The sequence below is a fragment of the Leptodactylus fuscus genome, chromosome 8, assembly GCF_031893055.1.
Source record: "Leptodactylus fuscus isolate aLepFus1 chromosome 8, aLepFus1.hap2, whole genome shotgun sequence".
In the NCBI taxonomy this organism is placed as follows: Eukaryota; Metazoa; Chordata; class Amphibia; order Anura; family Leptodactylidae; genus Leptodactylus; species Leptodactylus fuscus.
Window position 1 is genome coordinate 54,623,210 of NC_134272.1, and position 72,089 is coordinate 54,695,298.

General features: G+C 40.6%; 1 protein-coding gene across 1 annotated transcript; it reads right to left on the bottom strand.

The window, feature by feature from the left end:
* Positions 1-3,906: 3,906 nt before the first annotated feature.
* CIITA (class II major histocompatibility complex transactivator) lies at positions 3,907-58,772 on the bottom strand. The gene is made up of 21 exons (XM_075285775.1): positions 58,505-58,772; positions 36,682-36,780; positions 34,069-34,119; positions 32,068-32,094; positions 30,694-30,765; positions 29,396-29,474; positions 28,863-28,903; positions 27,397-27,504; positions 27,232-27,318; positions 24,770-24,829; positions 23,864-24,001; positions 17,527-19,108; positions 14,890-15,063; positions 14,636-14,704; positions 12,354-12,434; positions 11,673-11,765; positions 9,914-9,997; positions 8,154-8,237; positions 7,690-7,773; positions 5,960-6,048; positions 3,907-3,982 (listed from the first exon to the last, which is right to left on the bottom strand). The coding sequence occupies exons 1-20, from the start codon at positions 58,755-58,757 to the stop codon at positions 5,964-5,966; spliced, it is 3,351 nt and encodes a 1,116-aa protein (XP_075141876.1). The 5' UTR covers positions 58,758-58,772; the 3' UTR covers positions 3,907-3,982; positions 5,960-5,963.
* Positions 58,773-72,089: the final 13,317 nt, after the last annotated feature.

Below are 72,089 nucleotides of genomic sequence, written 5' to 3' on the forward strand. Positions count from 1 at the left end.
ATTCATTTTATACTGCCATATCAATATCTTTAGTCATATCTACTCAGCTTTAAGAGGTGGACTAACACTGTATACATGGAGTAACTCTTTACTCTTCGTATACTTGTTCCCAGGTAAGACAGGAGATCATACAGAAGCGGACTTGAGCGTTATAGTGATACCACACGGGACAAATATTTGCTAGAAATGTTTATTTAAAAAACTATACATTTTCATCACACAGTAAAAAAAAACACAGAAACAGCAGAAAACAAGGGCTAGTGTGTGCCAACAGGAACATGAATCAGCAATGGAGTCTCCCAAAGTGAGCCGCTGAGATCCATGATGCCCTTGATACTACCACCATGCTGTTTGGCACTGCCAATTCGTATTCACATTAAGCTAATGGAATCATTCATCACCCACCAGATTTCTTAAGTGTATAAAACTTAGTTACACATTCTTTGTATACACTGTAATGCTTATGTAAAGGCCATGCAGCGATTTGCAGGAACAATGATGCTCTGCTACATGAGAAATTCACAAAATTTGCTATTGGCACAAGTACGTAGCATCAATTCTGTACTTTGTACACGTGTGAATTTATTGCAATTATGCTGTTTATGATATAGCGCCATGTGCAACAAAATATTAATGTGCATTTCCTACTATTGTCTCACCTTAGAAACAAAGGAGGAGATTTATTATTAAGATTTGTGCATTACAAGCGTGAGATCTGAAATCTGCACCATCCAGGGACTAGCATGGATTCCAGCTATAACTCATACCACTTTTGTAAGTGAATTCCAGTATATTAGCCGAGGCGAGATGTCTGCTCATTTCTCTACAATTTACTACACTTTTTCGTAAATGGTCGTGCACATTTGTAGCGCCAGACAATTGATTTGAACAGTTCAGAAATTTCCTCCAATGTGAGTAGTACCTGCTTCTGTTTTTTACATTTAGTAACAAGAGCTCTACTACTCACACTGCTGTCAGTATTCAGTCACATACTTAATGCTACTGGGTATTGAATACTCTTGTACAATTTTAAGGACAGCCAGAAACTTCTGGTCACCACCAGACCCATTGCTAACAAGACAAGTGATAGTCACACGTTAGAAAAACCCTCAGCAGGGTGCACTTCACAAATCATCCACTGGGTGGCCGCACTAACATAAGTCACAGCTTGTGATAAAGGATGCTTCAGCAAGTTATCTTGTGCCATGTCTTTAGATATCTTGAACCAAGATCAAAGATAAGAAAGGACACATCTATTTAGTATTGGCATCTTAAATGCGTGGTATCACAAGGATACAGTTTCACAAAGTATTTTGACAAGTGTACAAATATAAAGCCAGGCTATTATACAGGTCTCAAGAAAATAATACATGCTAAATCAGTATTGCTTACACCAGGTTCACACCTGCGTTCAGGTCTATGTTCTTCAGGTACTCGAGAAATGGAAACCCAATCTGCTTAAAATGCAGTTACCCGCATACCCCATAAACTATAATGGGGTTCGCCAGGTTCCCACCCCCGAAAAATGCAGAGAGAAAAGTCCTTGCTTGCAGGACTTTTCTCTCCGCATTTTTCAAGAGTAATGGGGAACGGCATCCCCAAACGGGCAACGAGTACAGATGTGAAACCAGCCTTAGTTATTAAATGCAGGACGTTTTCCAGTGGAGAAGACTTGTTACTGAGATGGCTGAATGTCATACAAAGTAGTAGCAGGCTAATGTGTTATGTCCCATTTCCAGCCATTTATACAGCTGGCTTCTATGACACATGTCAGTGTTGCAGTGTAGCCTTAGACTAACTTGTATGGTATGAAATAATACACCCACCATCACTGATATTGCGGAGGTATGATACAATCATACACATTGACTGCCTTGTATCTTCAATAAATCCCACTCGATGACATTTCAGTGCCCCGTGATTGTTACAATGTAGGCAAAATGTAGACCGACATAGATGGAAGCATGTATTATATGGCTGGACTGACGACAACCTAGGGTGTTGTATTTCCCAATCACTTATAATTGCTGGTAATGCATTCCCCTAAAATACACAGAGATCTATTAAAAGGTAATCTGAAGTCTTAAAAAGATTTTTTTTTTCAGTTTTTTTGGAAAATTGAAAATTATTAAAGTTGTCGGTTGACAAATGTGCATAGGAGCATTTAAATTTTTAAAGGGGCTCTATCAGAAAAATGTTGCTGTATGAGCCCCACATATCCGTGAATAGCCTTTAAAAAGGCTATTCAGGCACCGCTAATCTTATTTTAAACCCCCGTCCCGTTTTAAAATAAAACTATAAAAACATATAGGTAAATCATACCTTTGCATGCACAGGGGGCAGTTGTGCATGATCCGACGTCATCTTCGGTCCCGCCTTCCTCTTCTTTCTTCTTCCAGCGATGTCCTCCTGTCCTGGCTCTTCTCCGCCTTTATCTTCTGTTCTTCCGGCGGGTTACATTCAACTCCCGCGCGTGCGCCATTTTTGTTGTAGTTCTAAGTATCCCTTGAAACTACGCGAGCATGCGCAGTACGCTCGCGAACGTCTTCACTCCGGAAGAACAGAAGATGAAGGTGGAGAAGAGCCAGGACAGGAGGACGTCGCTGGAAGAAGAAAGAAGAGGAAGGCGGGACCGAAGATGACGTCGGACCCTGCATGACCGCCCCCTGTGCATGCAAAGGTATGATAAGATTAGCGGTGCCTGAATAGCCTTTTTAAAGGCTATTCACGCATATGTGGAGCTCATACAGCAAAATTTTGCTGATATAGCCCTTTAAAGCAGCAGAAAAAGGGCTGAAACACAAAACAACAACTACAAATCTGTACAATCTAGTGCAAACGTAATATATTACAGTGCAGAAACTCTACTCGCTGGTCAGTACTAATGGTTCCAAAATAATGCTCTACAACAGAAGAAGAGGGTAACTCACAGACATTATTAGAATCGATATAAAACAAACATATTAGGAGATTTCGCTCCCCTGAGTACAGGTTAAGATAGCGATAGAAATGCTGAGCTCTGCGTTACATAAATTTATATTATTCAGAGTAGGATTTCAGAGTAAAACCCTGACAGGACTCCTAGTAGAGACAGTAAGAAACCTGCTTACCCTGCTCACATACAGTGATTGACAGCTCTCTCTGCATCAGTGATATATACATTCATATTGACTATGAATGCCAACTGTCCTTAAAGGATTCACTGTGAAGTTTGATGAACAGTTCCTTGCACTAGTCCCTAATGTAGGACCCCTCCATGCCTGCAGACTTCCAGTACACATGCTGAAATATCTTCAGTCCCTGAGTTGTAAAGTAAATAGTAGACGGGGAGGAGGGAGTGCAGCTGCAGTCTTTCTTTTTGTGCCTGTGAGACTGCAAGCTGTTTAAAGGAAGGTTGGACATCGGACCGTCTCTGAGTGTGGAGCACATAGCTGGACCCTATAAAGAAGTGTTCACCCACCAGACTTGGACAGGCATTAAAATGACCTAATCCGATACAATCAGCTAGACTTTGGCGTGATCAGTCATCACAGTGGAATTAAAGAGCACAAATTGTTTCATTGTCTTCCTAGTGATGTGTAGTCCAGGCTTAAAAAGCTTGGAGACGACCCCTGTGCTATCTTTATTGCTAGTTGTCACTTTTGCAAACTGAGCAATATATGTGACTAAAGGCCAAGTCAAGGAGCCATATGTACAGGCGTCTTCTTCCCTTCTGTACAATGGTGTTACCCTCCATGTTATATACCGTTACAGACATATTTGTTTTAGCAGTAATGTATCTGTCAGTCGATACCACATAAGATTATTGGACCTCACCCTTTTTTCATTTCCATACGACAATTAATATTGGTATTAAAGCATGAATGTGAAAAACAACTGGCCATTAGTGCAATTCCAAAAGCCATAGTGCAAATATAACTATCACTTCAGTAGTTACATTGTATTATTAGAAACATATTCTTTGGTTTTCTTCACGGCGCGCCTGTAAAATAAAGAAATAATACGGTTATTGCGTAAACTAACTGGCACAGTAAGTACATTGGTTATACCTAAAACAGGACTATCACCAAATACACAATGCTAAATGCCATACATTATTTGGTGGTCGCTGTACCCCTCAATATTGTGGCATTTATGTTTTTAAAATCCGTCCACCCATTCAAAATAAATGGCCCCTTTTATGTCGGGGGGCGGTATGGTGAACATTTTGGTGATATACTTTATTAATCTAACAAACTTCCTTTAAATAGAAAACAGGCTGTAAAGTTTCTATTAGCAATCATCTAACTAAGCATTGCCAGGGAGACTGTCTGAGTACAGTCTGGCTAATCCCATCCACACATTGCAGAAAAATATCTGCAGTGGGCATGCTGTGATTTCAAAGACTGTAGCGTTGTTGCACATATACCTATGGAAACGCTGGTGTTTTCTGTATAGTTGTAATTGAAGCAGAAAGTCCGCAGAGGAAAACTCTTTTCTGCAGTTCCTCTAAGGGTTGGTTCACACTAGCGTATGTATTCCGTCCGGTTAGAGTCCGCATGGAGACCCCCTGGACCGAATACAATCACAATTGCAAGTGCTGTGCTGTAAAAGTGCACGGACCCCATAGACTATAATTGGGTCCGTGTGCTTGCCGCGCACTGCCCGCATGAACGATGCAGTGCGCGGCAAGCACACAGACCCCATTATAGTCTATGGGGTCCGTGCGCTTTGACAGCACAGTACTTGCAATTGCGATTGTATTCTGCCTGGGGGGGTCTCCATGTGGACTCTAACCGGAGAGAATACATACGCTAGTGTGAACCAGGGGTAAGACTCAGGCTGCGTCCCTATGTTGCGGAAACGCAGCATTTTTTGTTGCAGATTTTGCAGTTTTATTGAGCCAAAGCCAAGAGTGACTATAAAAGGAAATGGAAATATAGGGAAAGCTCTTATACTTTTCCCTTCTGCTCAATCCACTCTTGACTTTGACCCAATAAATAACAGCAAAATCTGCAACAAAAAATGCTGTGTTTCCGCAACGTGGGGCCTCAACCTTAAGGCTGGAGTCACATTGTGCCACATTGTGCAAATCCAATCCATACATTGCAGAAAAATATCCACAGTGGAAATGATGTGATTTAAAAAATGCTTGCATTTTTGTAAATCGCAGCATGTCAATTATACCTACGATGCCAGCGGTTTCAATATTGGTATAATAGGGACAGAAAGTCTTCAAAAGTAAACTCTGCAGACTTTCTGTGAAAAGCGATGCAGAAAAAAACTGTGATGCGTTCCTGACGCTGCCTTTTTTTCTGCAGCATGATATCTGGGACCTTAGGCTAAAAGGGTTTTACAGGATTACAGAAAATGCACCAAACCTATAGCTATGTGAAAGAAAATCAGGTTACCCTGTAATACCAATCACAGCCTATAGACAGGTGTGGCACTGTTTCTCAACCCCTTTAAAAAAAGTTGTACTTACTGCTATATAATTCTATTCATGATAGTCACCAGATTGGGACAGCAGATGGGCCCCTAAACTAGCAGCATTTCTTTATGTTGCAGGAGTTTAGGGCCCCAAACCTGGTGACTCCATTCCCATCTGTTGTGTTGAGCAGAAACTAAAGTTTTAGTCTGCCAAAGTTGAGCCATGACTCTTTTCTGGCAGATCCATGCACATGCGTAGTGCGCAATTGATCACACAATGAAGATCTGTGGTTGAAGAGTACGGATGGCACATGGATGATACCTGTGTGCTGCTTGTACCTCCAGAGACCCCTTAATCTACTTCAGTGAGCCGGGGCCGCAAATGGACAGGAATAAGACCTGGCCTGAGTTTTGTCCTGGCGTCACAGCTCCATACACAGGGACAGCTGATACATGGGCATATGTATGGGGTCATACAATATAATGGCTCTGTGTTCTCTTTCTTTCTGTCTTAGATAAATGTTTTTGTATACACAATAAAAAAAATTACCTTGTCACCCTATTGAAAGACAACTTATTCGTGAATCTCGCTGCTGCAGACGCTGTAGAGTGGCATGAGGAATGGTCATACTGTACATCCTACAGATATAAAAAGTCATGTGTAAGACTGTATGAAGGGTCACTATATAATCCTTATCTATTGTACATACCCCTGTTTCCCCGAAAATAAGACACCCGCCCCCTTCACCTCATGGACCACCTACAACCGGCAGTCATGCCGGCACTCCGCTAAGGAAGCGCTGGCATGACTGCCGATTGTCCCCCGCACCAGCCACTGCATAAGACATCCCCCAAAAAATAAAATAGGTCATATATTTCAGAAGAGAATTTAACATAAGAGAGTGTCTTATTTTCGGCGAAACAGGGTAGCAGTAGATATTGGGGAAAACAATGCCCATTGTAATGAGATGCAAAGAAAACATACCAAATGCTTGTACCGATGGAATTATTACTACACCTAATACTGTAATACGGTTTTAATGACTGCACCCACATATTTTAGACCAGAGTAATAAGTAAACTTACTAGACAGTACAACAAGCTAAGTTTTTAGATTAACATATCATTGCAGTTATGGGGTCATATTAAAAAACAGATTCACATATAGGGACACATTTATCAATCCAAGTCGGACACTTATCTGTCTATGTTTGCACCGAAATTTAAAGTGCACAGCATATACGACATATTTCTGAACAGTGTGCACCAGAAAGAACAGAAAAATACAACAGTCTAGACACTTTTGAAAAATTTGCACCAGAATGGGCGAGGTTTAGAAGTGTCTCCATTTACGACACGCTATACTCTATATTATATCCACACTCTGTATTGTACCTTCCACACCACATTGTGTTTATGAGGAACAGGAAATACCAGACCCCCAGATAGGTGGTTAGTAGAGACGAGCGAGTACTATTCGAAACGCCAGTTTTGAATAGCACGCACCCATAGCAATGAATGGAGCCGGCCGGCACGCAGATGTGGCCGGCATCCTGCTGCTTAACCCCCTGCGTGCCGACTGCGTCCATTCGTTCCTATGGGTGCGTGCTATTCGAAACTGCCGTTTCGAATAGTACTCGCTGATCTCTAGTGGTTAGTTTTACCAAAAGATGTGTTTGTATATTTTTGAAAACAACTTTTTTTCTTTGATTTAACATCATTTTTATTACAATATACTAATATATGCCAGTATATTTTGCCTATGCATAGAAATATGCACAAGCCCTTGTTAGGGCATTCGTCTTTCCATAGCGATGTCATCCTTGGCAATCATAGTGCCAGGGTTGGACACCATGGCTACTGGAGAGGTTGCCCTTCCCTTTACTCCATCCTTCCTAGTACAGTGCTGCATTCAGGCTTGATTCTTGCGCTAAATGGGTTAGCTACTGGAATCTGAGTTTTCTCCAAGCTCACAGACTGCAGTGCAATAGCAGTTATGTAGTACAGTCATTCTCTTGTTGGTGATCTTTGTGGGGTGGAAGTGGCATTGAACACAATAGTACATCAAGGTGTGCTATCTAAAGTACCTGGCATACTATTACATCAGGATGCGGTAAGATTCATTCAATGCATCTACACTTATTTTATGAAACATCTATCATATGTTTCCATCACATTACATTCATGCCAAACTTATTTTGTGTGCTAAAAAAACTGCTGTGCATTCTGTATTTGCAACAGCAGATGGCGCCACCTCCTTACAACAAACCATGCACATACCTTAGGCTTCTCATTTTTGGACACTTCTGAAGACTTGCCGCAAGCTGTTCAGCTCCAGTACATGTGATCCGGTTACAATCCAAACTGCAGACAAAAATGAAACTTAATAAATGACTGTAGGAAAGCAAATTATTTATGTTTAAAACGCCAACACTATAGATTAAAAGACAGTATTATATATTGGTCTATGCCTCACAGCAAAATCTATAAAAATGAACACAAGGTTCTTTGTATACATTTTAATCAAGGTGTATAAGCCAAAAATGATTATCAATAATAAGAATAGGTCGTATACCCTGTAGCCTCCCGGGTTGAGAAGGGACATGGGGCATCATTTTCACCTCTACTACTGCATTCTAGCAATAGAGCTCCTAGCCCTGCTAGAATATTCTTGTGATATGCCCAATGTGCCGATACGGAAAAAACGTCATTAACACTAAATGTCTTTGTCTCTTTGTACTTACTGTAGGGCCTCAAGTGATGTCATAGTGGGAAGTATATTGGACAGCTGTTCAGCTCCCATATCGCAGACACTGTTATTAAATAGGCTGAAAATATGACAAAAAACAAACTGTTATTTTTAAGTTTATACAAAACTTGTAAGTCAAGTATAGACTAGAAACTACCGATCAGGACATACTAGTACTATGCTGCTGGAACATAAAGACAAGGCACGTGGATGTCAAGGGGGCACCAATCCGATCAGAGATCTCTGTAGGTATGCCCCCCCCACACACACTCTGGGGGGCAGAGCTTGGATACATATAACATAAATGGCCACTGACATGATATGGATATGATATGGAGTGATTCTTGTGTCCATGTCCACTGGTGATGTCAATTTATCCAAATAATTTGTCAACTTTTAGTGTTGAGTTACAAATATATGTGTTCGTCTTTTACTCAGCATCAAGGAAGATGACAGATTTTGGTGTTTAGGGAAGGAAAAGATGCCTTTGTCCAGTGTAAGGAGCAGATCCAGCAGAGAAGAAGCCTCTGGCTCCCAATGGTCTCCTAGAATTGGAGAATTGGTATAAAGCAAACAACACATTCCAGTGTCGCACAGGCACCCGAGTCAGGTCACTGCTTCATCTGTATAAAAGACTGGTTTACCTAGCGGCATTTTCTCAATACATCTAAGTAAATGCTATCAGGCCCAGTTCACATCAGCGTTCAGGTTTCAGTTCAGGGAGTCCGCTTGGGGACCCCTAAACAGAAACCTATACACATTAAAAAGTGGATACCTAAGAAACCACATGTTTTCTCCACGTTTCCATGCAGAAACCACATGGACCCCAATATAGTCTATGGGATCCGTGCGGTTTCCCAGGTAACCACTTTTCTATGCGTTTAGGCTTCCATTACAGGTCCCCAAGCAGACTCCCCGAGCAGAATCCTGAGCACAGATGTGAACCGAGACTCAGAAAAAGAAGTGCTAACAAGTGCTAACAATAATACCTACTAATGAAGGTCTTGTCGTATTGTTGGGCATTGCTACTCCGGAGTTACGGTGTTGTCAAAGAAACCTGAACCAGTGAAGTTGTGAAAAGCTGGCACTGGACATAAATCGCAACAGTGTGAATACCGCTATTTAAACCAATGTAATGTAACCTGGTAAAGTTTGCTTTATAGCTGTGTATAGAAATTCCAGTTCAAGGAACTGTTTTTGAGGCTTCTTCTCTGCTGGATCTACACCCTACATTGGACAACGAAAGACCCCAGAGGCATCTATTGAATCCTTATGCTCATACCCCTCCTCTTTTTACCAACTACTATCCATGATGTTGGCCTGAAGAAGACGCTGGTAAAGTGTCGAAACGTGTTGCCTGTAACCCTAATGAAACACAAGTCCTACTGACTCTTTCCCCACAAAGCTACATACAGTATCAGTCCGCTCAGTTCCTCCTGCTCTATAACCTGCTGGCCTTTATCCATACAAGCTCAGCCATGATACGTGTATTATTTGCCATTGTCATGATAGTAACAGAAATCAGGGTGATACATCTCTTGCATTGCTTTAGCACCTGCAGCTGTCACAATGATGAATATCTGGTAAACGGTTTGTAGAACTTGTTATAACTGATCTTATGATATGAGCTCATTCTAAAGACAATTACAGGAAATAGCATGTATTGTATACACATATAATCTAAGAGTTTCATGATGAATCATATAGAGACCACTCATCATTATCACAGTCCACATGCATTCATGCTTCATTTACCTCAGTGTCTGTAATGATGGTAAAGATGGAAGCGCTGCTGCTAGCTTCTTGGCTCCCACACCAGTAATATTATTCTGTGACAGACTGGATAAATCAGAAGGATTGTTAGTGTCAGTTCTGACTATGGACAATGAAGCAGATTAGAAAGATTCTTAAAGGGGTTGTCCGGTTTAAATAGATATTTCTACAGGCTCTTGCGCAGGCCATCTGCCAGCTGCCCACGCCTGCGCAGAAGAAGAGACACTCCATGCCCAGACCGGAAGACAGGTAAGTATGAAAGGGTTGCATTAGTTAGGAAGGGCTAGTAGTGGGTGAGCTAGCTAGGGAAACAGGGATGGGTGTGAGTGGGAAATGGGGAGTGAGTGAGAGAGGGAGGTGGTGTGAGTCAGCTCTGAGTGAAGCCCAAGGCATCATGGTAGTCGTAGGAAAACACAGAACAGGAAGATGCCCAAGTAAACAAATGCAGAAGATGCCAGGAGCTCACAGAGAAACCCAGAAATCACGGAAAACAATGCTAAAGGTATTTGGGTGCACTTATTACCCTATTAATATCACTAACAGACCTTTTTTGAAAAAATGATTTTTAAGTGCAATATCCTAATACTGTATCACTATGGGCATCATCACACATTGAGTATAGGGTATCTGCCCTATAACTGTCTCTAACTCAAAAACAGCCCCGGTACCATGAATTATATATAGAGAGAAATACTCTTGTAAGTAGAATGATTTTGTTTGTGATATCATGACTTTCTTCTCTTTATCTCCTACGTTTTCTGCACATTCCTCCCCTCCCCTCTCCATAGACTTCTAGAGACCTGTGTAATCTGAGCCATATGATGTGTAGTCCATCTCAAAATGGATAAATCATAGATTTTCACAATGAAAATTGTTTTATCGGGGGGAGCCTAATATGAGCAGAAAGAAGTATTTCTCGCAGATAAAATGTATTACACAGTTTCTTACAATCTCCTGTACTATCCATTTATGCGAAATTTGTTGAAACGACAGAACCTACTTAAGAATAGAGACTATGTAAGGATGGCTATTGCTTGTAGTGTACAACAATCTGTCTTCAGTCCAATGCCCCCTATATCTGCTCACAAAGCTAAATTTCTGAAGGTGCCCTACGCTGTTCGGCTGACAACTTTTATTTTACATTCATAGGGACCTCAAGTATCTATTTATTTTAGAAATCATATGAAGCTGAACAGTCCCTAACCAGTCATTTAGCTAGACAACCTAAATTGCCATTCCCTCACCCCATGTAAGAGCAATAAGGTAGTCCTCACAGGGAGAACAAGGTACAGGGGGATTAAAAATTTGTACAACATCACTGTACCTGTTCATGGGTGGTGTCAGAAAATAAACCGGGCTAAACTACAATACTACACAAAACCATAAGACATGTGTGGCACTGTTTTTAGAAGAATGAAGCCATGTATTTCTTATACAGGCCATTTTAAAACATGATTATAAAGAATAGAGGGGGTTACTTGTTTGACATTGGGCAATGCCAGGGGGACAAACATTTTCGCTATTTTTTAAAAGTTATCTGAGCTTTTACGGTGATAATAAATAACGCTTTTTCTACAGAAGCATTTCATAAAATCTTTTCAGCACTAAACACTACCATAACTTTGGGCGACCTTCAGAATGTTATAGTGCTGGTCAAAAGCCCAAATCAACATTGCTTTCCTCTAGTTCTGTAAAATGCGGAACACTTCCTCAAATCTATTAATGATTTTCTAATACGTACTCCAGTGTTTGAAGACATCGCAGTTCTGGAAATTTCTCTGCCAGTTTCTCTACTCCTTTATCGCCAATGTGATTCTCTGTCAGGTTGTTCAAACTAGGGAAATTTTTGAGAAGAAAAACAAATATCATTATCTGTGAATTGTAGCAATAAAGTCTATAAGACAGTATGAGTACATGAGTGGGGAAGCTACATTTTTACCCTCCCGAATGGACTACCGAACGCATTGACAAACGTTGTACAGTGAAAGCACACAGACCTCATAGACTATAATGGGGTCCGTGCTCTTTCCATACATATGAGTCATGCAGACAGGAAAGTAGATTGTGAACTACTTTTCTGTCTGCATGTTGCGTGTGGAGCACAATGCTCATTTACTTTTCTCACCTCACGGATTAATTGCATTGACAGTATTACAGGGGGCTTTCTCCTCCCCCTCCCATGTACAGCTTCCATATTCATGACTTGTTCCCTTTTTTCCCAGGGGTGTGCTCTACATTAGGATAAAAAAAAGACATCTGACTGTTGCGATAATATCCCTTATGATGTGTTTGACCTATGTTCTCCTTGTTTCGTGTTGGGTGTTGTGTCACCTACTGCGACAACTGTTAATATTTTTGGAGTTGTTTTCCTGAAAAGGTCAATAAAACCACATTCATTATTCCAGGACATTGTATTACTTACTCTAAATGTTGAAGAGCAGGCAGTTTGGGAAGAATTTCCACAAGTTTTAGGAAGCCATCTTGTCCATGTTTCTTCCCGAGCCTAAGACACAAGAACACAGTCAGTGAAGCACATTAGATATCCTGCAACTCACTATGACAATCCTACAGGATCTTAGTGTGTCATAATATGTGATTGTCCCAATGAATCATGGATTCTAATGTCTAAATAAAATGAGGAAAGGAAGAAACTGATAAGTGATAAAAAAAAGAAGCTTTGGAAAAAAAAAAAAGAGAGAATGCAGAACACAGAAGGAATATAATAATATCCAATGGTGCATCAAAGGCTTAAATATATCCTCTGTACACTCTGCTGGTACATTTCTCTATGATACTGCACTGCACTTTCTCTATACATGCACATAAATAATTTAGTCCATTAGGCTGTAAGACCTCCACAAACATGCACACACCAGCTTTGCTAAGCATGCATGTGCTTCTGAAGGGAAAGGGGAGAGAGCAACAGCCAGATACCCCTGTCAGCAGGTCATCTCCTCAAGAACTAAAAGATTCAATATACAACTGCTTAATCCTTCTCACCTCTAACATATGACATCAGGGGAAAGTCAGGAGACCACCCTACATACTAGATATCATGCTGCAAAATTGTATCCAAACTGCAGAAGTTCAGGTTGACACCATTACATCTGTATGTGTATGCACATATAGATAGATAGATAGATAGATAGATAGATAGATAGATAGATAGATAGATAGATAGGGGAACCTGCCTACCCTGTAAATCAACTTTTTATGTAAAGCATATTTTATATGAATTGTTTGCGATTTTTTTAACTTTCCATGTTCATAGTTATATCTTAATAATAATCTGAAAAAACCCTCAGTTTTTACTCCGGTCACTATGTCGAATAATACCCTGACACTTCATATTCTGTAGGAATTTTTTTTCCCATGGCCAACTCATTGGCAAAGATAGGACTATGACAGCAGATATTATCTATGTATAGATAACACAGGGACCTCCAATCCTTAATGATAAGGGCACTACTCTGACATGAAATAGTACATTTTTATATGTGCAGAGCTAAAGGGGTTGTTCAGGATTTTAAGCCACCAGTGGGATGGTTGTGGGGAAGTTGAAAGAAAGAAACCTCACCTGTTCCCAGCTATCTGTTATCCACCCCGTGCTGGGGCCATGGTGCTGAAAGGCCTGTGCCTCATGTGACTACTGACACCAATCAGTGGCCTCAGCGGTCGCTGGAGAGGGACTTGTGACATCACTCATATTTGTCACCGCTTTCTTACCACTTACTGCTGAGGCCTTTGATTGGTGGTTATGTGATGCACAGGACTTTTGGCGCCGAGGCACGTAATAGAAAGGCAACCCGTGGACAACAGAACACCATGGAAAGATGAGTATGAGTATCATTATCTGTGAAATGTGGTAATAAAGTCATTTCTTTATTCTTTTATTAGCTGCCATTAAGCAATTATGTCAGTCTACAAAGTGGAAGATTTTACGCTATAGAAGGTCTGCGACCTTTTATTATAAATGTAGCGACTCTGAGAATTCTAAAAAGTGTTATTTTTTTCTTATACATAAAAAGGCAAGATTATGGGGATAATGTCACTCCTTAAGGAGAGACCACCTATTAGTAAATAGGGAGACAGTGTCTCTGTTATGCTGCCCTCTATAGGAAGCACCCTGAACATCATGCCCAACTTCCCAGAAGCCTTTACTGCATAATGCAATATGGCTGTATAAGTCTCCACACACCTAATAGGTGGTCTCTCCTTAAGGAATGACATTATCCCCATAATCTGGTCTCTCAGCCTCTCACTTCTACCTAGCCAGTTCTCTCTACGCTGTGCTGACGAGGTCCAACCAGACTGAAACTGCCGTCTATAGCTGAGAAACTGACTTGGTAAAAATCCTTCATTATGCAGTAAAGGCTTCTGGGAAAGTTGGGCATGATGTTCAGGGTGCTTCCTATAGAGGACAGCATAACAGAGGCACTGTCTCCCTATTTACATCTTGGGAGACAGATTTGCATATTCCTCCCATGATCCCTTACAGTGGAGCAACTATGGCTGTATAAGTCTCCACACACCTAATAGGAGGTCTTATGTAACCTGTAAATAAGAAGCAGTTCTGTTTCTGCATAATGTTGTGTGGCCTTCACCTCCGATTCACTGCAGCTGCTAAGATTCAGATATCATGTCTGTCCTCCTCAAATACTTGTAATGTCAAACAAGATGTCATTGGATCATTTCAGGACTTACCCAAATATAAGACTCTTCAGATTTTTTACAGCAGGAATTTCCTTAACATCAAGTGAAGAATCCAAAGAGCTAAAAATAAATTTAATAAAGGGTGCACCATTAGGAATTGACGGATTTCATAAAGGCACAATAGCCTAAAGTACACAATAGCCAATAGGCTAAATAGCCTGTATTGCATGTTTGTGTCTCTATTATGTGAATCATATCCTAAGGGAATGATGCCAATGTGCACAGAGCCTAATACAGATTCTCACCAGTTACATATGACGTGCTGGATGTCTACAAGAGCTATCAGATCGGTCACATCCTTCAAGCTTTCTAATTTGAAAGGTTCTAATGTGAATTTCTGGATGCATTTCTTCAGTAGTATATTCTGTCCATCGGCCAGCAACACCTTCCAAAGGTTAACTGTATCACTGAGGGAGGCTCTGTTGGTAAAAAACGTAACAAGTTTGATAAATGTAAAATCTATGGTTCCCTGTGATATCAAGTACAGTGCTGAGTAGGGAGTCAGCAGTAGAAGCAAAGCCTAGGCATATTGACCCAATACCATCTCTCTTGCTATACTCTATATACACTACCTAAGGCCTCATGCACATGACAGGGTCCGATGCTCCTTTCTGATGATTATAGAGCAAGCCTTATCCTGCTCCTTGGCATCGTAACTAGAGATGAGCGAACACTGTTCGGATCAGCCGATCCGAACAGCACGCACCCATACAAATGAATGGAAGCACCTGTGACGCCGGCCGCCGGCAAAGTCAGCGTCACAGGTGCTTCCATTCATTTCTATGGGTGCGTGCTGTTCGGATCGGCTGATCCGAACAGTGTTCGCTCATCTCTAATTGTAACAGAATGGGGAACAGATAGCACTCAGATGACACTCAAATGTCATCCAAGTGCTTTCCACTATTAAATCGGTCCCCAGTTGTATGTGTGTAGCCTAACTGCTGGTGGTCCAGTGTCCAGTCCCTGCTATCCAATAGTTGGATATATACAGGATATTCTGTCGAGCCCATGTTGGAAATGGTAACCTGGGTCACCTTTAGGCTCATTATACAGCCATTGCCATAAATACAGATATGCTTTCACTTTTTCAAGCAAGTTTCTTTAGAAATAGATATATGAGAGTATTTGAAGTGAAGATCTATAATAACCTCAAAGCTGTAAAAATTGGGGTCTACTGTACCTCCCTAGGACTATGAGTGCATACAGAGGGTTATTCTATACAAATCTAACAAATACATGATCCATATCAAATGTAATCCCTCCACAGTGCAAAGGTATATGAGGGCAAAATATGGTACAAGATACCTATACAACATCGCAGGATTGTTCCATGATTGACAGCTATGGTCATGTGATGTTGCATCTTAATGGATGTGAATTCCCTACCCAAATGTCTTCTAAATTAGTTTTCCCAAAGTTACAGCACATTAACAGGATTTACTGAGATCCACCCTGATCCAATAATTCTATTAACCATTAAAAATCATTGATTTTTCAAGAATATAGTATAAAATAATCCCAGTTAAGACTGAGGCTCCATGTTGCAGAAAAGCATCAATTTTTTCTGCAGATTTTGCTATGGTTTTTTGAGCCAAAACCAAGCTGCAAAAGTAATGGGAAACGTATAGGTAATACTCATACATCTCCCTTCTGCTCAATACACTCCTGGCTTTGGCTCAAAAAACACAGCAAAATCTGCAACAAAAAAGGCTGCGTTTCAGCAATGTGGGGCCTCAGCCTTAGGCTGGTCTTACACGACCATAGTTTTGCACTGCAAATGGTCCGCAATTGCAAGTTCAAAATTGCGGACCATTTATGGTCCCATAATTTTCTATGAGGCCTCTTACACGATCGTAGATTTTTTCAGTGGTGTGGCGTGCCACAACCGTGGTCCGGACAGTATACCGCATGTCCGTAATAGCCGTGCTTTTACGGCACGGCACGTCCAATAGAAGTCTATGGGCGCGTGCATTTTTGCGGCTATACACTGAACATACATCAGTGTATATTCGCAATTGCGGATATCAACGTGTGTTTTGTGGTGTGTTTTGTTTTTTGCGGATCCGCATAATACTGATACACGTGGAACGTTGTGGATGCACTTTGCGGATGTCTGCGGAATTAATTTTTAAAGTGAAATTTGTGTTGCGGATCTGCAAATTGCGGACCGCAAAAACCACTACGGTCGTGTAAGGCCAGCCTTAGGCCCTATGGGATGTCCCGCAGCAATAAAGCGCTGAGGGAAAAACCTCAGCAGCAAAGCATCGCAGGTTTTCTGCAGCACTTTAGACAGAAAGTTTGAAGTTTTCCTCCACGGACTTTGTTACAATTACACCTATGGGAACACCATAGGTATAATTGACATGCTGCGATTTCCAATACTGCGTCGGTTTTGCAAATCGCGACGTGTCTGCACTGCGGTTTTTACTGTAAAGTGGGCATGGGATTCACTAGAATCCATACCACTTTGCCATTACTGGAAAACGACGTGATTTTTACCGCAGCGTTTCTGCAATGTACATACTAAAGGTAGGTGTGGAATAATCTTTCTAAAGGCTATGCAAGGATGTGATTAGTTAAAAATGACTTTTCCCAATGATAGAGACCCTTTAAAATACGTCATCAGTATTCACAGGCCTGGGATGTCACCTTCATTGTTCACAGGCCAAGTGAATGGGACTGAGCTGCAATATCAAGCACAGCTGCTGAATAATGTACAATACAGTGCTTGGCGGGCAATATATGGACCGCAGTGTGACCGCAGTCTCTTCAAACAGCTGGTGGCAAGTTGTGGACACCCTCTGATCTCATATTGATGACTTTTCCTAAGGTCATCCATCTCTGAGTCTCAGAAAACAAATGCGGTTCTGACCCATGCATACCTGAGTGATGTGACGCTTTTTAGACGCACCAATTCTTTTAACCCTTTATGATGGATACTTGTCTTCCTTAGATCCAAGGAAATCTTGGCTTTTGACATTTTCAAAATTTTCTTCAGTACAAACACATCAGGTGGGGTAAGTCGGGTGCCCACAAATGAGAGCTCTTTATTTAGTGTTGCAATTAAACATTGCATGAGTTGTGGGTTATTAGTTTCATATACACAATGTAATACTTCAAGTAGTCTATGTGGGCCCAGCTCTGAAAGCTGCAATGTTCGAAAATACTCAGTAATTTTCTTCTGTTTTTTTACATGATTGGTCAACTCTGATCTGGAACCTTCATTCTCGTGAAACAAGAGACCAATCAGAAATCTCCGTACCATGTCTGGGCAGCTTTCTTGGTTCCGTCTCTTTTTAGGGTCAAATGAAACATATCTGACCAAGTTCCTGTCACCTATGTGGTCAAGTGTGTGAAGTGCTGAAAAAAAGTTCTGGACCAGTGCATTGGAAGGTAAATGTTGCATAGTATTGCCAGTGTCTGAAGGTAGTTTTTGAGTTTGTAGATTTGGTTGAATTTTTCTGTCTGGCTCAGAATGAAGACATGACAAGTCTACTGTGGAGGTATCTTCACTAAAACAAGTCTCATGCCTGTTTTTCTGAAGCAAGTCATAGTATAAAGCAGCTAAAGACAGAGGTAGCTCTTTGTTTAGAGTCTGTAAATTCTCCTCCGCAAATCTGCACATCATTTTGCACATGAGAGGAATATAACAGTAGCTGAATGCATACTGGTAACTTTTAAGCCATTCTAGGGCATTACTGAAATCTGGCCTTTCCTTAAAATACTCTTTGATGTACCATTCCACCTGACTGGGAGAAAATCCCATCATCTCAACGATTTTGTCAACTTTTCCCAAGTACTGATTAAGTTTTTCCCTGATTCTAGCCGTAACCAAAAGGGTGCAGCCACGCAGTAGTTTTTTCTGGAAAAGACCAGTAAATAAATCCTTTACTCTATTGGTTTTATTTGGTGACATAAAGGAACCGTGAAGAAGACCTTCAGGGTCCGGAAATTCATCAAAACCATCAAAGATGAGAAGAACCTTCTCTGGATTTCTCAGAATGTACTGGTAGATGTCCACGTTCTTCTCTTGAGAACCAGAGGACAGCTTGAAAAGGAAGTCTTTAACATTGTACTGCTTATTTACATCCAGATTTCTGCAATCAAAATAAAACACGAAGCTGAACTGATCAAACTTCCCCTCCGCAGACCAGTCATAGCAGATCTTCTTGGCAAGTACCGTTTTACCCATCCCTGATTGTCCAAGAAGTGCAATAATTTTAGTCTCCATTTCCTTTCGGTCTTTGTCCTCAAACAGGTTCAAGAGATCAAGGGTCTCTCTCTCCATTTCAGCCTGATCATAATTGAGTAATTCCTTCTCTGCTGTTTTGCTCACAACTTTTCCAGTTTTGGGATTGATCCAGCTGTTCACAAGCATAGTCTCAATATAGAGGAAATCTCTTTCAGATGCAAATATTTTATTGTATAGTTGTTTCTGGGCTTCTGTATATGACTTCACAATTTCTGAAGAAAAAGATAAAAATAGTGAGCAAAAATATACACAGAAAATAGTTTGGTTTTTTTTAAATGGCTGTACATGCTATATATATAAAAGTGTGTCAGCAGAACCCAGCATATCAACCCAGCCCCACAAATGGATAACTTACGGTCACCTGAATCAAACTGTGTTGTCCCTTTGTGAATCTGTGTCCCAATGCTGAGCTAGTGATGTGTTAGTCAATATGCAAATTAGTCCATTGGAGCAATGAGAGAGTTGTCATTGCTCCAAAGCGGTAAGCAGTAACATCCTCATTGCTCCAAAGAGGTAAGTAGTAATGTCCTAATTGTCCCAAAAAGCTCATCTGCATATTGACAAAAACAGCGATACCTCAGCAATGGAGGCAGCGATTTACAAGGAAAAATTCCATTTGATTCCAGTGACCCTAACCTATCTACCTGCGGGACTTGGTTGATATTCTGATAAGCTTCCTTTAATATTAGATGGCGGAGGTCCAGTCTCTTGGCACTCCTCGTACAGTACATTTTGTAGCAGCTGTGCCTGGTACTGCAGCTAAGACCAGTGGCAGACACTGACCCTACAACACAGAAACACTATATGGCCCCTCAGAAACATAACATAACAGTATTTGTTGACTGTGAAATTCAATAGCCCAGGGTTTTATATGCAACCTAATAGACAGTAGGAATCTGATGTAGGGCAACAGCGGGCCCAGTGTCTGCCTCTGGCTTAGACCCATTTACCTGAATAGGACTGACTTGCAAACAGCTGTGAAACCAAAGCAAACTTATTACTAGAGATGAGCGAACAGTGTTCTATCGAACACATGTTCGATCGGATATCAGGGTGTTCGCCATGTTCGAATCGAATCGAACACCGCGTGGTAAAGTGCGCCAAAATTCGATTCCCCTCCCACCTTCCCTGGCGCCTTTTTTGCACCAATAACAGCGCAGGGGAGGTGGGACAGGAACTACGACACTGGGGGCATTGAAAAAAATTGGAAAAAGTCATTGGCTGCCGAAATCAGGTGACCTCCATTTTAGACGAATAGTGGATTTCAAATCCGGGTCATATGAGAATGTGAACTTTGTGACTATGAGACAGGGATAGCTGTACAGGCAGGGATAGCTAGGGATAACCTTTATTTAGGGGGGAATGTTATTAAAAATAACTTTTTGGGGCTCTATCGGGTGTGTAATTGTGATTTTTGTGAGATAAACTTTTTCCCATAGGGATGCATTGGCCAGCGCTGATTGGCCGAATTCCGTACTCTGGCCAATCAGTGCTGGCCAATGCATTCTATTAGCTTGATGAAGCAGAGTGTGCACAAGGGTTCAAGCGCACCCTCGGCTCTGATGTAGCAGAGCCGAGGCTGCACAAGGGTTCAAGCGCACCCTCGGCTCTGATGTAGGAGAGCCGAGGGTGCACTTGAACCCTTGTGCACCCTCGGCTCTGCTACATCAGAGCCGAGGGTGCGCTTGAACCCTTGTGCACACTCTGCTTCATCAAGCTAATAGAATGCATTGGCCAGCGCTGATTGGCCAATGCATTCTATTAGCCCGATGAAGTAGAGCTGAATGTGTGTGCTAAGCACACACATTCAGCACTGCTTCATCACGCCAATACAATGCATTAGCCAGTGCTGATTGGCCAGAGTACAGAATTCGGCCAATCAGCGCTGGCTCTGCTGGAGGAGGCGGAGTCTAAGGTCGGACCTGAATGGAGACTGGTGTGGAGCGATCTTAGACTCCGCCTCCTCCAGCAGAGCCAGCGCTGATTGGCCGAATTCCGTACTCTGGCCAATCAGCGCTGGCCAATGCATTCTATTAGCCCGATGAAGTAGAGCTGAATGTGTGTGCTTAGCACACACATTCAGCTCTACTTCATCGGGCTAATAGAATGCATTGGCCAATCAGCTCTGGCCAATGCATTCTATTAGCGTGAACTGAGTTTGCACAGGGGTTCTAGTGCACCCTCGGCTCTGCTACATCAGATTGCTACATCTGATGTAGCAGTGCCGAGTGTGCATCAGATGTGTAGTTGAGCAAAACTGACTCAGCACTGCTAAGTCTCTGTATTCGCATAGGAATGCATTGGCCAGCCTTCGGCCAATCAGCGCTGGCTCTGCCGGAGGAGGCGGAGTCTAAGGTCGGACCTGAATGGAGACTGGTGTGGAGCGATCTTAGACTCCGCCTCCTCCAGCAGAGCCAGCGCTGATTGGTCGAGTTCCGTACTCTGGCCAATCAGCACTGGCCAATGCATTTCTATGGGGAAAAGTTAGCTTGCGAAAATCGCAAACTGACAGGGATTTCCATGAAATAAAGTGACTTTTATGCCCCCAGACATGCTTCCCCTGCTGTCCCAGTGTCATTCCAGGGTGTTGGTATCATTTCCTGGGGTGTCATAGTGGACTTGGTGACCCTCCAGACACGAATTTGGGTTTCCCCCTTAACGAGTTTATGTTCCCCATAGACTACAATGGGGTTCGAAACCCATTCGAACACTCGAACGGTGAGCGGCTGTTCGAATCGAATTTCGAACCTCGAACATTTTAGTGTTCGCTCATCTCTACTTATTACCAAATATACTAAATGCACAGAGGTGTGTTCAGTAAATGAAGGTTGCACGCTGCATTTCCTCACATCAGCTGATAGTGGGGGGCATTGGGTGCTCTGAGGACCTGCTACCACTAGTTGGGGATGCTTACTGAAAAATTGATAAGGTTCTCGTTCAACCCAATATTAAATCATCCTTCACCAAGCTCTCCTTATTCGGCAGAGCTGTGAAACAGAAAATGGAGCTCCAAGCTCTATGAAGGAATCTCACTAAGGGTGAATTCACACTGAGTAAACGCTAGCTTATTCTGAACGTAAAACACGTTCAGAATAAGCGGCGTCTAAAGCAGCTCCATTCATTTCTATGGGAGCGGGGATACGAGCGCTCCCCATAGAAATGAATGGGCTGCTTCTTTCACTCCGTGCAGTCCCATTGAAGTGAATGGGGAGTGCCGGCGTGTACGCTCCGGCATGAGCAGAGCTTGCCGTATACGCCGGCACTCCCCATTCACTTCAATGGGACTGCACGGAGTGAAAGAAGCAGCCCATTCATTTCTATGGGGAGCGCTCGTATCCCCGCTCCCATAGAAATGAATGGAGCTGCTTTAGACGCCGCTTATTCTGAACGTGTTTTACGTTCAGAATAAGCTAGCGTTTACTCAGTGTGAATGCACCCTAAGATAAAGCAGACAGACTTTTAGGTGCAACATATACTTACTTACATAAAAACGCCTTTAGGGAGCCTTCACACGGAGTTACGCTCCGCTCATTCTGAACATAAAACTCGTTCAGAATGAGCGTGTAAAAAATAGATCCCATTGATTTCTATGGGTGCCGTCATACGCGCGCTACCCATTGAAATCAATAGGAGGCTTTTTAATCTATTGCTTTCAATGTTATACGCGCGTATGCTGGCACCCATAGAAATCAATGGGATCTGTTTTTTACACGCTCATTCTGAACAAGTTTCACGTTCAGAATGAGCAGAGCGTAACTCCGTGTGAAGGCTCCCTTGAGGTTAATTTAAAACCTTGGGCTGCATACTTTTGCCCATGGCTGACATCCAACCAACTACATTTATCTCTGTCCATTATTAGGGATTGTTATTTTGTGACAACAGACATACAATATCTCCTACACATCTGTAACTCTGAAATTTTTTCTTTAGTAGTAAAATTCTTCATTTTCTAAAAGCAAAATAAATCTGTCTGCAAACAATTGTTAATTTTTGCACTTTCAAATTTGTACAATTGTGTAAATTGCGGCTACTTGGTGCAGAATAGATTTTTTGACATGTTCACTGTCAGGACTAATAAAATAAATTGGTTAGTACAGATACAATATGGACCAAGAAAAGGAGGTACCAAATATTGACATTCTCATACATGGTGTTAGGCCGAGGCCTCACGTAGTGTAAACGTGGAAAAAATGTGGCATTTTACAGAACACAGCAAAGTGGACGAGATTCTAGTGAATCCCATGCCCATTTTGCGGTAAAATAAGCGGTGCAAACACGCAGTGATTTCCAAAACTGTTGTGCTTTTGGAAATTTCAGCATGTCAAATATATCAATGGAAATGCCGGCGATTTCCCCTATACCCTGTTTCCCCGAAAATAAGACAGTCTCTTATAATTAATTATCTAACAAAATATATGACCTTTCTTATTTTCGGGGGATGTCTTAGGCAGCGGCTGGAGTGGGGAACAATCGGCAGTCATGCTGATGCTTCCTTAGCAGAGCGCTGGCATGACTGCTGGTTGTATGTGATCCAGAAGGTGAAGGGGGGGGGGTCTTATTTTCGGGGAAACAGGGTAGATATGATTGAAATAGAAAATCTGCAGAGGAATACTCTGCAAACTTTCTGAGCAAAGAGCTTTGGGAAGACCCGTGATGCATTGCTGCTATGAATTTTCCTGCAGCGCTTTTTTGGTGCAGGATGCCACGTGGGGTCTTAGCCTTACAGGGAAGAGACCTCAAGACACCCTACAGAAGTGAAGAAAAGAGGGCAGGTGAACTTACTCTGCTTTTCATTCTCCTGTTGTATAAGTTGATCTTGTACCAGGTGCTTCAGTTTATCTGTGGTCTCTGTTTCCATTCCTAGGAGGAATAAAAATATCCATATTGTATAGCTTACATTTTATTTGAATGGTTACTGTGAAAAAATATAGAACGGACCACTCAAAAACTGTGGAACCCAAAAATACCTATTGATGGGGCATTGTACATAGACGCCGCTTCTGGAGAGTTCGGCAAATCACCTGCACTGGGTGCAAAAGGACTGCAGGAGCCATTCCTATCAGGAGATGGTGGGATGCTTGTATTTGTAGAAAGGGTGTGATGTTCTAGATGTAGAAAGAGACAACACATTCAGTCCATCATCATCACTATAGACAACACATTCAGTCCATCATCATCACTATAGACAACACATTCGGTCCATCATCATCACTATAGACAACACATTCGGTCCATCATCATCACTATAGACAACACATTCAGTCCATCATCATCACTATAGACAACACATTCGGTCCATCATCATCACTATAGACAACACATTCAGTCCATCATCATCACTATAAGCTTAGCATTAAAGATGTTAAAACAACTAGAATGGGATACAGAGATTTTCTAGAGCTGGTCTAGGGAATACAATATTAAGTTATAAAGATAGAGAGCCCACTGAGATGTAAGAGCCTATTCACATGTTCAGAATTTGATGATTACAAAGTAATATCCTAAATAGATCCGCTAATATTTTATCTCTGATGCATTATAGTGTTTGTTTGTTTGTTTTTATATGGATATTAGAAATATAATAATCATTTAGGCCAAGGGCTCACGTTGCGGAAATGCAGGTTTTTTTGTTTCAGATTTTGTTGTGTTTTTTTCAGCCAAGCCAGAAGTGGATTGAGCAGAAGGGTATAAGTTTAAGAAGCTTCCTATATATTTCCCATTCTTTTGGTTTCCACTCTTGGATTTGGCTCAAAAAACCATAGCAAAATCGGCAACCAAAAAGCAGCGTTTCCGCACTGTGGGGCCTTAGCCTTATACTTTTTGTGAATCTTTGCTATTTATACAGTTATAATAATGAAAACAGAAACCCTCACCAGATACGGGGGTGGGGGACGTAGTCGGTACACATGATAGTAAGGACCCAGGAGCAGGTGCTAGGAAGGAATGATATAGTTTAGTCATGTATACGTCTGCAACCAAAATTGGCGCTGACTAATAAAAAAAATCAACTGACAAGACTTGACTGACTATGAAATTCTTTGTATGAGTGCATCTAAAAAGTACCCTCTAGTGAGTCTTACAGATGTTCTTATTATATCTATTTTTATGCTAAAGTCAGCAGATGAAACTGAATTGTTTCTGGAGCAAATGTAAAGTCCATTTGTTCCCAGTGTTGGGAGGTGTTACCTGAATCAGGTCCTCTGGTGTGGATATCTGATGGGATTAGTAATAAATGTGTACATAGAAGAGAAAGGGGGCAGTACAGTAAAGATCAAAATAGTCCCTCATTATCAGGACCAGTTTTTATCACCCAGGACAGTAGGACCTTATGTCTATCGCTATGCCTCTTCCCATGACCCTTTGGACAATTCTCCACCAACTGGCATACTGACAATGATGTTTATCTGTACATGGGAGCCCTGCAAAGGTTCTTGACCTCTAACAGCAAAAGCGTTTGCAAGACTGAGCACTCTCTATCCAAGGGTTCCACAACAGCCGCATGGGCTGCCTCTGAATTCAACAGCCTCTAACAATGCTTACAGCACAGTGCACCAAATCAGAATGTGTCACGTGGTATGGTCATACGTGGCCACGCTTGAGTGACTAATGACCCCACTGCTATTTACCCTGTTAGCATTGTATAGAAAGCATGATACGGGAACACTGATACTTAGTTTTATCACACAGTTGAGGACCTGACACAAGTAAGACTGCTCACATTTGCTTAGGAGTCTCTGAAGAAGACTTTGTCACAGTGTCACAGCGGCAGAAGAAAGAGTCGTAATGCAAGCAGCACTTTTCTCTCCGGATTTTTTGTGCGGAAACTACACGAACCCCATTATCGTCTATGGGATCCGCGGGTTTTCTTATGTGACTGTTTTTTTATGTGGATTAGGTTTCCATTTGGGAGTCCCTAGGCAGACTCCCTGAACGGAAACCCATACGCAGATGTGGACCAGGCCTCATACTTATAAGGGTCAAATGACACAGTTTTCATTTCAGTTTGCGTTGCCTTTTTAATTCAATTTTCATTCTGTCTATAAAAGCCCAAATTTAACCAGAAAAAGCAGAACATTTCTATTCATTTGTAACAAAAAACATTATTACTTAATTCTAATTTTTGCAGATTACACAACAATGTCACGCAGATCCATGCATCCATGGGTAATTAGTAAAAGGGATTTTCCAGGATTAATCATGTGTTAGCTATGTCACTAACTTGGAAAAGATTGTGTTTATCTTTGCCTCCATTGTCAGTAATGACATAGCCATGGGGGTGGTTCTGCAGATAGTGAACTGGGACTAGGGCAGGGAGCTGCTAAACCAGAGCACTGCATGCTGAATTTTGAGAAGTCCTGGATGTACACAAGTTGGGCTCGTGGCAGTGATGTGCCAAAAACAAGTTCTGAGTTATGTGGGTGTTTTACATACGGGGGCAGACTTACTAGTACTGTCTAAGACCCGGCCCCACGGGCTGGAAACGCTGTGGTTTCTTCTGCAAACTTTCTGTTTCAATTATACCCATAGGCAAACTGCCAGGGGTTCCGTAGATATAATGGATATGCTGTGATTTCCAAAACTGCAACAGTTTTGGAAATTACAGCGTGTCTGCAGTGTGTATTTTTTCACAAGGTATGGATAAGATCTGCTAGAATGCCCTGGCCTAAAAGTTAGATGGTGCAAACTCAGACAAAACATTTTTTTTGCCTGAAAAAACCCTTTAAGTTATTGCATTTCTTTCAAATGGTTACTGAATTCTAGACTATGGTGTTTTGTGCCAAGACACTGCTATGAAGAGGAAGGAAAGTGAAGCAACGCTTCCGCTCAAAAAAACACATATTAGTCTTGTGGGTAATGGCACTTAAAGGAACACTAAACCTAAAGCTTAAGGATAACAGCAGACACGAAATAGACTGATTCTGAAATTTCTAGAAATCCTGCAGACAACACAGGGGTTAATCTTCTGCTCTGTTTTTACCTGGTAATCGACTAATCCAGATCAGCAAAGGGGGTGTAACTTAAGAATCTTTTAACCTACTGCTGCTCCCGCCAGTTGTCTTAAAGGAAGATGCAGAATTGTGACGGCTGATCTCAGAGAAGATTTATTGATATATTTCTCTGTTTTAATTGTAATATGATACAAAATAGGACCAAACTAAAGAAGAGCCTGAAAGTAGGAAGAGCTGGGAGATTTTTCTATTTTTGCTGTGTATTTCTGTGTTTAATGTTCCTTTAAGAGGATCCCAAGCCGAAAACAATTATATAAGACATGCATATAGTAGACTATACTATGTGTACAAACAATACCAAATAAGAATATACATAAATGAATTACCTGGGCAAAATATTATTTTTGTGATAATTTGGTAACCTGGTGCTGGGACCAGAGGGAAGGGACAAGGATGGCCTGGGGAAGTGTCTCCTTAAAAAACATAAAAGGACATGTATTCATCTGAATATAAAAAATGAATGAACGGAATGCAAGTGTAACACTTCTTACCTAGTCCTACAACACATCCCGCTGATGTAAGTAAGTAGGGAACATTTGCTGAGTTTATGGAACGTAATGCTTCATTTTCACTACAGCTTTCATTTAATATATTTGTACCTGATAAAAGAGAAACAAACCAACTTTATACAGATATATTAAGACGTCTATTAAATAGAGATTACAATATAGGATTGAGACTGTATATCCATATACAGTTTTGCACAACCTTGACTGTATAAGGTTATGTTCACTGCAAAGGCACATAAACTGCAAGCGGATGTTCAGCATTTAGGATTTTATGTCAGATGCGTGATTGTTGGGGGCCATCATCCAGCCCCTGCACCGATCAGCTGTACTGGGCTGCTACTGACGCCCACACTATACACAATACAGGACAAGAAGCAGATGGCTCAGTTCTTTGTATAGTGGCTACAGCTCAGCTCCCATTGAGTGAGTTTCACTCCTGGTGCCAGCAATTATCCAGGGAGTGGAGGTATCTGTTTCAGCTCTATACAGCTGATGGATGCAGGAGCTGTGACAACCACAAACTGTGGACAAACACATTAATAAATACATATTCTTGATTTTATCTTGAGAAAATTCTTATCACATTCTGCGATTGCTCCAAATAAGCACATTGACACTAGCAGTAGAGATGAGCGAGTACTATTCGAAACTCCCATTTCGAATAGCACACACCCATAGGAATGAATGGACGCAGCCAACACGCAGGGGGTTAAGCAGCCGGCCGCTGGCAAAGTCTGCGTGCTGGCTGTGTCCATTCATTCCTATTGGTGCGTGCTATTCGAAACGGCCGTTTCGAATAGTACTCGCTCATCTCTAACTAGGAGTTACAATGTAGAACCTATTTTTAGCCATCCTGCGTATGAAGCACCTCTAGTTTCGGTTCACGGTTTCCTAAGCAAATACTATAATTGCTACCTAGCTTTAAGAAATTGACACTACACTAAATACTGAAATAATTCACTACAGTCTATGTTACTATAAAGATATCTTCTGAAGAATCTGAGGATCATCTCAAGCCTGTACAATTCTGTTACTGTTTTTTGTAATGGAATGTTATTTTGAGTAAAGTAATATTTTTATTACTATGTGTTGGTTCTGCTACCAGGCTTTTTTACATTTCTCCTAAAGACCATGTCTTTAAAAAGACCACCCCCTTATTAAGTCGATAATTTCAGTACACCAAACTGTACATTATGCATACCGACCATCTTCCCTGTTCCCTGGGCCAACCCCTAGAAGATCACTTATCAATGTAAGACAGGACAGTCATCTCAAAGAGATTTCACTGTATTTCAAAACAAATTTCTCCTAAACTGTACATGAATATACACAGACGTCTTTGATTTTTTTCAGATACCTTCTATCTAAAATTCTGAATGAGATCTAATAACCTCTACAGAGATGACCCAAGCCCACCCTCCAGTCTGACTAGTCTGATGCACCCATACCTTTCCTCTTCTTCTTTTGTTTTGGTTTTTGAGAACAAGGTCTTCTTAAGGAACCTGAAATACCAATACAAATATGAATAATTTAATATATTTATAACGGTGAGACATCATCTAGTGCAATAGCTTAAGCTAGGTTCACACCTACACTGTGTTCTCCATTGTTCATGTATGCCGGGAGACCTGAACAACAGAGCCTGTCTGCTAAAACAGCAGCTACAAGTGGACCCAGTTTTCTGCAGATTTTATACTGAAACTGGTGGAGAGAAAATTCTTCCAGGCAGGTCTTTTCTCTACGATCATATTCGGTGGTTTCTGCTTTTCCGACCATTTTCGGTGCTTTCTGCTTTTATCATGTAGTATATTATTACAGAATCACATGGGAAGCTAGAGGCAGTACCATCTCTGCCAAGCAAGAGACTTAAAGATTCTGGCTGCCACTCTGTATACTTACTATTTAGTTAGAACATCTGTACTACTACAACTCCGATTATGCCTTGACCATACGTCTAGCCATCGGTTTGTAAATCCTCAACACTTTTCTATACTCACATTGTTTCCTGGAACGTTTTCTTGCTGGTTCTTCTTCATATTCTCCTAGTTCACATAATCCATCTACAAACAAACATAATAATTACAAAATCATATATTGTGGGCAATTTACTAACCTATCTATGCCAGATGGGTGTAAATGTGGCACATCTTTGGAGCATAGCTCTTTCTTGCAACAAAGATGTGCCACATTGTTCCTTTTATGCCTTGCTCAGCAATTTTGAAGAAGAGCAGAGACCACTGCTGAAAAATGTACTATAATTCACACTAGAAAGCAGATATGAGTTATACCTAGGATCGGGCAATTATGACTAGAGTTGATTCGAATAGTTTTGAATACCTCGCTCCCATAGGAATGAATGGGAGTGGGCGAACGGCAAGTGGTTAAGCGCCGGCAGCTCCCATTCATTCCTATGGAGCGAGGTATTCGCTCATCTCTAATTATGACCTAAAATAACAATTAATTGAGTATTTTGCCTTGATTAATAAACTATTAGTTTAGGACGCTCCCTCCTTAACTTTCCAGACCCCTATTTATATGCCACAGGATTTTGTTTTCAGATATCCTGATGGGATAGCATACAGTCAATGACACATCCTTTAGCCAATGGCAGTGTGAGATACGATGGCAAGGAGGCAAAATATCTGAAAAAAATTGATTCAGCAAGTTCACAACAATTAATTTGTCCGGCTTTCCATTTCGATTATTTTTCAATTAACTGCCCAGTGTCAGTTATACCTGAAAGCTACACCAGCGCATAACTTGTAATGACATGTATTATAATACTTGTTATTCCTATCATGCTATTTATACAGATATTATGTGCCGATTGTATCCCTGTATAAATGAGCTTATGCTGGAAGCGTATCTTAGTTTGGCCCTTGACCTATAACTTTTCGAGACTCATGCTTAAAAAGTTTCTAAAAACCAAAGAGGTCAGAGTTTTCTCGCCAGTGCTAAATTATGTACTGAAGAAGACGTTTTCCCATCATGTTATTAAGAGGTCCAGACATTTCCCACCAGATCTTATGACCTTCTAAGTATTCTCATAATGAAAGTGCATGAAAAATGTGTAGCACAATATACTAATAATGACAAAACAAGAATAGTGCCAGAGTTTAATGAATTATTATGATATTCTACATAGGGACTCGAGGTTCAATTCCTCTATTGCTTCCACATTGTATGTATATAGGAGCTGCAAAATATATCCCTTGGATTATTGAGCAGATTTTCTTTACAATGAAGACGTGAATACCTTCATTCCTTTTTTAGACTTACTCAGCAGATCATCCATGTGATTGTTTCCATCTCCATTAGTATAATTTACTAATTCTTCAATATCTGCAATATCTGAAAAAGAGACATATGTACATTGTATGTGAGTCACCAGGACATGAATGACACTAAGCAGGAATTGACACAGAAAGTATATTAGAAAACTGTCTAACTTTTCTTTACAGAAACAATAACATTTATTGCTGAAATTGGACACGTCCTTTAAAATTGAAGCCATGCAATGCCAAAAAGCTGCATTTTTTGAGCCAAGAATGGGAAATATGGGAGCAACACGGTGGCTCAGTGATTAGCATTGCAGCCTTGCAGTGCTGGGGTCCTGGGTTCGAATCTCACCAGGAACAACATTTGCAAGGAGTTTGTATGTTCTCCCCGTGTTTGTGTGGATTTCCTCCCATTCTACAAAGACATACTGATAGGAAAAAAAATGTACATTGTGATCCCTATATGGGGCTCACAATCTACATAAAAAAAAAATAAAAAAAAGGGAAATATGAAGGAGACACTTATACGTCTCTACTCGGCTAGCTCAAAGAAACCATGGAAAAATCTGCAAACAAAAAAAATGCAACTATTGCACAAAAAAAGTGGCTTCAACCAAAGAATAAGGCCCCATATAGCAGGCCGCAGCAAAAATTGCTGCAGGAAAAACCACGATGGAAAAGCATCATTATTTTCACAGAAAGTCCTCAGAGTTTTCCTCTATGAACTTTGTTCTTCAATTATACCCATAGGGAAACCGCCAGTGTTTCTATAGGTATAAATGACATGCTGCGATTTCTAAAAAAGCAATGGTTTTGGAAATCGCAGCATTTCCGCTGTGTGTATCTTTCTGCAATATGTTGATGTGATTCGCAAGAATCCTATTCACTTTACAGTGTCCACCAAATGTCGCATTTTTTGCCGCAGCGTTTACGTCTCATGGGGCACTTACCTAAATGGGTTTTTCCCACCAATGACATATATACCCTATTCATATGTCCTAGAGCTCAGAGCCCCATTTACATGTATAGGAACATACATTTGAAAATGCTACTGAGCACCCCATGTTAATGTAGTGGTGGTGTGTATGTGTGACCACCACTACATTCACTTCTATTAGACTGCCAGAGATCACTGAAGTCCCATAGAGGGGAATGGAGCAGTGACCATGCTTGCAAATCAACACTCCATTCTCAAGGCACTTTTGGGCCCCCATAGTCATGATCATTGGACATCTTGGGTGTCAAAACCCCTGAAGTCAGACACTTAATCCCTATCTAGTGTCTACAGGGGAAAAACCTCTTTTAACTGACTGTATTCAACACTAAATAAAGGTCTAAATCTAGTATCAAATGATAAGCATTGAAAAAAACTTACCCACTGTTGTTAATGCAACAAAATCATCTGAAAAAGAAAATCTGTATTAATTTTATATCCATTTAATATATGTATGTATTCAGTACTTATAAGAGGTGAAATGTCCCTCTATATAGCTGAAAGAGTTTGTACTGATCTATCTATCTATCTATCTATCTATCTATCTATCTATCTATCTATCTATCTATCTATCTATCTATCTATCTATCTATATCCCTACCTGTCTGTCTGTCTATCTATCTATATCCCTACCTGTCTATCTATCTATCTATCTATCTATCTATCTATCTATCTATCTATCTATCTATCTATCTATCTATCTATCTATCTATCTCCCTACCTGTCCTATCTATCTGTCTGTCTGTCTGTCTGTCTATCTATCTATCTACAGTACTGAACATCACCACAAGGTATAAAGGCAGTTGTACTCTATAGCAAAATTGATCAAAATGTTCCGTAAAAGCAGGGCTAAGGAAATCCAATCTATGCAGACTAAATGTGCCAAAAAAAAATCCTTTTGCCACAGCTGCTCATTAGAGTCTATGGACTTGGATATGTCAAGAGATTTTCCTGGTATATACATTAATATCAGGCTTGATGTAAATCGAACTTAACCTGTTCTGGGTCCTACGTGAAGCTTACATCAAATACACACATTTTCTACTCCATTAAAAGGTTCTTTCCACAAAAAGCATAAAATATCTAACAATAGTTTGTGAAAACGTTGCGATTTGCTATGTCATTCATTTGTGTTGCTGTAGTGTACAGCTATGTAACGCACTAAACCACATCTATTCTCTGCATTATAATCCATTACTATGGTCATGCAGGCAGACATGAGTAATGCCAACAAGTCATGGACAGTCTGTGTGTAGTTGGGAACCTTCATAGGTCCCAGAGTCTGACTGTTCGATCAGTTTTCCTTTGTTCTGTGTTTCCAGTGAGATATTCCCTTATCAGGCTGTTTCTAGTGCAAGGAAATGTTACAGGGCAAACACAATAAGTGGAAGAAGTCTAGGGAATATATTCTAGTAAGGAAGCACGTGGTCTCATGGCATTGACTTACTGCCAAACCACAGGCAATCAGTTGCCAGAGAAGACAATGGAAACCCTCTAACAGCAAGAAAAATATCTAATATTTGATACTAAAGTGATGTATTATTTGGGTACCATAGTAGAAGTTTTACAGCTGTGTGCGGCAACCCACATGACATATAAAAGGATCATCAATAACCCTTTTACTTGGGGCTTTTTCTTGATTTGTTAATACTAAAAACCACATTAGACATCAATGTATTGTATGAGTGGTTGTAAGTCAAAACCAGGGTGAAATTAAAAACCCAAAAGAGGAGCAAATCTTTCCATTATACCTTAACTTAATATCCACTCCTGTTTTGGCTTTAAAAAAACTGATGCAAAATAATAACTTGTGAGTACTGACTATAATAGGTTGTACTGAGATTTTTAAGGGTTTTAGGGCTAGTTCACATGTTGTTAGGTGGTCGAGGAATTTGGTCAGGAAAAAATCCGCATCAGGAATTAGGAAGCGTTTTTTGGAGAGTTTTTTTACACAAGGTGTTTTTTGGAGCGTTTTTAAGGCATTTTTAGTTTTTGTTTTTTTCCTCCAGCACAGTGAATGGACCTCGAAAAAACTGTCTCGGTTTTTACCAAAACCGTGTCAAAAAACGCGTTGCGGTTTTTCCTCCTCCCATTGAGTCCCGTTGGTTTCTTCAGGCGGAATACGCCTGAAGAAAGATCATGTCGTTTCTTTTTCCCGCTAGCGGAAAAAAAAAAAAGCTAGCGGTCTACATAGGACTCTAATGTTTTGAGGTGGATTTTGACGCCGTCAAAATCTGCCACATTTCACTACGTGTGAACTAGCCCTTAGGCAGATATGTTCTAGTGACTGGCAAAAATATTTACACTTCTATTTTTATTACCGTGCTTTCTTGTACTGAATGTTTTTAGTTCCAGATATCAGATGTACTGCTGGTTTCTTACCTGGAAACAAGTCTTTGCAGTCCTGAAAATCTAAGTTGATGTCTTCAAAATCTAAGTAAAAAAAACACATCACATTTTAGGGTTTTTTGGCAGGTCAGTGATTTTCATTTTCATTTGTGTAAATGATGCCTGAAATCTACACCAGCTATAAGATAGCATAGATATCAGGGCAGGCACATGGTGAACCTCCTCATAAATCAGGTGCACCCTCTACCAGCACAAGAGATATGAAGACCGGTCTTTGTGACCATATTCAGTGGGTTAGACCTCTTTCCATTTTTTGTTAATGGACATAAAAAATGGATGACAGGTGTAAAAACACAGATAGAAAACTGATGAAAAATGGACGCTATCACAGAAGAATGACAATTCATATAAATTGTAAAAAAAAAAAAGTGGGCAGACTAGTCATTCCTGATAAGAACTGCAGATAAGCAGGGACTGGTCATCTAGGTGCTGTTCATTAGCCATATGTTGTTGTATGCTGGACACATGACAAGTTCTCCGACCATCCACTCTAGGAAGGACAAGCACAGATGGAGGCTGCAGTATTGATCTGATCAGACATAATGCTCATAGCTCACCTACAACTGGCAAGGTTACAGGACGGAGAAGTCCATAATGCAGTCTATGTAGTTACATGTTCCACAGACGGCTACTAGTACAGCTCAGCTCAGAAGGTTGTCATGATAGTCCATTACAGTTCCTAGCAGAGTGGAGACTCATTGGGGCAGATTTAATAAATAATTGGCATTTCATATTGTTAATCAGATATGAGCTATATTTTACATTACTTTCCTGTAAATCTGTGGGCACTAAACCAGGTACTCTCCAAGTAAGAGACTGAGACAGGGAGGGATGACACTAAAGTAAACTCCATGTGAAGGCTCCCTTACACGTGTATTTTAGACGTGTGAAATACACATGTAAAATATACGTGTAAAATGTCATTGAAGTCAATGGGAGTCTTATTTTTACACGACTATTTTTTACATGTGTATTTTGCCAAAATGAGCGAGCGTTTACTCCGTGTGAAGGCTCCGTAACTCCGGCAATCAGCACTTGTAGCATAGAGACACTGCATATTTTATGGGCTGCTGAATTAAATGAAATCTGTCCTGATCCAGACCATGTTCCTTTTTATTCAGGGCTACCCATAGTCATGGAGGTTTCAGGCCTTATGGATAACCCATCTAGAGGACTAAGAACTGCTGGGAGTTGGAGAGCTGGGGCACATCAAGAATATATCTGTAATGTCTCTGCCTGTTCAGGTCTCTGCACCACCCTCCTCTCGCACACTGCGGCGCAGGAGGCGTGTTCAGTTGAATTCTTTACTTAAGAGTTTTCTGTTACTTTGTGTGAACACTGTCCTATTTCCTCACTTTGGTAATTGATTTTCCACCACACCCATCTCCTAACATATAATGTTAGCCTTGCCTGTGTGATTGATAGCTTACCTTCCTATCAGGTCTGGGGCGGGTACCTCCTTCCTATTTATTCTTGGCTCACATTCACATTGGTGCGTGCTACTGCCTTGTGCTTTCTGGCTATTTACTCTTGCTGCTTTGTTACCTGTATTCTTATTCCTGACCTCTGGCTTTACCTTTGACTATTCTCCTGGATTACGATTTTGTACTGCGTTGCTCGAATGTCACCGACCCCTTGGCTAGCTGACCTCCCTTTGTTGTTGTTTGTCTTGTCTGCGTTCTGTGTCTACACAAATACCTAGGAAGGGCTTGTCGAGCAGTTGTCACTTGCCACTTAGGACAGGATAGGCAAGTAGGAAGGGACAGGGGAAGGGTTGAGCTTAGGGCTCACCGTCTTGTCATGCCCCTCCCCCAGGATTCACCAGCAGCTACTGGGTAATTGCTCCTCTAGCAATTCCCTTACAATATTCCACTAGAACCTCCTTTACACCAGGATTAACCACACATTTCTCCATAAGACCATGGGGATCCAGCTCTTATAGCACAGCAAACTTTTAGGCAAATGCTCAAACTCTTTCATGAGGACACCTGTTATCAGCAGGAGATGCTGACTAGGAGTCAGCCATTTAGCGCTATAATGGTCTCTAATGGGAAATGTATTATAGTATTACAAGGCAGCTGAATGAATACAGTGAAACCTTTCCAAAAGACCACCTCTTTGTGAAGACCACCCCTTTACCCAGACCATATTTTCTGTGACAGATTTTCAATTTTCCATGTAAACCATCTTCTTTCAGAAAACCATCCCTCAGAAGACCACTTTTTGATGCAATTTTTGTGGTCATCTCAAGAAGGTTCAGCTCACTAATCCAACTCCTTTAAAGGTTATATTATTGGAAATTGTTTAGTGATCTGACTACAATTCATTTCAACATTTCTCTTTTAACATTTGCACACCCAGCCAGACAAAGCTTTGGCATCCAGTATTTAAGCTTAGCGCTATAAATCCTTGCATGTTAATACACCTCTGATACAAGGAAGTTGGACTGAAAAAAAAAAATCCCTCCTTTTAATGACAATCTAATCTTGATACAGAAGGTAAATAAAGTAGGCTCTGTGCAGGTCAAAAGACATTTCAGTATTTTTGCTTATGCACTAACTGACTATATCCTAAAATGTTACTGACCGTCCATCTCTGTGTCCTTCAACGCACAGGTTACATCTATATCAGTGTGTAATAGCTTCAGGAAGCTCTCGGTGGAATGCAGGACTGATAAATCATCGACTGTAAGAAAAATAGATGATAAAATATATGAATAACAGAACAGACCGAGATCGCACTACATTTATTCCAACAAAGTAAAGATACTCCTCTTAGCATTTTTGAGGAGCATGAGATTTGAGGAGCGTCATTCACTTGAATGTAGGTGAGTTGCTCACAGACCATGTGACTGATAAATGTGACATTGTATATCCCGTGAAGAGAAAGCGGTGCTTTTGGAACGCTGCTGTTACTTTAAACAGCTGACCACTTGAGGGGAGTGTTCTGGTCAGGGTGAGGGTCCTTCCATTCATCATCGAATGATGACTTATACAAACCCCAGGCTGGCCCTATATCTGACTTATAGGGCTCAATCTGATCTTCAACACCTGTGCTCAGTAGTAATCTTATTCATTGTCTGTCACTATGCAATGGCTGATTCTATGCTGCCTCTAAACCTGAAAAAATGGGATCAGCATGCCAGCTCACATATGTCTATGTGCCTTTCTTGGGTGTACTCGCTAAGTGCCCTCCTTGACCAGCTTTAATGATATATGTACCAAAACAAGGAACCTACAAAAAGTACTACTAATCCTGCAAAAAACAAGGCCATGTACAGCTACATCTCACAAAGCATTCAAAATACTTCTGACAGATGGATTACAAAGGAGCAAAACTGGCCTGGCCCTTAAGAGGTTAATGTGCCATACCATTGTAAACAGTATATAAAGTGACATAACACTTATACATATATACTTATATATATTATAATTGAGGTAGCCCATTAATTTAATATATATATATATATATGTATATATATATATATATATATCACTACACTTGTGTAATATTCAATGCCACAGAATAAGAAATTGCACAACTTCCTTCTTCTGTGTAAAGTTTTGATAAAACAGCCTCCTTACCAGATGTCCTAAATTACTTATTATGTCTGCCGAAGCTTTCACAATACCTCTTTTGTATGGCGTTTTAGTGCTATTTATCATTCCATATATGTAAGTCAATAGTCATACCTAGCAGCTTGATGATATCTTCATTTAAATGAATGGGACTGAGATGCAAAACCAAGCACGGCCACTATAAAATGACTGGCGCTGTGCTTAGTATGAAGGAGATGCTCGTGGAGGTGCCAAGTGCAAAGGCCTCACCAGTCTGATAATGGAGACCAATCCTAAGCATAGGTCACCAATATCTTAGTGTTGGAAAACTTCAAGGTGAGTCCACCTTCACCAGCAGACAGGGGACACCCATGCTTGTGCACCTATATTTCCCTGCTTGGTAATGGCATTTAACACTAATACCGTACTCCAATGGTAGAAAATGGAAAAACATCGATCACTTGTTTGTATGTCAAACATCCATAGTGATGTTCTCTGTTCTTTGATCCGGATGACAACTTTGGAGAATAGTATCAAATTTCCAGCCATCTATGCACAAACCTAAGATCAGACAGACATCGTTCTGAACGAAAGGTGTAATGCAAATGTTTGGTATATGTAAAATTACTATAAAAAGCTGTGACATTACATGAGAAAGTATCCACCGTAGCACATTTTCCTACTTCCCTTTTTTGTCACAAGCACCGTGTTCTGAGTAAAACCAAACACGGTTATAAATATCAAATAGAAAAGTCTTTTGTATTTCATAATTTTACCATAAAAACTATGGCTGCCCAAAGGAAAAATTATACTCCCCCAATGCATTTACTGTAATATATGAACCAGAGTGGAGCAAATAAATCATATGTCACATTCTAGTATCTAGGTCCTAAATGCTTCCTTTACGGAATTTACACATTTTATAACAATTACATTTTGTTTTGTTATTTTACTTTTCAATTCCCTGATATAGAGCTCCAAATCCCTGTAGACGTATCACAAATGCGGTCACCACTAAGGGGAGCTCTGGAGCATATTGACTACTATTTATACAATGAACTATATATATATATATATATATATATATATATATATATATATATATGCACATTCAGATTCTTGAAGGCTTTTAGGGTGTTTTTTTTTTTGGGGGGGGGGGGTTCAGGGCATTTAAAGATAAATCCCCTTTAAGCAGCAGTTGCAGGTGGCCAAAATTGTATAGTTTAACTCTGTCTATCAGCGGCACCGGGAAATGACTCCGAAATGTCACAGGTATTGATAATTGGCTGATAACTGGCCTCAGCAGTCACGTGCTGCGGGGACTTCTGCTAAATACAATAATAAACCGGTAGGACTGGACCGTGCTGGAAGGCATCAGAGCACCAGGGAAAGGTGAGATGATTATTATTTTTATTTTTTTTCACCTCCCCCAGCCTATTTAAAATATAAATTTTTTGCCTGGACAACCCTTTAAAGAGTACATTATATAAGTAAACTTAGTGAATCATCCATAATCAAAGGTTAGGACAAGGCCCCTCGGGCCATAATCGCAGCACTAAAGCGTGAACGCATTGTGGTTCTTTCCGCAGTGCTTTTAAGAGAAAGTTCACTGAGTTTTCCTTGGTGGACTTTCTCTTATTTCCGTAGATATAATTGACATGCTGCAATTTGCAAAGCCGCAACGGCTTTGCAAATCGCAGCGTGTCTGTGCTGCGATTTCTTCCGCAAAGTGGGCATGGGATTCGCATGAATTCGTCTCTGCTGCGGGCAAATCGCGACATTTACGTCCTGTGGGGCCCCGGCCTTAAACTGGATTTAAACAAACAGTAAATCTTGTGATGCCGCAAACTGGGGTGTATCATTTGCTACCAAACTTTAAAGCAAACCTATCAGGTTTCTGAGAGCAGGATGTGATAGAGGGAGAGAAACTGAGCTCTGAGATATATAGCTATGTATCAAGGCCCTCCTGGCTTATTTTGGTCCTTAAAAAAATGCTTCCTAATTAGGAAGTGTTTTTTTTTTACCTTGAGGCGTTTTTCGGAGCTTTTTCTGGTGCACTTTTTGGTATAAACTGCTTCTGAAAACGCCAGGCGGTTTCCCCCTCCCCTAAAGTGAATGGACTGTAAAAATAACGCTAGGCGTTTTCAGTCACTGTTTTTTGCAAAAAAAAAACAAAAAACACCCCTAGGCTTTTTTTTTTTGCAAAAAAAACGCTAGGCATTTTTTGCCTCCCATTCACTTCTATTGCTTTCCTCAGGCGGAATCTGCCTGAAGATAGGTCATGTCGCTTCTTTTTTCTGTTAGCAGAAAAAAACTGCTAGCAGAAAAAAAAATAGCTAGCAGTCTCCATAGACCACCATTGTATGAGGCGAAATCTGCTGTCAAAATCTGCACATTGCCCCCATGTGCACGAGCCCTTAGGAGTTCAAGCCACCAACTCTGACTCCTCTATTTTTCTACATCCCAACTCAGTCTCTGACTCCTGCTTCAACTCCTTCATAAGTGGCTGACAGCCATGTTAAATTTAAGAGAAAAAAGTAGTGATCGAATTCCTATGAACGTGCATATGCAACAAACTAAGCATGTAATTTAATATACAACATTAATAATTCTATATTATACTTAAAAATAATTGATTATTTTATTTAAAAGTCAGAGCTGGTAACTTTTTCCAACTCCGACTCCACCCAAAACTGTTCCCGACTCCAACTCTGTAGCTCTGGTTTAAATACAGAGAGGGATGTCAATAACTGTGTGGGGGCAGGGTAATCAGGACTTGCACTGCCTCTCCAAGGAGTCCTGCTAGGAGAAACACACATTAGGGTGCATGCACACTACGTAACGCCGGGCGTGTATGAGAGCCGTACACGCCGGCATTACGGCAGACTGCTGAACACTTCCCATTCACTTCAATGGGAGCGCTCGTAACAGCGGCGTTTACGAGCGCTCCCATTGAAGTGAATGGGAAGTGTTCGGCAGCCCTGCTGTAACGCCGGCGTGTACGGCTCTCATACACGCCCGGCGTTACTCAGTGTGCATGCACCCTAATTGACAGCTCTCCCTGTATATGTGTGTGTACACATCAGGAATCCCAGTATACTAGCGCCTGTATGCAGTCCTTGTAACATGGACACCAAACAAAAAACTCTGCCTGGGTCTGCAAACCCTGTCAGAACTTTAAGGCACCAACTCAATCAGAGATCTGCCTCATCAAGCAATTAAGTATAAACGGGCTATTTAATCCCTGCTGAACTTCAGTCTTTGCCTGTGATTGTCTAGTGCAAGTGGGTTATTACTCTGCTGGGAGAGACTTTTCCTACGGATCACTTGATTCTTACAACTTGCTATTTCTCCTGGTTTACAACCTTGGCTTCTGACTTGGAACTGGCTTTGACTTCTTGGTTTTCACTTTTTGGCTTGGACTTCAACTTTGCCCTGATACTCATTTTGGCTAATATTTAATCTCCCGGTAAGATCTTTGCAAGATTGTTTCTTCCTTTGTCCTCCCATGTGTAACTGGTTTTGTTCTTTATTTTATTAGTGCACTTGTTGCCTGACACTCCTTTGTTTTATGATCTGAGTCCCGAACAACCAAGTCCATCCAACCTTGCAGCGGGCTCTGGTGAAAACATCGGTGGTGCTTCAGATTTCACACTCCAAAACAGTGTTGGGCAACTGGTGGCAGTTTACTAGCTGAACTGTGACCTAATCTGTTCCCAGTGCATTTCAGATAGATTTTATTTATAGAGCTTTTTGCTTCCTAGAGACCAAGAAATACTCTCACTTTGATTTCAGCAGTCTGGTACCTTTCACAATGTAGTGTAAATGGGAAGTTGGTACCGCCTGGGGATACTTCAAAGTAAAAGTCCTCCAAAATGGAAGTACTAACTTAGACTACAGAAGTGCGACATAAGGACATAGCATTGTCATAAACAATAGAAAATTATAAATCTATCTATCTATCTATCTATCTATCTATCTATCTCTGAGTATTTCATTCCACATATCAAGCTATTAAGAATTTGCAGCAGATCCTTCCTGCTTTTGCGTGCCGACCTGCAAAACCCCATATATTAAGGGGTTTGGCCCATGAAGAACATTTATAACTCATTCATTGGATAGGTGATAAATGTATGGCCACCGGGTGACCTAACATGGGAACCTCCACGGACCACGTAAATAGAGATTGTGTTACTTCCAATCACTTCACCTCTATGGGTCGAATGGAGATAGCTGATTACACTACCACTTCATTCACCCTGGGGATTGGGGACCCTAGTTGTCGTGATTGTTGGAGGTCCCACCAGTTGAATCCTCAGGAATCATACCATTTATCACCTATTTTGTGAGACAATCAATGTTCTTCATGGGTCAAATCCCTTAATGTAAGGTAAAATCTGAGAGAAATATCAGATTAGTGCTATTCAGCAAGTGAACCTATTCATTATACAATTTGCTAGTATGGCCATTAATAATATATATGAAGAGCAGAAGGGTCAGAGGAACATAGGTCATAGCCATAACCAAGTCTGAAAATATGTCTGGTGAACATGACATGGCTGACAGAAATCTAGAGAGTTGTTCTAACCACCTGCAAGCTGTTATCAACCAGAACAAAAACAGACTGCCGTGAAATTTTGCTACACGGAATAGATACTGTTGTGCTCCCACGCCAATACATGTCTCCAGAGACCATGATATTTTTGAGTATACTGTATGTCATGGTACATGAACAAGCGTCCTTTGAAAAGGAAGTTAATACATCTATGGTGTTGGTAAATGTTTATAGCATGTGATACAGGACTACATTCTTCATTGAAGGTTTACACATCAAATGAAGCATGATAATAATAATAATAAAAAATAAATACATATATGATAGACATGAGTCTCTTTTAATCTATAAACATCGCATTGCGACCTAAGGGATGAAAAGAATGAAGAAGTTTATCAATGGATTCACACCGGTCTTCAGTTTTCACTATCTCTCACGCCCACACATTGCTTTATCCAACACATGTAAATGTATAGCTTCTGAACCAAGCCAAATACAACATGGACTTTTCCTAAGCCTACATCAAATTTATCAACAAACTTTGCATGCCAAAAAAAGCGGAGCCCCCAAGATGTACTTTTGCACCAGGGCCCAGGAGTCTTTAGCTACAGCCATGTCAGGGGAGTGGTCTTTAGTAGAGATGAGCGAGTAGTATTCGATCGAGTAGGTATTCGAAATTATACTGTAGGTATACTACAGTATTCGAAATATTTGTACTCGATGGAATACTACCAGCTATTCGCAGTAAATATTCGATTCAGAGTCAGCATTGATTGGCCGAATGCTATACAGTGTATAGCATTTGTCAAATCAACGCTGGTTCTGCAGCAGGCTCGACCTTGCTAGTCAGGAGAGCTGGCAGCTTGCTGTTACGAGGGAGCTGACTTTTTCTCATAGGAATGAATTGACCGGCGTTGATTGGCCAGTGTACAGCATTCAGCCAATCAATGCTGGTTCTGCCGGAGGCTCGTCTGTGAGGAGGCGGAGTCTAAGTAGTCTCACCTACGCTCGGTCTCCGCTTTAGACAATCCGGCAGGTTTCCGTCTTCTGCCCCGAGAAACTGGACAGGGGGTGGAAACCCGGCAGTCTTTATTCACATGAATGGATTTGCAAAGTGTCCACCTGTGAGCGTCTTGCGCCTGTCCGCAGCTAAACCATTTTTTTTTTAACCAGACACAAAGTCCTGCATATCTGACTTTTTCTCTGGTTAAAAATAATGATTTCGCTGTAGAGAGGCAAAAGACGCTCACAGTTGGACACTTTGCAAACCCATTCAAGTGAATGGGTTTGAAAACTGACTGCCGGGTTTCCGCACCCTGTCCAGTTTCTCAGGCAAAAGACACAACACCGCCGGATTGCCTAAATCGGAGACCAGGCACAGGTGTGAACCCGCCCTAACTTACACTAGACAGTATTTCTCACACCAAGTTTTTCTTAGCAGATTCTGAAGCAATTTTTTTCAACTAACAAAGAAGAAGCGTCCTGTTCCATCTTTTCTACCTACTTTTTGGGTAGAAAAATCATATACTAGTACTTGGTACTAAATCACATATTTATACATGTAAAGCTAGGTTCACACTAGCGTTTGGGTTTCTGTTGTTCAGGTCCGCTTAAAAAGCGGTTGCTGCGGATCCCATTGCCTATAATGCAGGACTTTTCTCTCTATATATTTCAAGTGGACTGAGGAAAAGATTCTCCGGTCACCCAACGCTAGTGTGACTGCAGTCTTAGTCAGATCACTTCTAAGGCTGTGGTCACACTATCGTTGGGTGACCGGGGACTCCATCCCCCATTGCACTTAAGGCAGGACTTTTCTTACCAATTTTGGGTGAAAACTTGACGGTCTCTATTATAGTCTACTGGGTCAAAGGGTTTCTGTGGTTAACCACTTTTTAAGTGAATAGGGTTTCCGTTTTTCAGGACCCAAAGAACAAAAACCTGATTACTAGTGTGAACCTACATAAGACATGTGTCTTCAAAGATGAACAATTCCTTATACCTCATTTAATAATCTACTTGCCCTTTCATTTCTCTTCAGCTCTCCGATATCATTTTTAGAATATGGAGCACAAAACCAAACCCTATGTAAAACTGTTTCACCAACTGCAAATTTCTGCATGATTCTGGGAACCCCTCATTCATTTTGCTTACTCCCAGTGGATAAAATGTGATATACCATCCATGGTCATGTGATATACCGTCCATGGTCATGTGATGAACACACAGGTGCACGACTTATTATAGTCACAGCATAGTAATTAGACGTCTGCCTGGTAATGAGCTGTGCACCTGTGTATTCATCACATGACCATGAACTGTATATCACATGACCATGGACTGATTTTTATCCACTGAGAGTAAGCAGAATGAATGACAGCAAGCAGAGATCTGGAAAGCCATGAGGAATTGATACAGAAAGTATATTGGAAAATTGTAAATAACATTTGTCTCATCTTACTGGTCAGAAAGTGGACAACCCCTTTAATTAATAAATATATTTGGTCGCATTTCAATAGTTACATGTGGCAGTAAGTATATTAACTATCCTTCCAATCAATGGTCCTCCAAATCAGATTGTCTCATAATGGAGACAACTTGGCCGAATAGAACATTTTGGCAGATGCGCCGGCTACAGGTGACTACTGATACATACTGATACAAATATTGTGAGTCCCAGGGGAGGAACAAGGGATGTGTCTGTAACACTTCGCTAGCAGTTGGTTTATTTTTATAGCTCACAGGAACCATGCATATTATTCTAAGTTCACACCAGCACCGTCTCTCCAATTTTTTCTGGTCCGTCAGAGGACCAGCAAAACCCCCTTGACTATAATGGGGTCAGTCGTGCATCTCTCATTTTAAAACTGAAACCAATGGAGGGAAAAGTCCTTCATTCAAGAAATTTTTCTTCACTGATTTTCAAGGGGACATTGCGATGGAGTCTCCAAGAAAGCAATACCTGAGCAGTTGTATGGCTGCAGCCAACAAAATGTATTTGTTCTATCTACTGAAGTCTATGGAAATGATCTGAATTTGTATTAGTTTCCATGTAGAAACTACAGAATGTAACTTACATATTACTATCAGGGGACAACATCAGGTAGCATAGATGACAAGGCAGCAATAGGGCAAGTCTATCGACATGGTGTAACCAAAATTCAGGCAACTAATCCTGCTTAACCACTTCATGACCGGACACATACAGTCCTATGAAAAAGTTTGGGCACCCCTATTAATCTTAATCATTTTTAGTTCTAAATATTTTGGTGTTTGCAGCAGCCATTTCAGTTTGATATATCTAATAACTGATGGACACAGTAATATTTCAGGATTGAAATGAGGTTTATTGTACTAACAGAAAATGCGCAATATGCATTAAACCAAAATTTGACCGGTGCAAAAGTATGGGCACCTCAACAGAAAAGTGACATTAATATTTAGTAGATCCTCCTTTTGCAAAGATAACAGCCTCTAGTCGCTTCCTGTAGCTTTTAATCAGTTCCTGGATCCTGGATAAAGGTATTTTGGACAAACAATTCAAGTTCAGTTAAGTTAGATGGTCGCCGAGCATGGACAGCCCGCTTCAAATCATCCCACAGATGTTCAATGATATTCAGCTCTGGGGACTGGGGTGGCCATTCATTGTAATTGTTCCTCTGCATGAATGCCTGAGGATTTGGAGCGGTGTTTTGGATCATTGTCTTGCTGAAATATCCATCCCCGGCGTAACTTCAACTTCGTCACTGATTCTTGAACATTATTCTCAAGAATCTGCTGATACTGAGTGGAATCCATGCGACCCTCAACTTTAACAAGATTCCCGATGCCGGCATTGGCCACACAGCCCCAAAGCATGATGGAACCTCCACCAAATTTTACAGTGGGTAGCATGTGTTTTTCTTGGAATGCTGTTTCTTTTTGGACGCCATGCATAACGCCTTTTTTTATAACCAAACAACTCAATTTTTGTTTCCAAAATGAAGCTGCCTTGTCCAAATGTGCTTTTTCATACCTCAGGCAACTCTATTTGTGGCGTACGTGCAGAAACGGCTTCTTTCTCATCACTCTCCCATACAGCTTCTATTTGTGCAAAGTGCGCTGTATAGTTGACCGATGCACAGTGACACCATCTGCAGCAAGATGATGCTGCAGCTCTTTGGAGGTGGTCTGTGGATTGTCCTTGACTGTTCTCACCATTCTTCTTCTCTGCCTTTCTGATATTTTTCTTGGCCTGCCACTTCTGGGCTTAACAAGAACTGTCCCTGTGGTCTTCCATTTCCTTACTATGTTCCTCACAGTGGAAACTGACAGGTTAAATCTCTGAGACAGCTTTTTGTATCCTTCCGTTGAACTACTATGTTGAACAATCTTTGTTTTCAGATCATTTGAGAGTTGTTTTGAGTAGCCCATGATGCCACTCTTCAGAGGAGATTCAAATAGTAGAACAACTTGCAATTGGCCACCTTAAATACCTTTTCTCATGATTGGATACACCTGGCTATGAAGTTCAAAGCTCACTGAGGTTACAAAACCAATTTTGTGCTTCAGTAAGTCAGTAAAAAGTAGTTAGGAGTATTCAAATCAATAAAATGATAAGGGTGCCCATACTTTTGCACCGGTCAAATTTTGGTTTAATGCATATTGCGCATTTTCTGTTAGTACAATAAACCTCATTTCAATCCTGAAATATTACTGTGTCCATCAGTTATTAGATATATCAAACTGAAATGGCTGTTGCAAACACCAAAATATTTAGAACTAAAAATGATTAAGATTAATAGGGGTGCCCAAACTTTTTCATAGGACTGTATTACTTTCTTTAGTACATGTGTTATTGAAGGCTATAAAAAAATTTTTGTTTGAGTTATTCATATAATTTATGCATATTTTTTTTTCATAAATATTGTTAACAAAATAACATAAAAACAACGTTTTATTGTTTATATCAGTTTAAATATAAAGAAAAGTGTTAACAAAAAAAAAAGTACTTACGTCTCTTCAGACCCCAGAGTATAATAGGCAGAGGCCCAGGAGGAGAGATCAAACATTAAAAACCATGTTACTCACCTTCCCTGGACTCCGACGCAGCTCCCTGTTCTCTTCTTCCTGACATCAGAGACCAGTGATAGGTCCATAGGGGTTACGTCAGCATCATGATGCATCACTACACCAACATGACCCCAGAGACCCAATTAGCGGTCACTGACATCAGGGAGTAGTGCCGAAGAGAGAGACCCCTGAAGAGACCCCAGAGTAAAATAAATAAAAACTCTTTGAGGAGCAAATCCCAAAAATTTCAGGTCTGTTGAACCTGAAATTTCTGGAAAATTGTTTGGGGTCTCTATGGGATATTATACTGTGTGGAGGGGCCAATATTGGATATTATACGATGTGGTGGGGCCACTATGGGACATTACACCATGTTGAGAGGCCACTGTGGATCATTATACTGTGTGGAGAGGCCGCTATGAGACAATATTCTGTATGATCTTGTATTTTTGCACAAAAAATGTAGGCAGTTTTCTAATAAAAGTGAATTCATATTTGTGCAAAAACACAGTGAAAGTACCAGTGGTCATACATAGTGTGTCATCATACTAAAGGTGCTGCCACGTGGTGCTCCTGGACACATGTATTTACCACTAATTCAGAGCTGTACATGTCCTTTCATTGCTTCTAATGGGAAAGCACAGGCGTGTCCTGGGAAATAGCAGTAAACGCATGTGTCCAGGAGCATCTTGTGGCAGCACTGTGGCATGTTATGGTTTGTGGTATATGACTTTAGTATGTGGCTTGTCAGCCTTGGGCCGGGGCCCCACAAGCCGAAAACGCTGTGGGAAAAATTGCAGTGTTTTACAGTACTTACAAAGTGGATGGGATTCATGTGAATCCCATCCCCACTTTGCAGAAAAAATTGCAGCACGGACATGCTGCGATTTCCAAAACAGTTGCGGTTTTGAAAATCGCAGAATGTCAATTATATCTACAAAAACGCTGGCGGCTTCCCCATAGATATAATTGTAACAGAAAGACCGTGGAGGAAAACTCTGAACTTTCTGTTCAAAGCGCTGCAAGAAGAACCGAGATGCGTTCACGCTGCGGTTGTTTCCACAGCACTTTAGCGCTGTGTTTCTGGCCCAAGGGGCCTTAGCCTTACAATTATTGCGCGGCAATCGGAGTTCCTCATTTTTTATTTTTTTAAGTGAAATTCGCACAGCATACAAAAAAAAGGGATCCTTCCCCTGCCCTCCACAACCCAGTTGTTGCTTTGAAAGACATTACGAATCTGACAAACTCCCTTTAATACTTGACTGTGACTCGCTGGAATATTATGCAGAAACTTCAGAGATTTTTAAAGAATATCATGAGAGTTTATTCACACAACAGGTTTGATGGCTGTGTGCTAGCTGTTTTTATTAATTGCTACGACACAGCCCTATTCTAAGTATAGAAACGCAACGGTGTTGGATATTACATTTTTTCTGCTGCAAGTATTTTTACGCAATGTGTGGATGGGATTTGCTGCAGTTTTTGCCGCAGCGCTTATGCTACTTGGGGCCCCACGGCCAAAGGGTATATGTCGGAACCTTTCCAGGTTTTAAGAAATAATTAATGTAAATATTTTGAAAGGTTTCTTTAGAGGTAGCATACATTATTTATACATAGAACTGATAAAATAATGACATAATATTCATATAATCCAATAATGATACATGTCTCCTGTAAACACAGGTTCACCGTAGTCAGTCCATTTCTGGGAAATCAGGCGGCAGCATCCACAGCCATGGAAACTCCCCAAACTACTCCTTGGAAGACAGCCCAGACTTAGCATTACAACAGCATGGACTCAGTTTCACTTTCATTTCGGAATAGGCTGTAACAGAGCCAAGAACTAAGCTTGATACAAGCTCAAACCTCTCAGTATCTTCACATCACTGGAGGAAACTCATCCTTCCCCTTTCCTTACAACATATGCATCAGTTTTATGTACATTCATGTTATCCGTGCCAAACTTAGACCAGAAGTATAAAAAAAACACAGATCACCCTAAAAAGTCATGTCATGTCATGTGGTGCAGTTTTGAAATCTAATTCTTTCTGCAGATGTTGGTGAAATCTAAAAAAAATTGGCAACAAAATCCACGGTACGCTCACTATGCCATTATTAATGTCCGTTGCTGTCATCCGTCACAGAATGAGAGCCCCCTATGACTACTATAAAGAACACAGTGCATCCATTCAGATCCATTCTGCCATCTTTGTTTACTTTTATAATGGAAGGAAACATCCTGCATGTACAACTTTTGCAAGCTCTTATAGGATATGTTCCCAGAGTGTTTTTTGCAGGTGGATTTTGACCCGGAATCCGCCTCAAAATCCGCCTGCAAAAAAGGCTCCCATTGTAAAAATTAAACCTTGAAAGTGAACTAAAAATCCACACTGATATCCGCAATACAATATGCACGTGTTACATGCAGATCTGTTGGTTGTGGTGCAGAATAAGCTCAGACATGAAAGTAACACAAGTAACGTTTAAGAATCCAAGGCGTATTTGTAGCTGTACTTTGTTGTGGAAATGTCTGCAATTGCGCAGTCAGTGTAATACGCAATCTGTGAATCTAGCCTAACAGATGGTGGAGCTGTAAGACATGTAAGACAGGTACGGTATGTGCTTCTATATCCGGTACCATAACACACAGCATTGCTTGTAGGGCAGTATATATCTATAATATGGAATCCTGAGGATCACACCACAGTATTTATGTAAAATCCAGCAGAAAAAGCTCCTTTATAAACATTTGCTGAATGGCGCTTATCTTATGGCATCATAGCGATCACTATAAACACAGACACACTTGTAGGTGTGAACACTATGCCCTACCCCCACATTCGCCATAACACATCCTACGCCATTGCTGGCCAAAAACTAACAGCGTCTAAACTCCATCGTGTTAGTCCATCTATATTAACCCTAAAAGTGATACGATATCAAAATAATAGAAATGTCAATGTTTCTCTTTCTAGTCAGCATGGCACTTTATACTGTATACAAAGAAGTGACCTCTTGGCATCTACAAACTACACCCATGAGTCACATCTATCTATGTGAGAATCACTTTCTCCTAAAGAAGAACAAATCTGTCAATAAGAACAATGCAAGATGTGACAATGAGCTAAGACACAGGTACACGGTATAAGTAAGCAGTGCAGCCTGCTGTGTGTACATACATATACAATACAGTGCAGTGTGATCACTTACCCTGCATCCTGCGCTCTGTACAGTCCCTGCGCTCTGCGCGCTGCTCCACCTGCAGCTCTGTGTATAGCGGCCACAGCAGTCCGGAGATCTGCGCATGCGCACAACACACTCTGTGCCGTCCCGGGTTGTGAAGTGACTGTAGGCAGTAGAGGACTGTTCATACCGCTCTGTACCGCACTCCACTCCGTCCCTGAGCTGCGCACACTATATAAGACTGCCCTCCTGTTCATATAACTTATTATTAGTTCTCATATAAGCTCTCCTGCTATTGCAAAACGGCAACAGTACACAGTGTGAACATGCAGCAGGGTCTCCACATGATCATCTACAAATGGAGGGAGAAAAAACTACCAGTAATGAGGTGTTTATTGATGTGACTTACCTGCAGGAATCGCTGCGCGACACTCCACAGCAGCATAGGGGGCAGTGCATACAGTGGTTTTATTGGGAGGCTTTTTTGGAGGAGGATTCTGCTGGGTCCATTCACATGGAGGAAAACGGTGAGGAATTTGGTGTGGAATTTCAGCACTGAAAAAAAAGCCTCCCATTGACTTCAATACATCCTTTCTCTGCTAGTGTAGGGGACCTCAAATGGTCCTCAATATGTTGCAGGGCTCCAAATTAAATAATTAATTAACAGGCCTAGATGGACTGCAGCCATCTTTGACCTGGAGAACTGATTAAGACACAAGATGATGGTGTATCAAAAGAGTTCTGATTTATTGTTACAGGGAGTCAATATTTATACAGACAAAAGCAGGTTGGACTTGACATGATTGGTTATAACATAAGCTGTGGCACATGACTATTGGATAAGGTCTGCATCTCATTATTACACTCCAACCTGGGATGACCTTTAAAGAAGAATTTAAAATATTTATGTGTAAACCAACATCTTACACTAATTCTAGATGTATATCACAGCAAGAGAGATAATGATCACATGCTGGTCCGACGGTCAACAGGTTATTCTACACACACCCTCAAAGATGAGACCCTTACAACAGATAAGGAGTTATAACCCAACCATCAACATTCCACACGCCTTATCCCCTAAAGGGGTCTCTTAGACTCTAAACAGACATCCTTATGAAGCTTATATAAGAAAAAGGTTACAAAATGGCTGACAGAATACAAGATGGAAGATGTGATCCTAACACTAGCATTACCCATTGAAGTCAATGGGAGGCTTTTTTTTCAGTGCTGAAATTCCACACCAGATTCTTCTCCATTTTCCTCCATGTGAATGGACCCTTAGAGCCACCGTGTCTCCCCAATAATAAGACAGTGTCTTATATTAAATTTTGGCCCTAAAAATATTCTATGTCTTATTTTCAGGGGATGTCTTATTTTATTTTTGTGTGTTGCTGTCACCACTGCACTACACTGAGATGTGCTTGCTGCGCAAAGACTGTATGAAGAAAAACATTGCTGTAATACCGTACATTGTATCCCTTGTTCGTGCTGCTGGGGGATGAGCTGGGAGAGTGGACCCCCTGCCGCATACGATGCTTAGTATATGCACAGTGGGCATCTCCCAGCTCATCCTACAGCAGCTGGAACTACGTATCGTAGCGGCGTCAGCAGCCGACATACCTGTGCACACGGAACATCGAGCACAGTGTTCAGCCGGCTGCAATGTTTTTCTTCATACAATCTTTGCGTAGAAAGATTATTATTATTGGGGGATGTCTTACTTTCTGGGGGTGCCTTATATTAGGCAATTCAACAAACAGGGTAGTTCACACGGGGCAAAATGGTCAGGATTTTGACGTGGAATCCGCATCAAAATCCTGCTCAAAAAACCGCCTCCCATTGAAATCAATGGGAGCTGGTCATTTCCTTTTGCCGTGGGTGGTTAGCTTCCGCTCGCGGAAAAAAGAAGCAAGCTGCCCCTTCTTCAGGCAGATTCCCTGTCTGATTCAGCCGCGGCGTCCGCCTCACGACACCACCCTCCAGACTAGGCCCATTCATTTGGGCCTAATCTGGAGTGGAAAGCCGGTGCCAGTGCACTGCACCAGCATCCAGTCGCGCGCGGAAAATCCGCTTCAGCAATTACGAAATTTTTTTTTTCCTCCAGCACAGCATATGGACCTTGAAAAAACCGCTAGCGTTTTTTTCACGCGGTTTTAGCCAATTCCATGTGGATTTTCCACCTCCCAATGACTGCATTTGTTTTTGCAGGCGGAAAAAAATTCACTAGCGGAAAAAAAAAGCTAGCAGAACCCATAGAACTCTATGGGGAGGTGTTTTTTCCACGTAGATTCTGACATGGAAAATCCTTGCCAAAAAAACCCTGTGTGAATGGACGCTTAGGGTATATTCACACAGAGTTCTTTGCAGGTGGATTTGGAGGCGGATTCTGCCTCAAAATCTGCCTGCAAAGAACTCTGTGTGAACATACCTCAAAATCAGCCTGCAAAAATGGCTCCCATTCACTTTTTTTTCTGCTAGCTACCTAGCGGGGGAAAAAAGCGACATACCCTATCTTGCCACGAATTCCGTGGCTGAGTCAGTTGCGGCGTCCGCAGCAAGAGACACACTCCTGCTTAGGACCATTCATTCAGGCACTGCATCGGCATCCCGTTATGGCTAGCCGCGCCAAAAAAACACCAAATGCCATTAGCATCCTTTGCTAGCATCTGTAACAGAATGTTAACAAACCAACAGATTCGTCATAAATCTGGGATTTGATCTGTTGTACATTAGTATTTTCACCAAATCCGTTACACGTGAAGGACTTTCATGTCTGGTCAAAATAACGGACTTATTGCGGACATTTAGCGTGCATTATTTTTAACATTAATGTCTATGTCTAACAAACAGTAATGGGCGGTCATCTGTTCTGTATAAAAACAGTCGCTAACTGATAAGAATGTGTTATTAACCCCTTCCCGACATGCGCCGTAATAGTACGGCGCGTGTCGGGTCTGTAACTATGGCGACCGCCCGGGAGCCGGGCGGCCATCATAGCCGCCGGGTGTCTACTGCTTTAAGCAGTAGACAACCGGCTCTGATGCCTCCGATCGGTCCCCGGACCGATCGGAGGCATTAACCCCTCCGGCGCTGCTGTCAAAGGCGCCGGAGGCGCCATTTTCCCGGCGGCGCATGGGCGCCGCCATTTTGGCAGGGATCGCCGGCTCCTGGAGCATGCTCCAGGGCCGACCCCACGTTGCCATGACAGCCGGGAGCCTTGTTAAAGGCTCCCAGCCGGTCTGCAAATTCTCTCTTTTGCAGGCTGGTGTATACAGCCTGCAAAAGAGATGATGATTTTTTGCAATGCATTGCAATGCATTAGCATTGTAATGCATTGCATTAGTGATCAGACCCCCTGGGGTTCAACACCCCTAGGGGGTGTAATAAATGCAAAAAAAAAATTAAAAAAAAAGTAAAAAAAATATAAAAAAATATAAAAAGTATTAAAAGTTCAAATCACCCCCCTTTCCCTAGAACAAATATAAAAGTAGTTAAAAACTGTGAAACATATACATGTTAGGTATCCCCGCATCCGAAATCGCCCGCTCTACAAATCTATAAAAATATTTTTCCTGTTCGGTAAACGCCGTAGCAGGAAAAATAGTCAAAAGTGCCAAACCGACGTTTTTTCACTGTTTTAAATCTGATAAAAATTTGAATAAAAAGTGATCAAAGCAATAACATTTCCTGAAAATGGTAGAACTAAAAAGTACACCCGGCCCCGCAAAAAAAGACGCCCTATGCATCCCCGTACACTTACGTATAAAAAAGTTACGGCCGTCGGAATATGGCGACTTTTAGAAAAAAAAATTTTTAACACCGTTTTGGAATTTTTTTTAGGGGTCAAAATGTAAATAAAACCATATAAATTTGGTATCCCTGGAACCGTACCGAAACACAGAATACAGGGGACATGTCATTTTGGCTGCACAGTGAACGCCGTAAAATCAAAGCCCGTAAGAAAGTCGCAGAAATGCATTTTTTCTTCAAATCCACCCCATTCTGAATTTTTTTCCTGCTTCCCAGTACATTATATAGAATAATTAATGGTGGCATCATGAAGAAAAAATTGTCCCGCAAAAATTAAGACCTCATATGACTCTGGGAGCGGAGAAATAAAAAAGTTATGGGGTTTAGAAGGAAGGGAGTCAAAAACGAAAAACGAAAATCAAAAAATGCCATCGGCGGGAAGGGGTTAAATGGATCAGTTAAAAAAACAGACAAATTAACGTCAGTTAGTGTCCGTCATTATAAGCGCCCTTTTTTTTTTATTTAACGGACCAGAACTGACGTAAAATGGTAGTGTGAACACCCCTTTAAGCTACATTTACACTACTGTTGGTAGTTCATTATTATAGGGACCCCTCCCATAACAGACAGTAAATGGACACTATGGGTATGTTCACATCTGTTCTCAGTGAGTGCTCGGAGGATGGGAAGTCACTCAGGAAGAAGCCTGGAAGGAAGAGAGGTAAGTATATAATGGAGTTAGGGGTTAGGCTGAGTAGGTTGGGCAGCACTAGTAGTGGGCAGGATAGCTTGAGAGACAGGGAGAGGGTGTATGGGAGGAAGGGAGAAAGGAAGAGGGGAGTGAGGTGAGAGTGGTTAATGTGGAAGTTACATAGCAGGATGCGGAACTCAGTAAACAAATGCAGAAGATACCAGGAGCTCCTAGAGACACCCAGAAATCAGTCAAAATACAGCTAAAGGTATATGGGTGCGTTTATTACCCACTAGTAGTAGTAACAGACCTTTTTTTAAAAAAAATAAAAAAAAACATTTTTTTTCCCGGAAAACCCCTTTAATGTTAAAAGAATAAGTCCAATATTTTGAATGTTATGTCTGCTAGGAAAAAAATGGACATGTGACGGATTTGGTGAAACAAACACTAACGGAAAACAGATCAAAACCCATTTAAATTAACGGGATTTTTAACAGATTTATGACTGATCAGTTAGTGTCCTTTAACATTTTGTAAGCTAGCAACGGACACTACTAACGGTAGTGTGAACACCCCCTTAGCCGTAAATATCCGTTATAACTGTTATTTGGAGTGGAGCCAAAAGTCCTGAACCCTACGTTATCATCAAAGTAATGGACCAGTGCTGGATTTAATGAAAGCAGGAAAAATAAAAAATCCTATTGAAATCAATGGGAATTTTAATGGATTTTTGACGGACCTATTAGTGTCGATTGTTAACATTTTCTGAGAAAAGCTAAGAATGGGCAATGACAGTGGCAGTATGAATGCCCCCTGAGGCTGAAGCCACGACAGATTTGCCAACAAGCTAATATCTATATGGGTCTACACAGATTGTCTTCAATGGCAGTAGCTTGATATCCAGTATCCTTTCTTGCTAAGAGTATCCATGATGGAAAATCACCAGTGGAGTCATCCCATGTGAATTTAACTTTTAAGGGGTTGTCCAGCCACAGCAAGTTGCATAGGGAGTAATTTGCTGATCAAGGGGTGTCTCACTAAATGGAGCAGTGGGCAGCCGCTTAATTCATAACTGGGGTGAAAAACGTCCCAGTTCTGGAGTTTTTTGGGTATCCCAGCAATGGGACACCCACTGATCAGCAAGTTACCCCCCAACCACTTTAATGGAGTAGACATAAAGTAAGACTGGATATTTTTACTCAAAAAATAACTGAAAATGAATGTCAACCCAGATAACCAACGTCATTTTGTTCATGTCAGTTATTTCGGTTCAATTATTACATTATTTGTGAGATTCTACCTGCAGTTTCATTCGGAATGAACACATGCAAAGTAGGAGTGCACAGAAATGGGAAGCATAGTATTATTTTTCTTCATGCTTGATCCACTTCTTAGGTGCAAAAAACTGGAGCAAATACTACAACAAACACACTATCCAAAGGTTATCCAACCTCTTACAACTAATGGACTGCATTCATGATAGTCAATCATTTTTAGATTGGAGGGGTCTGAACAATTCTTATGCAAGCGCTGTGGCCTATTCACTGTATATAGTAATAAACTATGAACTATAATTTACACCAATTTCTAATATAAATTATAGTGAATTTGTTGAGCCTCTCCAGCTCATCTCCATCCTCTTTTTGAGGATGCCTAGGAGGTAGAAAAAAAGTTGCAATTTTTTGGGCAAAAATAGTCCTGGGCAAAAATTTGCATTTTTTTTTTCCACTAGAAGACTAATGTAGGGGGCTTCCTAATTATGTTACATGTTGTCATTTATGAACCAAATTAATTTAATCTTTCTTCTTTTTCTATGACATAACTCACCTACTATATTTCTGCCTAACACATACCTAAACTTTAAAAGCTTATTGTATTTAAATAAATTGAGTTTTAAAAATTGCCTGTTTCTTCACTGATTCCTCATATGTGTACACAGAAGCCTCAAACCTTTGGTAAACTACATCGGTGTATATTTAGTATATATATGTCTGTGTATATTTAGTATATATATGTCTGTGTATATTTAGTGTGGAGTGCACCCTCTCGGCCCACTAGGGGGCAAAGGTCCTTGTTTGGTACACAGATTGTCCAAAAGCAAGACAATGCCTGAACATTGGGTGGGCTGATTAGAGACCAAATATCAGAGCTTGGAGAAGCCCATGAGATAGACATAAATCCAGAGGGGTGTGCATTGGCAGTTAGAGAGAAGTATAAAGAGATCCCTCTGCATAGAGCTGTATTACCTGGTGGATTATCATCCGGCTCTACAGTACACTGTAACAGTTTCCTCCCACAACAGAGCTGGATTATTATTTATTTAACTTCCTTATATCCCTATCAGTAAGTCTTTGGAGTGTGGGAGGAAACCCACGCAAACACAAGGAGAAAATGTAAACTCCATACAGATATTGTCCTTGGCTGGATAGCAAGGCAACAATGCTAACCACTAAGCCATTTTGCTGCATAGTTTATCAGGTAAATTATAATCCAGGTCAAATGGCTCCTTATGTGCTGTAAATGGTCTCATGTCTCTCCCTGTCCTCTGTTTCCCTTCATCTCCAGCTCCCCTCTCCATAGACTTCATTGTAAATTCATCTGAGCATCTGTGTATGGTCTGTTCCGTGTACAAACAGGATCAGTGAATGCAGAGAGTGATAACAACAGAGACACATGCACTTTAATAAAGTATATTGCAAAGTTTGCTACATTTACCTGCTCTATCCGTTTATGAAATTAAATAATACAATTTTAAATAGCTCTTTAAAGCTAAAACCCCACACAGTATATATACTGTATTTCACATTCCGCCTGAGGAAAGCAATAGAAGTGAATGGGAGGTGAAAAACTGCTCCAGAAATTGCTCCAAAAAACGCAGCAACGTCCAAAATTCGGACCAAAATAAGCCAGACACTTTCACATGTGAACTAGCCCTTAGCCACCAGCAGAAACGCTTCATAAATAAAGTGAAACAAGCAAACAACCCCCCCAAAAAAATTGCAATTTATGCAAAACACAGGCGCAAGTTACAAATGTGCTCTGTGAGTTTTCTCTTTCTGCAGCCTGTGGATGGGATTTCATACATCTCGCCCACTTTGCTACTACTGTAAAATGCTGCAGATTTCACGGGAATTTTGTGGAGAATTTTTTAGTGTTTCAGTTCTTCGAGCAACAATACTTCGAGCACGAACTCTGGGAAGCCATGAGTCTGACTACGGTGTATCACATTTGACCATGCGTATTATAACAAACATTTTTGCTTTATTATTGCATTATAGTTTTTGGGTTGTGATTTTACACCAAGGGTCATCTTGGGAACCTGCACTGTCACACACTATCACTTACCTTTGTAGTGATGGAACATTGACTGCAACACGTGTTACCATATGTGCTACAAATAGGTGAGAAAACTAAAGCAAATAGAATATTTTGTTGCTTAAAAAAACGATTGAGGTTTAAGTGCTATTAATTGTACGGGATGTTTTACTTTTACTTTCTTTATGGTGTGAATGTGCACATAGCAATAATAATAACACGATGACTTTCAGTTATAAGTAATGCTATTCTGACTTTGGAATTACTATTTAGAAAGTAAATTGTAATATTAATTGATAGACTTACAGATTGTTGGCGTTTCCTCTTCTTCAAGCGTTGGTGGAAAGAGCGCATGGCAACTCTCAGGATGTTCAAGTAAGGATAAGGTTATTTTCCGACAGAGGTCCTCAATGTCACTCTCACCAAGTAAGCTGTTATAATATTCCAAAGATATGACTCCCATGTCCACCAGAGACTGAAGATAAAATCTTAGATCGGAAGATGAGGTTTTCAGTAGCATGTTCTTTATACTTGGCAAAATCTCCCGAAATGAATCCATAGCTGTAAATAAATAGCAGATAAATCATGTATCTAGACTGAGTGCTTCCTATAAAGAGACATCAGAACCACAGCAAGTCTTGCAACTAGTTTCCTCATTCTGTGTAACCAGCCAATGGATAACTAAACCTGCTGCTACGAAACTCATCTGTTCCCAATTTTATTTACACACCACATTAATAAAATAGAAATTTGTCTTATGTGTTTTTACATTTTAAAAAAATTTCTTTAGGTCCAATGTTACTTGAAAGACTGTTGAAAATTATGGAAATGTCTACACGTAGAATGAATGGCGTCCAGCCGCTTAACCCCCTACGCGCCGGCCGCTCCCATTCATTCCTTTGGGAGCGTGCTATTCGAAGCTACCGTTACGAATAGTACTTTCTCATCTCTAGTTTTTGTCATTGGTGGCTCTTTTCAAACATAGAATGCTCTGAGTATTTTCTTATTGGTTTGAAAAACCTAGAAAAAATTTAGGCTGAAGACCAATAATGGAGGGAATTTATTACTGTATATACTCGACTATAAGCCGACCCGAATATAAGCCGAGGCCCCTCATTTTACCACAAAAAACTGGGAAAGTTTATTGACTCGAGTATAAGCCAAGGGGGGGTGGGGGGGGAAGATTCAGCAGCTACTGGAAAGTTTCAAAAATTAAAATGGTCGGAGTTTTTGAGTGCAGCAGTTGCTGGGTGCTGGGAAAGGGGAGGGGGTGTTTTGGTTGTCTGTCTGCCCCTTCCCTGAACTTGAGGACTGCTTTTTTTTCCCCCCCACTTGGAATTCAGTCTGGCTGAATATAGGGTATCTGAGGTGCACCTATTAACCCCTTCCCGACGGAACAGGAGCACTGCAGATACCCTATGCTCAGTAGACTGGGCACTTTCAGACACAAGATACCTAATGTGTAGGTGCTTCAAAGTAATTTTCTACTTTTGTGTCTGTTCTATGGAAAGGAGTGATTTAGAACTTTTAATTTTCTTTTTTTTTCCCCCCCCTATTTTATGGGAGATTCTATACATTGATATTGCTGCTGGTCATAGACCTTCCCTCCTAAAAAAAAATACAAAAAAAAAAGTTTTGCTTTTAAAACCCATTCAAATAAATGGGTTTTAAAACTGACTGCTGGGAAGCCGTTCCCTATGCAGTTTCTCTAGGAAATATGACCGAAACCCGGCGGACTGACACATGGTGCATAGGAGCACAAGTGTGAACGTCCCCTCACAGCCCCAGCAATATATAGCATGCATTATAAAAATGTGGAAAACCCCTAAATGTTACAAAATAAGAAGTGGCACTGAAAACGCTTGTGAACTATGTCATGCAAACTGCTTGAATGGTAAGGCATTTGTGAAGGTTTTGATGAAGTAGGTAGTAGTGGGAGAATGGGTTTGAGCTTCTGCAGGTCACAACTATTAGAAGAAAGGGGGTCATTTTGATTTACCAATATGCCATTGGCCATCATTCTATTGTCTCCTTTTTCTTCAAGGCCCTAATTGAACCGTTCCCAAAGTTTATACGACATTTCTTAGATACATAGTAAGATATATTATATGCAGGATAGTATTTGTAAATGTTCAAACACAACATAACATTTGGCATAACATTGATTCCATAGAAAGAACATAAATCTCTCTTGGGAATTCTGTGAAGTAATCCTTAACATTTAAGAAAGAAATTGTCAGTTGTCTAATTCTTACAAAGTTGTATGTGAAACTAGCTTTTCCCACCAAGAATTATTTGCACGTCATCTGTGAAAAACAGTTTCTCAAGAAATAATTGGTTGCACGTTTACAAATGTGTAATAGGTAGAAGATGCAAAAACAAACAAAAAAAAAGAAAAGAAAGATAACAGGAGAGTTCACTACATAGAGATGGAATAGAAAATAACTCAAATCATAAGCATGGCAGAACATCACTGGTGAATTTTTAGCAAATTACAGCCCTTTAAAAGCCAACATAGTATATCTGATACCACATTTGAAGTCATACTATGTCTGGGCACCCGGGTCAGTATAATAGCAATCTTCACTAGAATCCACCACTTTGCCTCTTTCTACTTCTGTTTCTTATCACAATAAAATCATATTTCCTAGATATTTCATCATTTTCCTAGATTTGTCCTGATACCTTCCTCCAAGGACAGCATGTGAAACACTGGCCCTCATTTACTATTGTGTTTCTGCCAGAATTCTGTTGACATTTTGCGATATGTCTTGGCACATCTCCGGCGCATCCCTTCTTTGCGCCGTACTCACTACTTTCTAGACAGTCAGCAGAGTGGGGCGTGAATCTAGGTGGGTCAGGGCAGGGACGAGCAGATATACTGTAACCCACAGCAGAAAACTGGTGTGAGTTATACCACAAACCTATACCTGACCCTGACTGGTGTAGATCTATGACCAGGCCGCATCTACATGTGCTAAAAATTACTCACTAGCGTGTTGTTCACCTGGTGGGGAATTAATTAAAATTGAAGTAAAGATTACCAGTCTTATTAAATTCCCCCAATATGTTTTTTTGGGTGGGAGACTGCTAAAACAGTAAAATCGTGACGCAAAGCCGCCGCCGCTGCAGACATTATGTGGGGCCTTAGCCTCCGATGGCATAAAGATATAGGGAGGCGTGGGGGCTTTGCCTTCTTAAGAAATGTTGTAATTACATCTGAAAAGTAAACCATTGTCGTTTTGCAATGAGCAGTGAGTCACAAAGACGAGCAGCAACAAAAATTTTCTCTTTTAACATTCGTAGGAAGTTTAAATGATATTTTAAGGCCGAGACCCTATGTTTTAAAAGGGCCGCATTTTACATTATCTGCAAAGTGGATGGGATTCTGGCTAATCCCTTCCAGACACTGCAGAAAAAAAATCTGCAGGGGAAATTCCACGAGTTCAAAAGCACATGTGGTTTTGCAAATCACAGCATGTCAATTATACCTACGGGAACCCTGGCGTTTTCTGTAATGCAGAAAGCCCACACGTTTTTCCTCTGTGGAATTTCTGCTTCTATTATACCTATACGGAAAATGCCAGCGTTTCCGTATGTGTAATTGACATGCTGCTATATGCAATAACTTTATGTGCAGAAAAAAACACGATGCAATTTTTGCCACGGTCTTTTCCGCAGCAATTTACTATGTGGAGCCTTAGGCTAAGGCCCCACATTGCCGAAACGCAGCTGTTTTTATTGCAGATTTTTTTGGGGGTTTTGAGCCAAAGCCAGAAGTGGATTGAGCAGAAGATAGAAGTACAAGTACTTTATATATATATATCTCCCATTCCTCTTGTAACCACTATTGACTTTGGCTAAATAAACTGCAACAAAAAAGCTGAGTTTCAGCAACGTGTGGCTTTAGCCTTAGTACGTTTTCTCCGCATAGATTGGGAATGCAAGAAGTTAGTTAAACCAAGAACTGTGGGGTAATTTATCCAGTGCTGCACATCAGGATTCTGGTAGAAAAAGTGACAAGGTAGAATTTTTGTGCCTTTTTGAGCATATTTGTGTAAATAATGTTTCCCATTGTTACATCAGTCACCACAGTTTTGAAAACTGGGTACGAAATTTAGCATTGTGTGTCTAGCTGTCTGTACATCAGATTTATCAAATAAAATGTTTCAAAAGTCACAAAAATTGTCTATATCCCAGTTGAGTAAGTGGGTGGCGTGTAACGTATCAATGTATGGGTCACGGAAAATCATGGATGACACAAGGATACCAATCTGTGTGTCATCTGTGCTGGTTTCATTGACACAAAGACAGCACACAGGCCTAAGTTTAAAAATTCTCCCTGTTGTGGTGGTGATGGTTGCTGAATGGGGCTGCACCCAGTAGGGGAGGAGCCCACATATTCTTTGTAGATTTTGCTGAGAAGCATAAGATCCCCCCCTTACGTGCTATCTATAATACTGATGTCTTCTTATATTGTAGAGAGGCCTTTGAGTCCCCTCAGGCTCCGGGGCCAGATAGTGATTTCTTCCTCTGCACCTCCTATGGCTACACCCCTGGCCATTGGGTATCTACTGTTTTTTTGTCAGCTGGATAATGTACAATAACAAACTTTCTTCATCTTCTCAAATAAAAATAGACAAGTTGTACTGCTTGAACTCTCTTCTCCTTTTTTCTTTCATTTCTCCACTTTCACCATGTTTTCCCCTTTGTTTTACTATTTGTACTTGCAGCAGCTTTGTGATTCATTACTTTTAAGTGGTGTGAGAATTCGGCCTCATTCAGATAGCATAGTATTCTGCCAGTATTTTGCATAAGTAATTGTAAGCCAAATCCAAAAGTTCAGCAGAACTTCGTCGCCCCCTGATGAAGTCTTTACGGCAAAACGCGCATCGGGGTGCGTTCTATCGTGGTATGTACTATTCTTCCTGATTTGATTTACTTTACTTTACATCCCTTCATTCCCACATCCACAGTATTTTTTATACTTGTCCTTGTGCAGAGCTAGCTATATTAACCCATGTATGAAAGTTGTCACTATGACTTCACTACATATAAACACTCACTGATGCTGATCTCTCTGCTAAAGGCTATTTTTTATCACCATACTCCACTGCTGGATTGGTTCATTGTTACATACTTACATATTCTCAACTACCACATATGTTCTTTGACAGGTAGCATTAGTTCCCTTATATGTATACGTTTATGTCTCTGTACTTTGTTGTATTAATGTTTTGTAATATTTTCAAATAAATCATTGTCTTTTTTTACTTAAGATGATTCCATTGTCCATGTTCTATATTGTTGATTTTTTGCTAAAACTTTTTTGCTTTTAGTTGTATATTTTCGTATTTCTCCATCTTCGTCAGCAGTGTTCTCTTCAGCGTCTTCTTCCGGCGGTGGCTTGTAACTTCTAGGCCTCGGGCTTTGGGCAGAGCAGACTGCGCATGCCCACAGGCCACGAGAAAATGGCCGCTTGCACAATATTGTAAGTGGCCATTTTCTTGCGGTGCAACGGCGTGGAGAAGAAGACGAAAGGTAGGAGACAAATAGCCTTTCTTAAGGCTATTCCGATGTGGTAACTAGAAAAAAGTGTGTCTGACTGTTAGGATCCCTTTAAATCCGCACCCTAGATATACTATGCCACAGGCTATATGGACCTGGACTGACTGTAGTAAGTACACAGTGAATGATCATTAGGTGGTTTATTAGCAGGTTAGTCCTAATGCCTGAAATGGTCTAAGGATTATGGAACCTGCTTTTCTCTTCTAGCTTTTCTAAAAAGTCAACTTTAGAAAGTCTTAGCTTCCCACTGTTAGGAATCTCAGTGTGTATTCTCCTCACAGCAGCACTGCTTGCTGCTGTTGCCTTAAAGTTAACATGCTGACATATGAAGCTTTCTGCAGTTATCCGAGCTTTGAGAGGCTGAACCCATCAGCAGCTGAGGAGGGATATTTAAAGTCTGTTATGAAACCCCCATGTGCCTGCTATTAGTTAATTGTGACTAGTGAAGCTCCTGTGTTCTGAACATATCTGTTTGTTTGTTGTACTACTGACCTTGGCATTCTTACTGGATATTTGCTAGCTTTCTGATTTTGACTTTGACTGTTAACTCTCTGATTGACCTTATTCCTCATTGGACACATTTATTCCTTTGATTCTGCTCTTCTGGTTTGACCTGCCTTGTGAGATTTTGCTGTCAGTCCAGGTTTGATTTTAAGTTTGTGGTGCATTTTTTCTTTACACTAAGCTTCTGGGCAATAAACTGGGTCCAATTCCAGCTCAAGAGCAACTGGCTTTGCGGTAGACTCTGGTGAAGACATTTGAGTAGCCTTAGATTCTATCTCCCAATGTGAAGGTTGTAAATATATGAATCCTAAAAACATTGTTATCCTTAAAACTAAATGCAGTATAACTATTTATGTTTGAAACTGAATATGATATTACATAACAAGATGGCCCCTATCCTTGGTTGCTGTGCTCAGGTGTAGGCGTGCCCATGTGAAACAAGGATACACTACAGGGTTTCCCATGAAAGCATGGGAGGGCCTGGCACTTCCACAGAAAGTGACATCACAGGAAGCGATATCACAGGAGGCGGATACCCCGACCAACCAATCAGACTCATGATAGAGATTGCTGTTTTTTACTTCCTATAATTGGATATAAAAAACCTGCGCATGTTCAATAAAGGTCCCATTGGTGTGCAATACTGTGGCTAAGAGAGGAGTTTATACCAATGCATATTGTCTGGTGTGATTTCTTCAATGCTAGCACTTAGTCTTTTAATTTGGCCAGCCATAGTTACTCATAGTTACCGGACAGGAGACCACCAAGGCCCTGTCCCTGACACCAACGCAGTTTGAGATTTCGGTGAGATGTTCTACTGCTATCTGTCAGTTTCTGAATTCTTAGAAATTGCTCTTGTAGCAATTTCATAATATCCACTTTAGACCAAAACATTAATTGGAATTTAAGAGGATTTTAGGGGAAAAATGTAGCGATCATTCCTCCCCTGTACTTTGGTACAACTCGTGTAAAAGACTAATAAAAATGAGTGCCATCATATATCATTGATCAGTGCTTGCCAGCCCAACACTCAAATGCACCTTTACCCCTGTCATTGTCTCATACAGTCTAGATAAGCTAGATCCATTCTCAATTGTTCTTTGTTTCTCATTTCTACACTTGAGTTCTCTGCATTGTTCTACTTTTTAGCATGCTGAGGAAACTGCAAGCAATATTTGCAGATTACTAATCTCTTATCTGACCAATTGTTCTCTATCATTATTATATGAAATTGTCCAGCAAGGCAAGACAACACCAACCAAAGGAAGGTCATCAAAAATCTGCAAGGCAGGAACCTATTTTCCCAGCCTGGAGTAATTTATTGGGGCCCACTCCATGTATTGGCCCACATAGAAGCCTTTTTCAAGTGCACTAGAGATTATCACTGCTATATGCATACTGATATCCCATGCGTTATTAATGCCACAAGTCTATGCTGCACCCTGTAAAGATTCTATGTAGATCAGAAGTGTAGACTGACCTGTGTTTACCAATCTCTTCGTTTTCTTCCACAGCTTCTTTGCAACTCTTGTTTTACTTCCATGAGATTTATAAAAAACAAACAACTTGAGAGTCTTCAGTAGTTGCTACCTTTTTTAATGGCTAACTCATAATGATGACAGATTACAACGTTTCGAAGCTCTTGGCTTCTTTCTCAAGTAAATTTAAAAACAACTTCTGAAGGCTGCATATTTATGCAGAATTTTAGGAGGGAGGGGAGAAGGGGGAAAGGAGGTTATTAGTATATACACGTAAACAATTCCACAGTTCCCAGGTTCTTATCAGTTCACAGTGTCTTCAAGGCTGTCTCAGTTCAGTGATTTCTGTAGGATGCCATGAACCCATGTGACAGATTCATCTCTTCCTCCAGTGTTTGAAGCAGGGTCATCAGCTTGTACTCATAAATCCGTCGCTCTTTCCCTGATTTAAAATTCCCTCTTAAAACCAAATTTTTCATGTCATTGGTGATATTATGATCTTCATTGCAGAAATGTTTTGGCACGGGAAGGTCCATTCTTTGTTCTCTAATTGTATGGCCATGTGAATTTATCCTCATTCTGAGAACCTGAGAACTGTGGAATTGTTTACTTGTATATACTAATAACCTTCTTTCCCCCTTCCCCCCTAAAATTCTATTCCCAGTGTCCTTTTGTATATAAATATGCATCCTTCAGAAATTGTTTTTAAATTTACTTGAGAAAGAAGCCGAGAGCTTTGAAACGTTGTAATCTGTCATCATTATGAGTTAGCCATTAAAAAATAGGTATCAACTACTGAAGACTCTCAAGTTTTTTTGTTTTTTTTTATATCTCCTACACACTGGCTGACACAGTACGAAAACAAACATTTTCCTTATACTTCCATGAGATATGGCAGTCCTTGAGTACGTAGTCTGTTCCTTAGAAAGCTGAGTGGTTGGAGACAATATATTGTGCCCAACGGGTTTACTGGTAATTGATAGAGCCCTGGCTAGTGGTGTCCCATGTTGACCTTATGGTTGTAAGGAGCTAGTTTCAATCTGTAGGTTCCAGTGCTACTTCAATCCCAATGAAGCACTGAGCAGCTTTCATTTTTTAACCAAGTGGTTTTGTGTGTCATTTTTAATAGCGGGTCATCATAGACCATAGTGTAGTACAATCATTGCCTATTTTGGAGTCCTTATTGGGTGAAGGCTTTACTTGCTATTAGCATCTTGGGTTATATAATATAGGTACACAGTAGTGCTAGCTATAGCTTATTTTCCATTTACATATCGCACGTGTGTCCACTATATGCAGCCCCTAGTACCCATGTGGGTCAGGTCTAGTTATTTCCCAGGTTATCTTGACTGGAGTACAGGATGTCATGAAAATGTTTATATTATTTATCTTCTATTGATTTCCTAGGAAATGGTGTAGATTTCAGCAATAATGTACTCTAGTTACTGGTATTAATTATAATAAACTTATGCCAGCCTCTTCTAAGTCCCCCTCTTTTCACAAAAGTGGTGCTGAGGGGGTAACACGGTGGCTCAGTGGTTAGCACTGCAGCCTTGTAGCACTGGAATCCTGTGCTCGAATCCGGCCAGGAACAACAACTGCATGGAGTTCTCTCCATATTTGCGTGGATTTCCTCCCATTCTACAAAGACATACTGATAGGAAAAAAAATATGTACATTGTGATCCCTATATGGGGCTCACAATCTACATTAAAAAAAAGAAAAGAAAAGTGGTGCTGAGCACAAAACCCCCCAAAAGATACAGTTTTGGCTAAAACTCAATCAGGCACCAAAAATTGTGACCCTTTTACCTTACCGCACTGACATAGATGATGTACATTGATAAATTCCTCCCTTATAGTTCTATAACATTTTTTCCTAGCTGCATTGTGTCTGGAGGAGAATATCTCTTATGTAAACCACCCAATGTGGCACTGTAGGGAAGGCTGTAAGGGCCAAAAAACCATATTTGTGCTTCACTGTGAGTGTGAGGTTTTTGGCATATCCAGATGTCATTCAGACTCCATGAAAGAGTAAAAAAAAAAAAAAAAAAAAAAACCTCTGCAAGGCCGAGGCCACACGTTGCGTAAAAGCAGGTTTTTTTTGTTGCAGCTTCTGCTGCTGTTTTTTTTTTGTTTTTTGTTTTTTTTTAACCAAAGCCAAGAATGGCTACAAAAGAAATGGGACATACAGTATATAGGAAGTTCTTATAGTTTTCCCTTCTGCCAAATCTACTCCTGGCTTTGACTAAAAAAAAAAAAAAAAAAAAAAAAAAACGCAGCAAAATCTGCAACAACAAAAAAAACAAAAACATTGTTTTTACAACGTGGGTCCTCAGCCCAAAGAAGAATCTACTTCTACTTGAACTATGCTCCTATTTATATCTATATACTAAGCTATAATTAAAGAGCAAAATATACAACACTTAAAGGTGATGGGACATAACCTTATTATAGCCAGGATTTCTTTATGCTAATGAAATATTGATATGTGACTTAGAGGATGATGGCTTTATTATGGTCAAGGAGTAGATATTAAAGTTAGTGGTATGAACACGCCCAAAGTACAGGTAAAACTGGTTACCTGTACCATATTTAATAGTGATGGATTAATTTACAGGAAATACATTGACTTTCATTTCGAAGGGATTTTTTGTAGGTGTTTGCTATATGTAAATGACTCCAATTTTAGAAATGTTTATTTATATGAACATAAATCCAAGATAGATAGATAGATATTTCACAAACAGATACATTAAGAGCAAAGTTATATAATTTCTAACAAACATTCAGATGTGGCACTATCATAGGATGCCACCATTGCCACAAGTCTATGAAACTTCTACTCCTACTCAACTGTAAGCGCGATTCTTATAAGATGGAGGAATCTATGAGTAACAATAACAGGTACCACCAAGTTCTTTAATAACCTGTTTTCGTCACTTACTAAAGAGATCCAAACTCTGGATGTAATAGCAATGCTACTGTAATGTCTCTGCCTGTTCAGATCTCTGCGCCACCCTTGGTGCAGGAGGCAGGTTCATTTTGATTCTTTGCTTAGAGTTTTTCATTGCACTGTGTGAATACTGCTCTATTACCTCTCCTTTGTAATTGAATCAAGTCTAGGCCAGGTCTTTGGCTTCCTATATACAGGCTGTCAGTCCACACATGTTTTCTGGCTATTATGACTCTGTCTTTAGACTTTGTCCCTGCTAAGCTCCTCTTTATTTTACTATTGTATTACTGATCTCTGGCCCTTGGCTTCCCTTGTGACTATTCTCTTGAATTACGATTCTGTACTGCGTTGCTTGACTGTTACCGGACCCTTGGCTGACCTCCCTTTGCTGTTGTTTGTCTTGTCTGCGTTCTGGGTTATCACATATATAGGAAGGGCCTGTCGACCAGTTGTCGCCTATTGCTTAGGTTAGGACCGCCAAGCAGGAAGGGACAGCGGGGGGTTTCAGCTTAGGGCTCACTGTTTAATGTGCCCCTCCCCCCAGGGTTCAACAGCAGCTACTGGGCAATTGCTGTTCTAGCAATTTCCTTACAACTACAATACACATTAGGAGCTATATGAAATGGCTACCCATGATCAAGCAGATGTTCACAAACCTAAGATCACCATATGCAAAGAAGTGCATCAGCTGGAGTGACATAAACCAGAAGGAGTGAAAACGTCATCTCTGCAGTGATGAATCACATTTAAATTGGCAATCTGAAGAATGAATTACGGGTTTCAGGGCTTGGCTCTTTATTTCCAGTAAAGGATAATTCTAATGTTGCAGTGTACAAAGGTATTTTATATAACCGCATGCTTCCAACTTTGTGGCAGCAGAGTCACACAACTATGTCTGTTTCTAAATGGAAAAAAAGGCAAAAATATAGATGAATAAAAGTACAAAGTCATACTGAGCTGTACTTCTCCCACAAATCTATACATCAATCTGCACAGCTTCCCCTGCTTTATAATATGTCATGGTGAAAGGTTTCCTTTAACAGAGAAGATCCTCTCCCATGGAAGCATGACTCTACCCCTGTGCACAAAGTGAGGTCTACAAAAGATTAGTTAGGTGAAAGAAAGTTTGAGTGGCCTTCAAAGTTCTGACCCAAACTCCTTCAAACATGCAACATAGTAATAAGAATGAAGCAAAGAAGGTAGCAAAAATGACGAGCAATATTATCAAACACAAACTTTGATAGCAGGATCCAACATCTATCTTGTATTAAAGGGGGTTCTGGGATTGTAATATTTATGACCTAGCCTTAGGATAGATAACCAAGATCGGATTGTTGTTGGTCAACAACTGGATCCAACACCTGAAGTCCCCACCGATCAGCTGTTTGAAAACACTGAGGAGGCTCAGTGGTTAACCTTGCAGCGGTGGAGTCCTGGGTTTGAATCCAACCAAAGACAAAAAAGAGTTTGTATATTCTCCCCGTGTTTGCGTCGGTTTCCTCCCACACTCCAAAGACATACTGATAGGAAAAATAAATAAATAAAAGCCTGCACCATTCAGGAATAGCACTGTGGCCTCTACTTAATAATAAGCAGAGCTCCAAACATATTGTAGGGGCTGTGCTTGGTATTGCAGCTTATCCTCATTCCTTTATATGGACTGTGCTACAAACAGGCCACAAGATGAAACAACTGTGTCCATTTGGAGTTGCCGATCTATGACAGTCCCAGCTATCAGACCCCCAACTATCAAATATTGATGACTAATCATTAGTAGTTACCCCCCAGAGAATCTTTTGACCTATTACGCTATAGTTTCATTCCATTGCTTCTGGACAATCATTCTTCAGAAGCCACATCTCTCCAAGGAAAAATATAGGACAGATATACATTTTACAGGGACTGGGATATAGTTGTTTTCTCTGATGAAGCCCCATCCAGACTGTTTGAAACATCTGGAAGAGTGATTGTCTAGAGAAGGAAAGTGAACGCTACCATGAGTCCTACATCATGGCAATGCTAAAGCATCTTTATTTGTGGGGTTACTTTTCATCCAAGGGAGTGTGCTCATTCACAACTTTGCCTAAGAACGCTGCTGTGACTAAAGTATCTCAACATCCTCCAATTTCTCTCAATCATTGAGGAGCAATTCTGTGATGAACAATTCTTTTTTCTAGCAGGATGGAGCACATGTCACAAGACAAAAGTTATAACTTTTGAGAATAAGTGAACAAAACAGTAACATTTTTGGTCCATGTCCAGGAAACTCCCCAGATTTCTAGGCTATTGAGAACTTGTGGTCAATTCACAAAAAGCTGAGCAGACAAGAATGGGTTATTATCAGTCAGGATTGGCCCAGAATCTGATATCCGGCTTGTCAGGGGCAAATGCAGAAGTCTTGAAAAATAAGGGTCAGCACTAAGTATTTAGTCTTTGTATAAACTTGGAATATGAGAAGTGTAGAACTGTACTTCAGTATACCTCAGAAACATCTGAGATGATCTAAAATGGGACAGCAGTAAACTTTGTGAAAAGCAAAATATTTGTCTCCAAACTTTTGGCCATGACTGTATAATGTCATTGACAAATCAGAATAGTGGTGCACATCAACATAAATGTGTAGAATTGCCACGCTCAGGAGATACATGACCAAGAAAATGTTTATGTGGTAGTACAGAAAGAGAAATCTTAGTTTGGGAAGTAAAATTATGACATGACATAAAAAAGCAGGGTGGAGGAGAGTTTTATCAGTTTTATATGTGCTGCTCATTCACAGAATGCTTTCATTGCTGACACGACCTTTGTTTTATACCAGATCACAAGTAGCAATCATAACATTACAAGTCATAAAGAGGACCAATAACCATTTAGCTACGTTATATTATAGTAGTGAGGAATACAAGTACAAACGAAATCAGCTACCTTTCGAAGCATAATGATAGTAAATCTAATTATTATGTTATGCAGTTCATGGCCATCTTGTGGTTGGCAGTCGCGCATGCAGTGGAACGTGTTCATGTGCTCCGTGCTGTCTCAGCTCATTGTCTTATATTGCACTCACAAACTTAACCCATGATAATGTACATAGGTCTGTATATATCAAATTAATAGCACTAGCGTGTGAAATATTTGGATATTGTGCAAGGTCTCCCATGGCGTATGAGAAAGTACTATTTATCCAGGGTATCTCACACTATTATGTATAATACAGTGCTTTTAAGCCATGCTTGATACTATGCTGTTGTGTTAGTGTAAAGTACAGACCAAAAGTTTGGACACATCTTCTCATTCAAAGGGTTTTCTGAATTTTCATGAGTATGACAATTGTAGATTCACCCTGAAGGCATCAAAACTATGAATTAATTAATAAATTAATACATGTGGAT

Coding starts and splice junctions, on each gene's coding strand:
- CIITA (XM_075285775.1), bottom strand. CDS start 58,757: ATGGATTCATTTCGGGAGATTTTGCCAAGTATAAAGAACATGCTACTG. Junction 34,120..36,681: donor GAAGGACACAGAGATGGACG/GTCAGTAACATT, acceptor TTTTTTACTTAG/ATTTTGAAGACATCAACTTA. Junction 7,774..8,153: donor ACATCACTTGAGGCCCTACA/GTAAGTACAAAG, acceptor TTTTGTCTGCAG/TTTGGATTGTAACCGGATCA.